Here is a 72,089-nt window from a genome sequence, read left to right as displayed (position 1 = left end):
AACTTTCGATTGCATTCTATGAGAGGAATTGTAAAAAATATTTTTTTGTTTTTTGGGTTAAATATGTAAACTATCAGAAAAAATTGTATTTAATATTTTTAATTTAATATTATAGAAAATTAAATAATTGTGATATGAAAAAAATACAATTATTTAATCGTTTTAATTTATGGAGGGAACATTTTGATCGAAATTTGTGTTTACGTGGTGCATTTTCAGTTTTCAAACAAATCGAAAACACCTTCATATTAAAGTATCAATAAACAAATAATGAACAGTAAATATTTAAACGAATGGAAATATTATCACAATTACATAAAATTCCTCAAAAGTCAGATTATCGTCATTTATTCCTTCCAAGAGGACAACCTTGTGAGACAGGTTGTCTAACCTATTAAAACTAAGGCAATCTCGGAATGGAGACAATATTGCCGATACAAAGCAAGGAGGAGGGCATGTCTTGCATCAATTGCTAATTCTGGACAAGAATTGGCCGAAAAATGTTTCATTTGCTTTTTTAATTAACTTTTTAGACCGAAAGGGACTTGTTTTGAAAACTTGGGTTCAAATCGTTCGAGAAAAACAAAAATTTGACAAAAAATGGACAAAATCAGTCCAGTTGAACAAATTGAGAACACTGAGGTACCACTTCAACACACTAGTCAAACACCACGTGACTAAAACACACAAAAAAGTATAAAATCAATTTGTATCAAAACAAAAATAGTCCCTAATTAACCAAAGCGAGCAAATTAAGAGATTTTTTGTATTTTCAAAGACTTTAATCCGCTGGAAGTACTCATTCGAGAACGCACAGGCCATAAACGGCCCTCAGAACACAGCATTTTACCATTGGGGGAACAAACTGACAGAAAAGGTCTCCAAATGAACTATTTTTATGACCCAGGCTTTTAATTCCTGGAAAAATCACGTCGAGTTAAAAAGAAATAAAAAACTGGCTCGGAAAAATGCCCAGAAAACATATTTGGATTGGCTTAGATGTTCTTGCTCAGTGAAATGGCTTAATTACTCTGAGACGGTGACTAAATATAAACAGGAGTTCATATTGAGGACTAAAAAACAAGTATTTTGACTAAATGTTAACTTTTTGATAGACAGATGACAAAATTGAAAGACTGAGTCGAATGGTGATTAAAAAGTGGAGATCAAAAGTCAAAAAAGTTGATAAAAATACAGAAAATAGTCATTTAGAGTTAGAAATGTAGTCTAAGTAATAAATAGTGTCGAGTTACAACAAAACACCACAACAAACAATTCGAATTTAAAATTTATTAAAAATATCGAAAAGTAAAATAATAAAATAAAACTAGTATTAATCAAACTGAAATTAATTTATCAATTATTCCCAAGTAACTATTGACATTTCTTAATTTAAGAGAACGGCCTACCCCCAGGCAGTACTTTGACGTCTCTACTGACCTCCACTGCTCAATCAACTATAAACAAGTCAAGTCTTTATTGCTGAACATAAAAAGTAAAAATTCAAAATTGAGGTTTGTCTGAGCATGTTTAGTCACGTTAGGAATATAGAGGCAGTCAGAATGGAGTCGGAAATAGAAAAGAGTGGCCTATCTAATAAGGCAAGTGGCAATTTATATTTCTAGTTGGATGAGCAGGCGGCTGTGATAAGACAGGAAATATATGAAATGAGAGAAAAATGCAGAATATTAATTAGACACTTAACGATCGATCAATGATTATTTTTATGTTAATAAACTGGCTTTGCTTTCTTAGGCAATTAGATACCTCTCCAACCAAGGTCAACGAAAAGGTACTTTTTTAAAAATAATATAAATTAAAAAAATATATACATTAATATTACATATATTTAAAGTGTAGAAATAATGATAGGAAATATTTTAATAGAATTAAAAGCAGAAGAGGGTAATGTGTATTAATAACCGCAGGTATAAATAAGAATAAACAGCGCAATTGGATAGAGCATGCAGTCGTTTGGAAGGTCAGACGTGAAGAGAATACAAGGCATATCCCAAGGTATTCCTGGTGGGGCAGAAAACAACAGTAAACGTGGGGAAAATGGACAACATGCACGAATATCTGTGCAGTAAGGTGGACTGGGTCATCAAAATCGGTGATCAGTGGAAATGTGCCTTAAATAGCCTGAGTGAGCACAGCCAGGACTATTTAAAGTCACTTCTGAACATTAAGAACTACTCCCCCTCAGACCTGGTGGCTGATGACTAGTAGTCCCCTAAGTATATTCCAGTCGAAACAGCGAGGTGTCCCCTGAATTCTCCAAAATTGGAGTCCTCATGACCAACTTTGCTGTCGAAAAGTACGAAAGGGAAGCCAAGTTGTTGAAGGAGTGCATTCAGCCAATCGGGGACCATTTGCACGTGCTGGTGGAACACCAATCCATAATCCAGGACATTGTGGGTCACTTTTCACTCAAATTAGGTCACCGATGTGACTGACATGGCCAGGATGGAAATTATTTCCAACATTAAAAAACTCGATGATGTATTGTGGCATGTCTATGTGTAGAACATTCAAAACTGCACTCATTTGATGGCCACTTCTAATCGTTATCGACAAAAATTTACGTTGGATGACCAAAAAAATAAAAAAGTAAATTGGCGGGAATATTTAGATTATAATTAAACTGACGAGCACAAACTGGAAAATTCTAGAACATTACATAAAATGTGCAATCACAACATTCAGTCTAAACAACCTCCTGACGTACTACAAGACCACATGCTTCACCAGTCTATTAAATGTGGGAATATATTATTATTGGTCAGTTAATCAACACTGGACTGCGGGAACAGGTCTCCGGGCTTGTTGACACCATTTTTGAGACCACTCAGAAACATGTGTCTTTTAATGGGCTGACGAGGGCTTCCCTTGATGCCTGTTTCTCGGCTGGTTTCGACAGTGAGGATTTCCCGCCAATACATTTTGAGGCTTATGAAATCCCGCCAATATCCCTGGAAGTGGTCTTGTGGTTTAACGTGGTAGAACATTCAGGAATCCTTCGCCGACTTGACCAAGGAGATGGGCAATAAAGTCAGGTTGCTTAAAAGTCTAAGAATTCAATTTTTAAATAAAGAACAAAATGTAAATATATATTTTTATATACTTATAAAATATACAAATTAATTATTATAGGAAATTGTTACTCTCGAAAGTTCTCTAAAATCCTTTAAAGAGAACACAAACAATGCCAGTGTGCTCCAATTGCTCAGAAACTACGGGCGAGCCTACTTCCACCTCTTCTCCACTCAGTGGTACCTCACTAAACTGGACTATGAAATAAAAATATACTCAATAATCATCGCACGTGACTATGACGTCATCGCCGAACTATCGAGGTGATGAATGGGATTAATGAGTGCAGTTCATTATCCCGTTTTGATTCCCTCTTTGATCTTTGCCGCCGGATGGGGACTGCCAAATTCCTAATGTTTGAAGGACAGATCGAGGATGTACTCCACCCAGTGATTCCTAGAAGTGTAATAACGAGGATATCCACCCAGTCATGCTCATTTGTATCAAACACATCAGGAGACTGGGCATCAGTTCGAAGGGACTCTTCCGCATTCCCGGAGCACAGAAAAAAGTGGCCAGAATGATGGCCTGTCTCGAAGGAGGTACTCCCCCTCACCATTGGAGGCATTGAGTGGGAGGACTCCAATGTCAATACTTATGCCTCTGTCTTCAAGGCATACCTCAGGGGGTTCAGGACACCCCCCATCCCTCTTTCCACCTTCAAGGATATGGCCACAGTCCCAAGGATGACTCGGTCGGGCAGATCAGAGAGATTGTGTGGTCACTTGACCGCACTGCCTGGCTTAGATTGAGATATTTGTTCCATTTTCTTGCAGAGTAAGGAGAGAGGGTCACTTTAGGGTGGCCGACAATTCGTCCGTGGGGGAAATGACCAGTAAAAACCTGGGGACTGTGTTTGGAATGCTCTTCAACTCCTATTTTGAATCTGAGAGGCAATTTTATAATGATATTACCAATATTATTGAATTATTCATTTCACATGCCCACCATATTTTCCCGTCTTCTGTGCCAGGGATGTGCTACCCTGAAGGATTGGACTACGAGTTGAGTTATGTGTGATTGGGTAGTGTGGATCCCCCTTCCTTGCATTCCCAGCCAGTCCACCTGCCAGTGGTAGTGTGGGAGGATAACTCAATGGACAGGCTTATGAGGGATTTCAACAATGCCAGTTTTAGTAATTACTCTCGGCCTGCCTTTACAATCGAGTTATATATATATTAATATTGGTAGGGATATCGACGGGAATACTATTGATGAAAATGATGAACTTTTGATTGAATAATGTGCCTTTTCTTTTACTGTAATAATAACTGGAGGATTATCACACTTTATTAGGACAAATGTGTCAATAACTGACATTAATCAGTTAATGAAGGCACACAGCTGACTTGTGTTATAATATAGGTATTAACAGGTTACTCGATTTGTTATAAAAATAATAAAATATACAGAAAACTATTTGTTATATACACCCCTCGACATTAAAATCCGGACAGTTAATAAATCGTCATTTTTTATTATCAATTTTACGAAATTAAAAACTTAACCATGCTAATATCATCTATATTTTTTAATTTTATAATATTTATCATAAATCTTTTTAAAATATTGAGAATAAAGCAAAAACCGATTTTTTTAAGACACACAATTCCGGACAAATGTCAAAAAATAAAATATCAGTTAGGAATATGCTTTCCTCTCGATTTATATAACTCTAAACTACGAGTTTTCATCTAATTTATTAATTTTCGAATAAAATCAATTGGAATTTTATTCCAAATTTCTAATATTTTATCCTTTTGTTGATGTTTATTTTTTGGTCGATTTTCTGTATCATCCCTCGATAATTCATATTTAATTTTTGACCAAATATGTTCAATGGGATTTATATCGGGGGATTGTGCCGGCCAATCGAGTAAATTTAATTTGTTTGCAGGAAAATGCTGGAATATAAGCTGTTTAATCCCATTTTAATGGCTGATTTTTCCAGATTGTTAGCAAGAATGTTTATATATTGTCCTGAGTTTATTTTTTCATCAATGAAACATAACGAACCCATTCCAAAATATGAAAAGCATCCCTATAATTTTGCTGCCACCACACTTAACAGTTGGATGATAATTTGAATTTTTGAATTCATTTCCCCCTTTTTCGGTATATTATTTTTCTTTTTGGTGCATAATACACTTCAAAAGTACACTCGTCTGAAAAAATGACTGATCTCCATCCTTCATCATACATACCAAGAATATTTTCGATATTTCATATCTTTTGAGTATGTTTTTTTTACTTAGCAATTGTTTTTTCTTTGCTACTCTTCCAATTAAACCATTCTTATTTAAATTGCGGGTCATTGTTTGCGGGGAAATTGATTTTTGAGTGATGGCTTCCATTTCTAGAGCGAGGTCTATAAAACTTTTGTAAATATATAAATATAGAAAAAAATATTATGGTCAAAAGTTTTTTTCTAAATTTGATAATAAAAATGACGATTTATTAATTTTTCGGATTTTAATGTCGAGGGGTTTTACTTTCGAGGGTTTATTTATTTAAAAAATATATATTTATTGTAAATGGTTTTACGTTGGCATATTCTTTTGTTTTTTTCAAGTTTTCATGATGCTGTCTCGTTATCGAAATGTCTCCTATTTCGGCCGACTAATCCGTCCCTCATACCGTGACACTCTACTGGACGAAGGGGACCCTTCCCTTCAAGACCAACTCGAAAGTACCCCCCACTCACCACTCAGAAATATACCCCCACCAAAACACAGTCTACAATAACATCGGCATCACCTATTCATTCCCCACACAATCAAAAATGGCGCCAAAAAATGATGAATTGATTAAAACACGTGATTCAAAAATTGCGCCAAAAAATAGTGAATTGAGTAAAACACGTGATTTTATAAATAAGCGGGAACTTTAGAGGATGACTTGTCTAGGCTGCACACAATGGCACTGCACTACGACGTCTTCAAGGGGCTGTACGGGGACTCGGGATTCATTCCATGTGTGCCTATCTCTGTCAAGTACAGGATTGATGACAATTATGCCTCAAAGTGGAGCGCGGGAATTATATTAAGGCATCTGAGGTGGCTTTGTGAGATTGAGTACTCGTAGTGTCAGTTTGTTGAGCCACTCTTCAGCATAGATTGGGCCAAATATGGACATTTAGGCAATTTCTTCACTCTGGTTATGACCTCACTTGACAGTAATTTATTGGAAGGCACAGACACACAAGTCCTCCACTGGATAAAGTAATATTATTTTATTACTTTTAAATATATTTAACAAATAATATATTAATTTTAATATATTATATTTAGTTCAAATATTGAGAGTAATAACTCTGGGATATCAGTTGTCCTTATTGTCCTCCATTTCCAGCTCGTGGAACAGTACCACAGAATAGTATACGTCCTCTACCGACATAACTCAAAAATCGATTTCCCGCGCTTTGATGTGGTTAACCAAAAAGGGCGGTAAATAAATATTTATATATTTAAGTGAATTACTTAAAAAACGTGTTTTTTGTTCAAAAAAGTTGGTGGAGAAATACCAGGAGATGAGTCCCGTGGGGTGGCATTCCACCAAACGTGCTGGGATTTGTCCGTGAGGGATTTCTTCCACCAAAAACTCGGGTTGCCTGAGCCTGTGTACGAGTATGATTTCCCGCCAATCCACCAACCCCCCAAAAGTCATTTCCCGCCAAAAAGTCATTCTGGAAGTGAGAGGAGTGTGATTGTTGTAGATATTTGGATAGTTATAAGGACAGGATGGAATTGGGAGGAGGTCGTGAAGGAGAGGCTGAGGAGGGGTGCCCAGAAGAGCAGTCCAGTGGAAGGATCCCCCGGAGTGTGCCCACATGGAGGAAGCAGGTGAGTCGAACGACTGTGGAGACTCGGGGAGGGAAATATAATATATATTGATTATTTAATTGATGACGTGTTTGACTGAATAGTAATTAGGCACCACCTGAATAAATATAATTATTTATTTTTTAATTTATTATTTTTAATAAATATAAATTTGAATTTATTATATAATAGTTCTGTTCTGTATGGTTTCAAAAGAGGATTTGTTGGCTGACCTAGAAAAGAATAACCAGGCACATGTCTTGTCCTTCTACAATGATTTGTCAGAGACAGAAAAGCACAATTTATTTACACAAATAAAAAGTTTAAATTTAAGTGAATTAAACCAACAATTTCAAAACGCTGTTAAATTTTCACAAAAAACATATTCTGGCCTGCAAGCTTTGGGCCACGACGAATGGAGCGGAGTTTTTCAGTCCACTCCTCAGCAAATTGAGGAATATAAAAATATGGGTAATTACTTTAAATTACATAAAATTATTAATTAATATTTACATAATAATTATTTTAAAAAATAATACACTTTAAGGACTATCTGCAATATGTAGTGGGGAGGTGGCCATTGCTCTTCTTGCAGGAGGCCAAGGGACCCGTTTAGGGGTGGATTACCCCAAAGGTATGTTCAACGTGGGCCTTCCTTCCAACAAATCCCTTTCCAACTCCACTCAGAAAGGATCCTCCGCCTGGAACGACTGGCGAACCTCTTTGGCGGGAAGGAGGTCTCCATTCCCTGGTTCATCATGACCAGCGAGTTCACCAACGAACTCACCAAATTATATTTCGAGGAAAACAACTATTTCCAACTCAAGCCTTCTCAAGTCTTTATTTTTGAACAACAGCTTTTCCCGCCTTTGATTTTGGCGGGAAATTATTGTTGGACAGGAAAGACAGTCTCGCATTGAGTCCAAGTACTGTAATGGCGGGAATATTAAACAGATGGCAATGCGACTTTTTTCGCGCCCTTGAAGAGAACGGCCTGGTGGAGAAATGACCCAGACAGGTGTGAAGTACTTGCACGTGTTTTGTGTGGACAATATTCTGGCCAAGGTGGGGGATCCCGTCTTCCTGGGGTACTTCATTGAGGAGGGGTGCCGAGTGTGGGGTGAAGGTCATCGAGAGAAGGGAGGCACAGGAGGCTTTGGGGTCAGTCTGCAAGACAGCAGAGGGGACCTACGGAATAGTGGAATATAGCGAGATCTCTGACTTTGACCGAGGAAGGAGATCAGAGGATGGGTCATTGTATTTTAAGGCGGGAAATATTTGTATGCATTTATTTACTGTGGATTTTATCGTGGCGACCCTCACGTGGTTTTTTTGTGATTGGTAGGAATGAGTTGCCCTACCATGTGGCACGGAAGAAGATCCCCTTCGTGGACGAGGACGGTCTCCGAGTAATCCCCGACACCCCCAACGGAATTAAACTAGAAAAGTTTATTTTTGATTGTGTCCCTTCGCGCGGTTTTATTTTTGGCGGAAAATGATAGGCGGTTGGCTGTTTGGGAGGTGTCACGTGAAGAGGAATTTGCCCCGTTGAAGAACAGTTGGAAGGCGGAGACGGCGAACCCGTCCACAGCGAGGGAGGCCTTCCTTGCTTTGAGCAGGAAGTATTTGGTGGGGAAAAAGGGGTGTGTGAGTGTGCCGAGAGTGGTGGAGGTGTCTCCGTTGGTGTCGTACTGGGATGAGGTAGGGGAGTGGTTTACTGTGGGGGTTGGAAGGACTGGGGGAGTGGACTGCCACGTCCGAGGTTGTCTACGTCACTACTGATGTTGGCGGGAATATTACTGTCAAATCTATGGGCGGGAAATAAGACTGTCTAATACTCAGCTTGTTCGATTATTATTTGATTAATTATTAGCACTCTCACGATAGCCATAATATTTATTGTTGTGCAGAGAACTTTGTAAAACAATTGGGAGGGTAGTGTCCTCATTAGAGAAGGGATAGTAATCCTCCATTGGGGATGTTGAGTCTTTCCTCGGACGTGTCCACAAAGTCTCCAACGAGAGCTTATAATAATTAGGTGGTCACTTTTTTAGTAGAAATGGATTTTCAAAAAATCTTTGTGAAGACAAATTTTACAATGCGAATACTCAATTTTTGAGTTAAATGTGTTTATCAATAGAAATAACAGATTGTTAGCTTTTGAAATTTTATTAAAAGATGACCAGAACCATGATAAATTGCATTATTTTTAAGTGGTCAATCTTTTATACTAAAAAAGACTCTTAAAGTATGTTAATTAAACACAAGCATGGGACGAGGGTATTTAAGGAAAAATACACTTCTGAGCAATTTTTGAACTGCCATGCTTTCGGGCACTTCAATTAAAGCTATGGTACATATAACAACATTATCTGACAGAAAGATAGAGAATGATAAGCTAGCAGCAAATTATTCCCTTAAAAAGAAGAGCAAAAATTTCAATTAAATAGTGTAACCTTAATTAAATTTTGTTTTAATAAAGTTTAATTTTTTACTCATTAAGGCAAATCCAGTTTTTGAAATCGATATCTGGAAACCAATTGAGTATTATTCATCTCCTTGGTAAATATGTTGACTTTAGGGTTATTAATTATTGATTGACAGTTACTATAGCGTTTTGACGCTAATACATATGAAGCATCAATTTAATAATAGCTTGTATTAAATATAATAAAGAATGCTAGATATAGTCTCTATTAACATCAGTGGACGAAAATTCAAACTTGACAAATTTTTTGAAATTAAACGAATATTTTGATATGACTAAAAACGAATATTTTTTTGACCGACATTGAGACAGTTTTGAAGGAATTATAAATTATTACTAAAATGACGCAAACAAAAAAAACAGGAAACGTCGATATAAACAAATTTACAAGAGAAGTAGAATTTTTTGAAATTGATCGTCGATCCATCGAAAATATGTATGCTGATCCATATTATGAAATAAATATCCCAGAAATTTTTTTTGAGATTTATGTGGATGACTTTAAAGTTTCCTAATTTTTCTATCACTGGAAAAATTATTCAAATATTTTCAAATCTTAATTTTGCTTTCCATTGAAAATTTGCAAATATCTACAACTTATCCACACAATGATATAAGCATGGAAAGTCTTTCCAAAATTAATTATATTTTTGCAACTAAAGTTCTGTATACAACATATTTTACAATTGAAATGATAATTCGCTTATTTTTGATTTGTAAAATTATTTCCGAATGTTTTTCTGGAAAATTTATAGTTGACTTTTAAACATTTCACCGCTATACATACAAACTCTATTTGAAGTTATATGGATTAATCAAACACAGTATATTGTAGACGATTAACTAGATTTGTTTAATAATCCAAATATTTCGAATATTCAAGCTATTAAGTAATTTAACTTGTCTAAAAATACTGAGACAATCTATTTTTCTTCACTTGATTGTTTTACGCTAGTGGTGGTTTATTTTATTATCACAATTTTTTTTTGACTTTTTTTTAAAGTAAAATAACAAGTAAAATAGAGAAGTTAACTAATTTAGATGAGTCGCCGAGCGGATGGACAGGCAATTTCCACGTAATATCGCGAACGATATCCGCTGAAAAAGCCAGCTCGTTTCACGACTGTCGTGACTCCTCCTCGAGATAATTAAACCAATCTCTGAGAGGAGTTTGAGGGCTTTGGGTCCAATTATCCCACTGGTCTCGAAAGCCAGGGGAATGAAGCAGCAGGTATCGGTCAAAGAGGCATATTTAGCAGTTTTCCTAGATTCGGCAAGGGCAGATGCAGATCCAGGACGAGAAGCGGAGTCAACCAAAGATGATGAAGAAAATGAGTCTACGCAGGTAACATTCCACACGAGTGCCATTCCCTTCCTGAACGGGAATAAGGTCGACCCGTCAGGGCGTTTTTCATCTCCACGGTCTAGTCCTATCGGTTCTAACATCGAGGGAAATCCAGCGGCGTTAAGCGCGCGCTTCACAACTTCATTCAATGATGCGTGCCTGGGGATCCTGCCGGCACTGATGCGACAAGAGAGAGGGTGTAAACCTCTCCTGTCAATGAGTTGTCCACATCTGCAATTCTCTTTTATTTGTCGTTAATTTATTATGCAGAATTAACCAATGTTAATATTAACTCAGTAAACATTCCGGATGCATTTTGATGGGCTATTATTACAATTAAAACTGTTGGATAAGCAGCCATTGGAGTTTATGTGGCAGGTTTCTGCTCTCTTTCTGGAATATTAATTATATCATTCCCAATTCCAGTGATAGTTTCAAAATTTAGATTCTTAATTCCAAGTTTTAATAAAATAAACAAAAACAGTTAAAATCCGAATAAATCGGAATTTTGAATTATTTTTTTACTAAATTTAAATTTGCTTTTATTTAAAAAATCCAGTTGTTTAAAAAATGGTGTTGATTTACTAAGATCATTTTTCTATTAACTTATTAATTTTCTCGTTTGGTCTACAGACAATTTGTCAGAACGTCGATGAACTACGGTAGTCCGGCATAGTCATGAAACATGTCTTTATCAAATGTTCAAAAACTCCGAAGAATCTAAAACTCAGACCTTCGCACAATAACTGGCTGCCTAGCCCACACTCCATCAATTATATTCATTTGAAATCCTGTATCCTTCCGGTCAAAGATCTTTTGGTTATGAGAAAACTACAATTCCTCCACGAAATACAAGACTTATCCATGCCACAAAATCTCTATTTCAGAAAACAAAACATATTATTACTACCCTGGCCGATCAATGCAGATGTCTCTTAAAAATACAATAAAGTTTCTCGAATCTATCAATTATAACCAATAAATTCTCTAATCTGCCATTTTCTCTAAGAAAATTTCTCGAATCCTACAAATTCTCTAATCAATTTTAAAGAAATTTTAAAATACAGAGAGATGCCGCGCGTTACTTTATGAAATCATACTTTGCTGGTAGAAACAATTAAAACAAATTTTTTAGAATTTGTCTGAAGAAGACAAGTAAGCGAGTTAAAATTTAAGCATTTAAAAACTGGAATCACTCACTAGGTTGCAACATTTAAAATATTCATTAAATTATTTAAACCTGCATGCTACTTTTTTTTTTTTATTAAGAAAGAAACTAATTAACTAAGTAATTTTACTAACTAAGTCCAGAGCCTTCGAAGTGAGCAGAAGGCGGCACTCCACGCACCTCCTCCCCTTCTTCCTCCTCTTCTCTGGCACTGTAGACCTTCGAGAAGGTGCAGTCCAGCGCCTCTTGCTGACTAAACGTCAGGAAAGGGCTGGATCGGCGAGCATCAAACGAGACACTCTCCAGAGTCCTCTTAAGAACAGTTGACTGTATATAAGCCTGTAGAGACTTATCTACATCCAACTGTCTTAAGTACCGCTTGTGGTATTTGGTGACCAGTCCATCCCATGTCATCACACACGGGATGACATGGACTTTGCACTGGTGCATCAGTCCTAGCTCGTTTGCAAGGAGGTCATACTTCCTCCTTTTCTCCACTTCCACTATCTGCAAACGGTCTAGGCACGTGATGCCCACCTCCACGATAACAATCTCCCCGGTGACCTTATCGTGGACCACAATGTCGGGTCTGTTGTGCTGGACAACAATCGAGGTGCGTATGGGGTATCCACCTTAATGCACACCCGCGAGTTCTCACACACCGATTGAACTCGATGGGTTCGCAACTTTCTGGACCGCCTCAAGCCGTACTTATTGCAGAGCAAAAGATGGAGGGACCTCACCACCTCGTTATGCCTCCATGTGTAATCATGGTAAAGCATACTCCCGCACTTCGTGGCTAAATGGTCAACGGTCATTGCCTTACTCTTACAGTGGTTACACTGTTTCCGTTGACCATTAAAAAAGTTTCTATCCTGCAAATATGAGAACAACCCTTCTGATCGGGGAGAGTTATTCCCATATTTCAGCCACGTAGATGACGACGATACGTCAATGTGCGGGTTGTCCAGGCTGCTAAAGAAAGTCTTGTGAAGGACTTTTAAGTTGATCTTTTTAATTTTAAACCCGCATGCTACCTATAACCACTTTTATGAATTAAAACACATTTTATTAATTTAATTCTCAACAATAAAAAGTAGTGAGAGCTACTGGCGTACACTTATTTTTATTATGAGGGTCTTTAATAATTTATAAATTTTGTTTAATTACTAAATGTGACACTGATTTGTAGGAGGATTTAGCTTATAGATTTGTCACTTATTTCATAGTTAATAGGAATACCTATTTTACAGCACACTTTGTAATTGATACAAAAAATAACAAGAAAATAAGACTAATTTGGTTGTGATGTTCAACTTGTTTCTGATCATTGCCTTATTCCACATCCGGCCTTTATAGCAATTCGAGAATATTCAGGACTGTAATGTACAGTACATATAATATTGGTTTAGACAATTTAGAAATCACTAATTTTACCATCAGACTAAAAAATCATCAAAAAGTATCTTTTTATCATAAAGTCAAATTACTCTAATTTGTACTATTTCTCTTTACATCTGCAAAATAACTCATTAAATCTACACCTCTTAAAGATTACAAAAATTAAAAAAGTTAATATTTCAGGGAGAAGTCGTACTCGTAAAAATTTTGATCAGTCTTTTTGGATTCCCAGGGATTCATAATCGGACCCCACAGAGATTCCAAATCGTATATTTTAAAAGTTTTGTCCATAAATATATGCAAAGCTAAATAACCCAAATACTAAAAAAATGTCAAAAAACCAGAACAATCCAAAGTTGATTACTCCCGTTTAGTTAGTCGATAATCATCTGACAGTCCCCAACCTTCCGACTCACCTCGATGAGGTGGCGTGTGGATAGTGCTGTGCCAATAACCACGTTTTCTAATTATTTGTGCTCATTTCTCGAATCTGTCAATTATAACCAATAAATTCTCCAATCTGCCATTTGCACTAAGAAAATTTCTCGAATCCTACAAATTCTCGAATCCGCCAGATTTTTGTTAACGAATCCGCCATAGTTCTCAATTTTAAAGAAATTTTATCAACTCTTCGAAGTCGATGACATTGTTTATTCCACCTGAAAGATGCCATTTACGTTGAGTTCCGATTGAAAATGTTTTCGTCCATTAGCATGTCGCTTTCTTTAGATACATTTCGGTAAATGTGTCAAATTTATCTTTTTTGTTGAAGATAAGTTTGTGACAGGTAAGAGGCGGAACCACGCCGGAGCCGGGACCCAAGTTGTTATTTTTAATAAACAATAATTTTTTGATTTAATTTTCATTGGAAAATTAATTATAAATAAATCGCACGTTACAATGGTTTTTATTGGATTTTCAAAAGAAATGCTTTCAAAAATTAAAATTTATAAAGATTCCGCCTGCTTACACGAAGGACTATCAAAGAAAGAACGGTTTCGCATCAGAAGCTTTTCAAAGATTTTGCAATTTGACTGAGAAATGTCTTTATTTTAGAAAAAGGGAATCTTTTGAGGTTCTTTGCTACTGAAGAAGCTGAATTAAAGATGAAAACTATTGAGGTAAACTTATTGATTGGAATTTTAAGGCTGAGCACAATTCTAACCATTTTGGTAGAGATAAGCTTCTTAGTCTATTATCATCTAAAATATATGGAATAAAAAGACTTGAAGTTTGTAAAGTTATCGGACAGTGCGTTTTTTGCCAGGCAAATTAAGTAATTTAATTTGTAGTCTAAATGGTTAATGGCATCCAAACTTCCCATTACACCCATAATTGCTTATGCGCCAGATATATTGTCGATCTTGTGGATCTACGAAGGTACTCGGAAATAAACGATTCGTTCTCATGGGTTTGGCTTGATATATATTTATAGAAAGATTGTAGTACTTATTGACTCCTCCAAATTTGGTGTGGTTGAAACTGCTAAATCAAAATCTGCAATTGAAATTTCTGATATCTTAAAGGGGATTTTCTGTGTAATTGGGCCTCCAATTATATTGCACACTGACAATGGAAGTTTAAAAACTCCTATTTGGATGAAGTGTGCGAACTGTTCAAAATCAAGAATGTTTTTGGTCGACCACAAGCTCCTTAGGTACAAGGTCAAGTCGAAAGGTACTTAGGAACTATCTAATTTCATAGATTCAACCAATCCATAAAGAGATGGATATCATCAACCAGCGAATCAAACAATCACTTCGGGCAATATCATAAAATACTGAAAAAATTGTTTATCGCTATAACATGGCCGTACATGAAACAACTCGACATAAACCTTTTGAGGTGTTCATGCGAGTTGGACATAAGGATTCAAAAAGTGCGGATCTAATTGAAGCGCTTTATCAATTCGAGGGAGATGACGAAAACAAGAAAATAGATTATAAATTCATTGAAAATCTCAAAAAAGCGGGAGAAAAAATAAGTAAATAAAGAAGATGGAAATTTGACAAAGAAGATATTGAAGTGGAAGACTCAGTAATTTTGAGAAACGACATCGATGCAAACAACAGAAAGTTCCCGTTATATGACGGAATATCTGCCAAAAAATATACCGTCACTGAAAAAATGGTTATTTTTGATCTATCAAAGATGAAGAAACCAACGAAGAACTTAAAAATATACACATGTCAAGATTATCGAAATTAAAAACTTACTGATTTTTTGACTAAAAAAATTAAAACTGAGCATTTTTTGGTTACTTTACGGGGGAATCCCGCATAGGGATATTTTTAAAGCCAATCAATTGAGTTTGTTAAAAAATTTTAGTATAAAAATCCGCGCGATAGATATATCGCGGATCTAATAGATCTTAGGCGGTATTCTTCAAAAAATGATGGTTATTCTTGGGTAAGAATCAATAAATTAATGAATGGATTCTTGTGGTCATTGACTCATTCTCCAAATTTGGAATTGTTGATATTGCAAAGACAAAACATGGAGAAGAGATTACTGAATTGTTTCGGAAAATTTTTATGCATATCAACCACCAACAATTCTGCATACCGACAATGGTAGAGAATTTAAAAATTCTAAAATGCATGCGATGTGCATCGAGTTCGGCACTAAACAGATATTTGGTAGACCTCGTGCCCTTGGATACAAGGTCAAGTTGAAAGGTAGATACAAGGTAATTTAACATTAAGATTCAATCAATCAATAAAAAGGTGGATTTCGTCAACAACTGCTTCAGAGAATAAATTTGGCAGTTATTTAACCTGCCTTAAACGAATTGTTTTCATGTACAACAACACCATTCACAAGACAACAAGAAAAATACCATTCGAAATTTTTATCGGAGCCAAATATCCGAATGAAGTTTGCCTTGAAGATTATCAAGGCTTGTTGGCTTTCGACGACGATTCTGTAACCTGGTTATTTCCACAGACAACATGGAATACCATTTCATGCGCAGTTACTTCGGAATAAAAAGGGAAATTATTCGTAAAGTAGTGTCAGATTGTGAAGTGTGCCGTTTTTCCACACCATTAAAAGTTGGCGATGAGCAAAATCATATTGTTGCAAATCTTCCAAATGAAAGATATCAGATAGATTTGATAGATCTAAGGAGGTAGAAAATTTTAAAATTTATTTTTATTTAAGGAGGTAGAAAATTTTGGTTTAGGTTGTGAAGGTAATAATATGACAGATCTCATTGCTATTTCTCGTTTAAATCTCTAAAATTAGGTCTTCTAATCATCAAGAAAACAAATGAACTGTGCAGAAAGGCTTGCTCCTTCAGAAGATTCTTGTTTTGACATTTTAATAAATTATGAAGCACTTAGATTATTCTCATTATTCTAAAATATTAATTATAAATTTTAAAATATTATTTTTATTTATGAATTCGGTTTTAGAGCACATTCTGCTTTGGCATCGATTTTAATTTTTGTAATCGAATATATTTAAAACCAAATACCAGCTTCAGTATTTGGAAGGTTTTCTTTATAGTAGATGCACGATCCGGTTCCCGCATTTGCAAACGGTTTCCAGGCAATACTCAATGACTTGTATCCTTTGATGCTGAAGAATTGGCCTTCCTTCAGTTTCGATTCATTAATAACAAGTATATCCATTTCTATGGAGCCAATCATGTGGAGTAGCTCCGTAGCCCGTCTCCGAAGAGATCGGGCGTTGACGAGCGTTATAACGCTCATATCTTTCCGTCTGGATACTGGCGGCAGACCTCTCCCTTTAAGAGCGCCACCAGGAGAAGTAAACCCTCTCCCTTCTTTTTTGCCAACGATCCGCAATTAATACAGATTTTGGAGATTTGCCCTTGTTTTGAGCACGAAGCTCGATCATGATCTTCTCCACAGAGTAAGCACCTTCTTTTTTCTTTGCAGTTTTGAGACAAGTGCCCAAAATTCTGACAGCAATAGCACTGTGGTGACGGTTTACAGAACCACTCACAAGATACACGGTGAAAAGCAATTGTGATGCCCATTCTGACCAGAGATGCTGCCTCACCTCGGTTCGGGATTACTACCTTCGCCATTGGCAATGGGCGACCATTTTTTGAGAAACACTCTACTTTGAATCCGGGCGACAGTATAGACTGAAGATAGTCTTCGAGTTCTGGAGTGCCTACCCAATACGGTAGGTTCCTTAGGACGACCTCTGATGGGCCGAGGGATGCTTCCTTGATAGAGTGACCTTCTACTCCAAAGGGTTTTGCATCTCGGAAATCTTCAGTAAAACTTTTCGCCTCTTTCTCCGACGGAAAAGTGAGGACAAAGTCCCCGTTGCGGCGACGATAAACTTTCGATAGTTTTACGCTTTCACGTGAACATAAAATATTTGCGATGATGATGGCCCCCAAAGACTGGTTGTTTATAGTTAAAATTAGAGTTTTTGACATGTATGTACAACTGATTTTCTTTGAACAAAAAATACAACTGTACCTTCAAACAAGAAACCACAGGAGAATAGAAGAAAGTGAATGCGAAATGCTGTGTCTCGAGCTCCATACATCTCTGGGATGGATCACTATTGGGGGATGTACTCAAAGGACCTCAAGAGTTACCCAGACCTAGTTGGAGGTTTCTTCAAGGCAAATGGAAAGTCGATTCTAGTCGGAGACCTAAACGCAAATAACTCGCTATATGGATGCGTATCAACAAACAGTGACGGACGGTTACTTCATACCTTATCGGCGAGACACGGTTTTGAGGTCTGGTCCTCTGACGAAACGAATCACTTCTCATGTTACGGAGAAGATCGACTTGGTGTGTTTCTCGCGGCAAGTCCTCTGCTCATTGCAAAGGGCATGAGAAGTGAAAAGGAAAGCAAGGAGGAGGCATTCGATGTCTCGATTTTAAATAAAACCTTTTCTAATAACTCTTCTCTTTCGGTTGCTAAGTTAATAAAATCTGTTCGTTCGTTCGGCATTTGGATGGCGCAGTGTTTGAAGTGGCCACAATGCAGTGCGTCCGGGTTCGAATCTCACTGTTGCCATCTCGGTCAAATGGGAAAGACCTGGCACCCTACGCCTTTATCATCTCTGCTAAGAAAATCATCTTGTCAAATTGTTCACAGGACGGGAACTCGTGGACCATCTCTGCTTTGGACTCGATCTTGTGGAGACATTTGACAACTCAGGATCACCCAATGGCCGGACACGGCTGATTACGGCTTTATTAACTCTAGCTCACGACAGATGAATTGGACACAAGCTCAGAAGAGTTCAGTTGCCTTAGCATCAGTCTCGTCCTATCACCGTCCTCAATTCCTGTCACTTTCTCTGTTAATTACAATAAACTCTCTCTCTTCGGTATTTGTCAATTTATAAATTTTTTATTGACAAAATCACCTGAGAAATTAAAGTTGAATTTTTTGTTCAATTTTTTTCCAAGTCCACAAGTATAACGCGTCCAGCTCGTGACATGTGTCACTTCGAGCAGCTTTAAAAATGTCTCAGAAAAGAAAATGGTCAAACGACGAGGAATTCCTAGCAATCGGCGATCATGTTGTAGTTAGACATGATAATGATGGCAATCCGGCCCACCGTCATTTACCTTTGTATGACGATATCGACACATCTTTATACAAAATCATCTCAATAAATGGCGACTATTATGAGGTCATGAAACTAAATAGTGATAATGGAGAAATTAAAAATTTACATTTTTCTCAAATAAAAAAAAATTTTAGTTATACGATTATCGATTTTTAAATCTAATTGGCCAACAAAATTGAAGTAACCAAAAATGCCCAATTTGAAACGGTTGAGTGTATTAAAAAAATTAGAATAGTAGAAAAGAATCAAAATAATAAAAAATCAAAATAAACAATAAAATACTAGAAAGAAATTTAAAAAGTCTGTATGAATGCATATTAATTAATTGATAAAATGAATACAAATTCACTTGCAAAATATACTTTATGCAAGATATTTTACCAGTAATCAATTTAATTAATAGTCAAACAAATAAAAAAACAAAAAATTATAAAATTAAAACATAAAAGCACGAAAAAATAAAATAAGAATTAACTGCATACATGCACAACAATAGAAAATAATATAACGTGCGTAATAATTTATTGTAGTTAATTCGATAAATTAAAAACATTTAAAAAATAAAATAAATAACATTTAATGTCATTAATTTGTATTATTTCAGCTCGTCAATTTTAAGGGCAAAAAGAAATTGTTCAACAAGGATCCTTTTCTGTAAACCTGCCACTAAAAAGATGATTTTGTTTCCAAAAAACAAGTTTGTTGAGCCATAGGAAAAATGCCAGAATTTCCACATACTAAGATACAAAATTGATGTCGTCAGCCCAAAATGACTATTTAAGTGATGCAATTCTTTTCTAACGTCCTTTAACGCGGCTTTCAAATAGATTGCAAGGAGAACTGCCGAAAGAGAGTCTTAAGGAGTATTAATCCTGGTGGAAAATTTATCCGAATAGTGTCTCCTCATTTCCACTACAAGACTCGTATCAGCTAGCAGGAAACGCACAATTCTCAAAGAGTCTTGTACTTCTGAAATATGGCCGTTAGCCACCCATAACTCCATACTATACTATGTCAGCGGTTGATCATATTTATGGATAATAGTAAATTCTATTTAAAAATCACAATAGCACTTAAATAACAAAAAGGAAAAGGATTGAAAAAATATGATAAAACTTGATGGTTTGCCATAATATTTTAAAATTAATATTGTATTAATATTTAATACTATATTTGCCGATCAAAATTAAAAAATAAATGGGTAGAGCCATACGTGTCGCCCACCCATATGAGCCGACCGTGACATAATATATATGAGCTAATCAAAAATACTAAATACTCGCACGCCAAGCCGATGGCCTCTGTATATACCACGTGAAGAATTAAGGCGATTTGAAGAAATTAGGCCACGACTCTAACGGATTACAGCGCAGATGAACTAAACAATTACACTTCACCCAAAGAACAATCCTGGCATCAATAGACATCAGTAAGGCATTTAAACACATCGGCAAATTACCGATGCCTAGTTAGAATCCAAACACACCTAGACTGTCTTACCAAATTGCTAAGACTTAGTCACATGATGCGAATTAAAATTTCAACAAAGGATGTCTTATTTTTAGTTAATTAAGCAAGAATCGGATAAACAAGTCGAATTTCCAAGCACGACTGGCAAATTATGTTCCTTACGATTCTGATGTATCCATGTTCCCCCCAAGCAGGACCCCAACTATTTTTACATTTAATTTTAATACCTGTTTTTTATGATCCAGTATTCTTTTCCATTATCTATCCCATATCCAACGAGACACATTAAATGTAAGTATTCACATTTAGGATCATCAAAGATTCCTATAATGCTACATACTTATACCTCCTGAATAAAAATCCAAATATTTTGAAATACAAAGTTTAATCCCAATAGGACCAATTTTCAGTAAAGTTCTTAATGCCTTTGATTCGGAATAGTAAGTATTAACATAACTTGTGAGTACTATTGGATTGATTTTATATTTGCATTTTTTTTTCTATTATAAAGTACAGTTTCATAAACCATTCCTAGATAAGGGTACTCGTCAGTTGTGCTGATTCCCCCATTATTAATAATATATTTAAAAACGTAACTTCCTTTTCCGCCTTTACATCCACAATACTCACAGCAATCAAGCACGTTTTGTTCACTAAAACTAACCAGCTTTCCATGCTTAATCGCATATATACTTTCTAAACTGGCAATCTGGAGAGTAATTATTTATTTGCAAACTGTGCCAAATATATAACATGATCCACAATTAAGCTGATTTTTAACGTTTGTGACTACATTTTTGTCTCTCCAGTCAAAAGATATTGGAATGTCATATTTTTCCGAAAAATCTCTTTCGTTTTCTGAGAAAAAAGATGTTTTTGTGTCGAAATAATTTAATTTTTGTAGCTTTGGAAGTTCATCCTCAGTCTGGGAATATTTTTAGCACAAAAAACCATATCTGCAAACGAGTTTATTTCTAGCTGGAAGGACGTTGCATTTCTTTTAAAGTCCAAATTGTGTCTATCAATCAGAACCAAATTATTTTGAAAAATACGGCGTCTTTTTAACACCTCTGTCTGATTGTATTTTTTTGCTAAAATTGTATATTTTAGGTGCTAACCAAATTTTTTAGTGAACTCTTCCCATCGCTGATTACTTTTCGTGTCATATAAACTAGTTAAATTTGTTCTTTTTTTGCCGACTTTGATTTGAATTTTAAAGGTTGCACAAATATATGTTAGAAAAATGACCCAAAAAATAGTTAGCCTCATCAAGAATTCAATTTAATAATTATGTCAAGAATTAATATTTTATTATTTTTTCAAACCATTCTATCATTGAATGTACGTTTAGAAATATACAAAATCATTTTATAAAAACTCTATTATTTTTTTGACAATTTCTTAATCTATCGGCAAAAGCTGGCTTGTGATTTCTATTAATTTAATTGTTTTACTTTTTATAAGTCATCCTGGGGACAGCAAGACTATAGTAGTGAAGAATGAGGACAAGTCGGGAGACCGAAAAAGTATAGGAGTAAACCACATAAATCAAAACAAGCCGGGGGACTGGGTGAGTGGAAAAACAAACGTTGTGCCAAATGAAGACAAGTCATTTTCAGAGAACAACCTGGGCGGCCACAAGAGTATAGGAGTGAAGACTAGTCGAATGAGGAAGGATACAGTCATACCATAGGAGTGAAGAATGAGGCAGGCAAGAGTATAGTAAAGGTAATTTTATATTATTTTGATATCTAGACAGTTGTAAACAATAAATTCTACTAAGTTATGAAAGTTTAGGTTGAAAATATTGTACTCTGTTATAATCAAGGACAACTACGTTAAAGTATTCGCCATGTTCAATCTAATGCTAATAATTGTCTAATTCAAACGGCTTTATTCAACTTAGATCATGATTGGATTTTTATAAACATTGAAAATTTTCAGATTAGATTAGTACATCTTGAGTGGGCTAAATTATTCAAACCCTCGTTAATTACTTATATGCGGTGAGACTTATTATACTCCTTTGTGGCCAATTTGGTCTGATAACAGCACTCATTCACATTCGTGACATTCAAAAGTGCTTTTTTTCGTCTACTTATTTAAACTGTCCTTTTGTGCATCTACGTCTTGATCTTCCACCAACAATTAGTTATAATTCTAATCTTCACTGACAAGCTTCCCAGACTGTGTTCACCCTCATCAAAAAGGCAATCCAAACGGAGACCCTAGATGTGGACGACGTGTAGAGAGGTATTCAAAAATCGGAGAGTAAAGTTAACTGGAATAAAACTTTACCGATACATAAAATCAAATACCTTATTATTTCCCAATTCTTTACACCGAGATTCAACTCAGATCTCCCAAGGACGGTGTTTCTGGAGGCTACAAACAATATGGATTTTCTTCCATATGGGATTTCTTTTTTGATTAAAATACATAATCATCTTTGTGGTATTATGAGACTGAGGGCTTCCGTTAAAATTGATACACATAACGACATGTTGGTTAACTAAGTTATCCATGTAGTAAGAACACGTGATATTGACCTACTGAATTTAAAGTCAATGCTTAATCGGAATACTACTTGCTACTTCTACATCATCTTCTTAGCTTTTACATCTTCTTAGCTGCAGATTTAGTCTCCAGAGCACACGAAGTTAAATAAGAAGCAGAAAAGGTGTCCCAGCAGGTTGCATCCCATACGAGGCCTTTTAAATGAGAAGCAGAACTATTTTTTATGAAAAATAAACTCTCCAAAAAAATAATGTTAAAGTCCGTTAATCTTTAGAAAATGTATTTTTAGCTGGTCAAAGTCAATTTCTACAGAATCAACGCTACCAGGAACATCTGATGACATATTCTGTGGAACACACTGCAATCGCCTGTAAAGAGTATCAAAAGATTTTGTCTGTGGTATCAACAAACCGTAGAGACATTTCAAAGGAGACCCAATTCTACAAGACTTGACCAATTTAAGCCTAAGATCTACACGAATTACAGTCCACATACTCCTTAAATACAAACACAGGCAATTCAAATAATTGGACAAGTTTGTCGACGTCTAAAAAAGCTTGAAATCACTTCCACGATAGCACTAAATAACAGTCAGGAGACAAACATGGACTCCACAATGAATAAGGCGTGTTATTAATTCCTCATAAGAAAGCAGAGACCAATGAGACTGGATTCTGGACTCATATCATGTAAAGAGTCACAAATAGCGAATAGGCACACTAGTAAATGGCTTAACAAATCAACTTTATCATTGCCATCAGACACGACCGCATTTAATAAAAGGTAAAAGTCGTCATCATCACGAGGTTAAGGACTCTGACAGGTCGTGTAATAAACGCGAAATTCTTCTAATATAAAAGTAAATTATGAAGGGTCGATTTGTTTGGCCAATTTGCGATAATTCACTTTTTACCTCTAATCGTGATATTTTTAAGTTTTAGAAACTGTTGAAAAGTAAAGTATTTAGGAACTAAAAAATTTTAATAATGGAAAACGATATATAATTTATATTGATTGCCTATTTATGACTTTGCAGTACTTAACAAGAAGAATTTTCGTTGAAAATTTAGGTGGTTTTCGATAGTCTAAAAATAAAAGAAAGTAAATATAACAAAATTAGATTTTAAAAAAAATAAAAACGTACGATCATACTTAGTCGTAAATACCCGTTCCCATCTGAACACGGCAGTTAAGCGATTACAGGCTGTTCAAGTACTTGGCTGGGTGACCGCCTGGGAACAAACAGTGTCGTACAATTTTATTTGTCTATGTTAATTATTTTCTTATGGTGGCAAATGGTACCTTTTTGTCGAATTAACTACAAAAGATACCCTTTTTTAAACCGGATTAAGAATGTTTTGAAATCTAACAGTGATCAACAACGCCACTTTCACTTTAACTACAAAAGAGCTTTTTTGAACGAATACCGCCTTGCTCTAATTCTTCGAATGATTACCTTATTGCTTTTATTTTCAATTTAAACTAATTTATCTCTCAAAGAACAATTAAAAAGTTTCACCCAAGTTACAGCTACGAAATAAATTCTTTCATTAAAATTTGCCACATGCTAAAACGGATAACGGGGGACTCTGTCAACTCCTATATCGAACTGAGGAGCATAAAACAAATCACCGCTGTCAATAATCTGCACGCAGATTACAAGTGGACTGAATTTATCACCTCGATTGATCACAGATCAAACAGCTTCAAAATCTGGAAGACCTTTGGTACATGAATGGTTAGATGTATGAAAAGCTAAAATCCAACAAATCTGCTACTTTTCATTCAAACACCCCACCCATCCGGCTCAGCACGCAAATAACAAAAAGTCACAAAAAATTTAATAAAAATGATCGAAAGTTTGCCACGTTACGAAATCTCTAACAGAATTCATGGAGGCTGAATTGGAAAAAAGATGAAAGGGGAGAACCAGGTCCGCACAAAAGCGTATCCCAATCCCCCTCGATACGTGGATTTGAAGAAATCAAAAAACGTGATTGGACATTGAGGACATCGAGAAATAAAAAATTCAATTGCCCAATTGCAACCAAGAAAAAGATCAAGAATGAGGCGATGGAGATCAAAAGGTTACAAAAAGATGACAAAAACGGTATTTGGACAAAAATAAAATTATATTTTAGACGATCCTCCAGCTACTTAAAAAATAGCTTTTCTTAGTTTTTTTGGTTTTTTAAACTCTTTTGTTGGTTTCGCTTAAATTGACTTGATTTTCGAAATTGATGTTTTTTATTAAATTATTATATTTTTAAGGTTGAAACTTACTTAAAATGTGATAGCTTTATTTGTATCAATATATATTTTTCTAGAATGTTTTTGAAGAATTTTAGTGACTTTCCATGCAGCCATTCTTTGACAAATAAAACCGCAAATAATAAAAGTAATAAAGCCAAGGTATACTTGTGACATTTATTTAACTTTGATTTCAATTAAATAATTTTTAGGGAAAATAGCTAGTGTGACGATTTTAAATTTAAACACCTGTCCGAAATATCGAGATAATTTATTAGTTATTTACAGCTTTAAATAATATTTTAAATTAATTTTGACGACATTAATTTTTTAAATCTCTTAACTATTGCTGGTGTATGCGAAGCTTATTACGACATTTGCGAAAAAGTGAATGATAAAGTATTAAAACTAGAATACTCAACATTGCCCTCTCAAATCGAACTGTTCATAAACGACAGAGCAGTAAAAGTCCCCCAGGGAAGCACAATCCTGCAGGCGTGCACTGCAGCAGGCGTGGACATCCCCCGCTTCTGTTACCACGAGCGCCTGTCGATAGCGGGGAACTGCCGAATGTGCCTGGTGGAAGTAGAAAAGAGTGCCAAACCAGTGGCGTCGTGTGCCATGCCTGCGAGTGAGGGAATGCGTGTGCTGACGAATTCTTCCAAGACGAAGGAAGCACGGTAGAAAGTGTAAATAAAGGAAGAGAGGGGGTGATTTTAATAATGGAAAACGATATATAATTTATATTGATTGCCTATTTATGACTTTGCAGTACTTAACAAGAAGAATTTTCGTTGAAAATTTAGGTGGTTTTCGATAGTCTAAAAATAAAAGAAAGTAAATATAACAAAATTAGATTTTAAAAAAAATAAAAACGTACGATCATACTTAGTCGTAAATACCCGTTCCCATCTGAACACGGCAGTTAAGCGATTACAGGCTGTTCAAGTACTTGGCTGGGTGACCGCCTGGGAACAAACAGTGTCGTACAATTTTATTTGTCTATGTTAATTATTTTCTTATGGTGGCAAATGGTACCTTTTTGTCGAATTAACTACAAAAGATACCCTTTTTTAAACCGGATTAAGAATGTTTTGAAATCTAACAGTGATCAACAACGCCACTTTCACTTTAACTACAAAAGAGCTTTTTTGAACGAATACCGCCTTGCTCTAATTCTTCGAATGATTACCTTATTGCTTTTATTTTCAATTTAAACTAATTTATCTCTCAAAGAACAATTAAAAAGTTTCACCCAGTTACAGCTACGAAATAAATTCTTTCATTAAATTTGCCACATGCTAAAACGGATAACGGGGGACTCTGTCAACTCCTATATCGAACTGAGGAGCATTAAACAAATCACCGCTGTCAATAATCTGCACGCAGATTACAAGTGGACTGAATTTATCACCTCGATTGATCACAGATCAAACAGCTTCAAAATCTGGAAGACCTTTGGTACATGAATGGTTAGATGTATGAAAAGCTAAAATCCAACAAATCTGCTACTTTTCATTCAAACACCCCACCCATCCGGCTCAGCACGCAAATAACAAAAAAGTCACAAAAAATTTAATAAAAATGATCGAAAGTTTGCCACGTTACGAAATCTCTAACAGAATTCATGGAGGCTGAATTGGAAAAAAGATGAAAGGGGAGAACCAGGTCCGCACAAAAGCGTATCCCAATCCCCCTCGATACGTGGATTTGAAGAAATCAAAAAACGTGATTGGACATTGAGGACATCGAGAAATAAAAAATTCAATTGCCCAATTGCAACCAAGAAAAAGATCAAGAATGAGGCGATGGAGATCAAAAGGTTACAAAAAAGATGACAAAAACGGTATTTGGACAAAAATAAAATTATATTTTAGACGATCCTCCAGCTACTTAAAAAATAGCTTTTCTTAGTTTTTTTGGTTTTTTAAACTCTTTTGTTGGTTTCGCTTAAATTGACTTGATTTTCGAAATTGATGTTTTTTATTAAATTATTATATTTTTAAGGTTGAAACTTACTTAAAATGTGATAGCTTTATTTGTATCAATATATATTTTTCTAGAATGTTTTTGAAGAATTTTAGTGACTTTCCATGCAGCCATTCTTTGACAAATAAAACCGCAAATAATAAAACTAGTAATAAAGCCAAGGTTTACTTGTGACATTTATTTAACTTTGATTTCAATTAAATAATTTTTAGGGAAAATAGCTATTGTGACGATTTTAAATTTAAACACCTGTCCGAAATATCGAGATAATTTATTAGTTATTTGCAGCTTTAAATAATATTTTAAATTAATTTTGACGACTTGTGTTGCTGGTGTTGTGGTGTATGCGAAGCTTATTACGACATTTGCGAAAAAGTGAATGAAAAAGTATTAAAACTAGAATACTCAACATTGCCCTCTCAAATCGAACTGTTCATAAACGAGAGAGCAGTAAAAGTCCCCCAGGGAAGCACAATCCTGCAGGCATGTACAGCGGCAGGCGTGGACATCCCCCGCTTCTGTTACCACGAGCGCCTGTCGATAGCGGGGAACTGCCGAATGTGCCTGGTGGAAGTAGAAAAGAGTGCCAAACCAGTGGCGTCGTGTGCCATGCCTGCGAGTGAGGGAATGCGTGTGTTGACGAATTCTTCCAAGACGAAGGAAGCTCGGTAGAAAGTGTAAATAAAGGAAGAGAGGGGGTGATGGAGTTTATCCTGGCGAACCACCCATTGGACTGTCCAATATGTGACCAGGCGGGGGAATGTGACCTGCAAGACCAGTCGATGGGGTACGGGTGTGACAGAAGTAGAATGAGTGAGAGAAAGAGGTGAGTGTGTGGTGATATGAGAGGGCTGTGGAGGACAAGGAGATAAGTCCTCTGGTCAAGACAGTGATGACTCGGTGTATTCACTGCACGAGATGTGTTCGGTCACAGAATTAGCTAATGAATAGATTTGCAAGTGAAATAGGGGGAATGGAGGACTTGGGGACGACAGGGCGAGGTGGGGACATGGAGATAGGCACGTATGTCCACACCCTCCTGTCCTCCGAGCTATCGGGGAACCTGATCGACATATGTCCAGTGGGGGCACTCACCTCCCTCCCCACTCATTCCGTGCTCGTCCCTGGGAGTTGAGGTATGTCACACCACTACACCAGACGGGTGGAGACCATCGACGTTATGGACGCTGTCGGCTCTCATATTCTCCTCTATACTCGCTCTCATGTCGTCCACAGAATCCTCCCCAGACTCAATGAGGAGATCAACGAGGAGTGGTTGGACGACAAGGCTCGTTTTGCCCACGACGCACTCCACCACCAACGACTGGTCACTCCTATGACAGCCCACTGCCCCTCCCACTGGCCTCACGTCCTCCAACTCATCTCACTCAGGGTGTCCATTCCACACATTTCAGGCCACTCAATCACCCCCTCACCAAATGGCTGTTTTGGCCGGCAGATTTACTGATTTGGAGACACTCGCTGTCCTCAAAGACCTCTTTAATCGACTGGACTGTGACAATTTGTACACGGAAGAGTGTTTGCCCTGCAGTGCTGACTTCCGGGAGAGTTATGTCCTCAATGTGGGCATAGAGGGAGTCGAGAGGGCAGACTTGGTGCTCATTGTGGGCTTCAATCCCCGTCTGGAGGCCCCTCTCCTCAACTGTCGTATCCGCAAGGGGTTGTTTTGACTGTTAATGGCACAAGTTGGAGGACTGGGGATTCGCATGTGGCCGTGGTGGGGTCGAGGGTGGACTTGAACTATGAGTATGAGGTTGGGTGGTCTGTCATTGCAGTATTTGGGGGATTCCATTACTATTCTCCACCACATTGCCTCAGGAAACCACCCCTTTTCTCACAGGTTTCGCAATTCCCGAATGCCTGTCGTCTTGCTTGGTTCTTCTCTTCTCCAACATGAACAGAATACTGCACGTGATTTGTATTCTCTCTCACTTAAACTGGCCTCTTTCTCCTCCAGTCATTCCTGTGCTTTCAACCTTGTCCACCAGGCAGGCATTCCTCTCCTTATTTGCAGAGGGCCAGTCAGGTTGGGGCACTCGACTTGGGCTATCGAGGGTTCAATCACTTTGTTGATCGAGGCAATCTTCGCCTGCTCTTTCTCTCTGGGGCTGATGACGTCATCACCACACGAGATGGGCTGCCTGATGATTGTATGGTTGTGTACCTCGGTTGGATTGATTTATATATTATGAGGTTGCCATGGCGACAGAGGAGCGGAGATTGCTGACGTCATTCTGCCTGGTGTAGCGTATACAGAGAAGAGGGGGACGTATGTGAACATGGAGGGGCGTTACCAGGAGTGTCGGCCGGGGGTGAGTGCTCCAGGAGAGGCGAGGGAGGACTTTTTGGTGGTACGGGCACTGGCAGAGGTGATGGGTGTGGACCTGCCCTATGAGACATTGGGGGGAGTCCGGCAGCGAATAGGCGAGTTATGTCCGGGGATAGGCCAGATGGAGTGTCGTCCAATGACCACGTCTTTCCATTCGATAGTGTCGGAGATGTGTGAGACTGTGAGGTGTGTTGGTGAGTTGTAGAGAAGGGTGGAGGGGAGACTGCCTGAGTGTCGATTGAATAAATTGAGTGACTATTTCATGACCGATTCCATCAGTCGCAATTCACCTGTCATGTCTCGCTGTGTCCGAGCTCATCGCCAGAATGAGAAGGCAGTTTACTAACCACTTAATTTGTGCTAACATCAAAGCAGTATTCCTGATTAGAATTAACGTGTTATTAAATTAGTGGACAAATGTGTATAAATTGACGAATGCGTATAATTCCCCCAGTCATTGCAAATTGACAGGCAATGGCCAACAACCCTCATTATAACCACAACTTGCCTAATAATTTACTAAATGTCTCTACTGTAGGGAATTCCAATTTATATACAAATCAGAGATATCTTTCTTCCTTCACGAATATCCCCAACAGAGGTGATGTGTCAAGATCAGATCAATACTTCCAGATGAATCAGACGGGGGGAAATGTATGTCATTTTATTAGACAACAGATCCCTGAGACAGGACGGGAGTATCACTTTCCGTCGGAATTGTCATCGCGTTATGTTTTAATATCTAATTTTTGTCGAGATTTTAGAATACGACGAACGGAAATGGGATTAACTCAAAAAACAGTTTCAGAAATATTAAATGAGGGCGGAAATACAATATCACAAACTACAATATGCAGATTCGAGTCCTGCAAACTTGGCTATTCGAGTCTGGTCAGTCTGGCAGAAATCCTCGACCGACAAATACTCAATTCGGCCAATCCCGTCCGCAGTGAAGACTTTTCCCGTCTACCTGACAAACACTATCCAAGGCGTTTTAGGAATCGGAAAAGGCGTACAACATTCATGGAGAATGATATAGCATATTTGGAACTAATTTTTCAAACTACAAGAAGGCCTGACAGACATATCATTCAAATGACGGCCACTCATCTTGACAAGACAGAAGACACAATACGCAATTGGTTTTCTAACAGAAGGCAGAGAACTAGCAGGAGGAATGACAGCATTTCCTGACTATATGATTAAGTTATATCATCTTTTACAGTTTAATGGACAGCAAATTATTTTTTAATTATTTTTGGACTTTTATATTAATCGAATTGTAAATGTGCCTCATATTGTCTTTGATAGAAATTGATTTATATTTTGGTCTCCAATTTAAATTCAAATCAATTTTTCATTTAATTTGAATCTATTATAATTATAAAAGCTACGCACATTCAAATTTGTAAATCAAAACTTCAAAGCACTGTCTCGAATATACGTGCCAATTAACAATTCTGCAGGAAGATCCATTTGGACCATTTTTAGCTGTCTCTTTGACGTCCGTATAGTCCAGACTTTTACTGTCAATAATTTAAGTTTTACTCTTATACGGCTTTTTCGGAAACTTATTCCAGTTCTCGGATAACGGAATTTTGCTTTCCTAAAATACATAAGTTTAGGGGGACAATAAATTTTTAGAAATCGTTGTAATTTCAATGTTCAGACCTGTAATGGACTATGTACAACATTATTGATTATAATTACTGAATTTACACTCTATATGCAACATCTAATGAGGACGGACTATTAGTCAAATAGTGTTAATATTCTATCCCGAAGCACAGTATTAGAAGGTGGCACTCTAATATATCGCTCAAGGACATTTTAAACTACATGTGGTAGATTTTTCTTAATAGTTAAACTTCTTAGGTACGCTAGGAAACGGACTGGTGGAATTATTAGTTTTCTTGTCTTGAGTTTGAAGTTGCTAGTTTCGGACGACACGTGTGCAGACATTATTGAAAAATAATTTTTTAATTTTTTCGCTGTGATTCTCTGCAAAGAAAGTGGTGACTGTAAAGGATCGGCGTTCGGGGGGCTTACAATTAATAAGATATCCTTGAAAATGTGCTTTAAAATCAGAGTTGTATAGCATACGCTACAGGTTTAACGTTTATTCGCGCATTTTTAATTCGGCCAAAATTGATGAAAAAGTATAGATCGGAATTCCAAATATAATATTTCTAATTAAAGAAAACTTGACGTGAGAAAGTTCTTTACAATGCACTAGTACAGGGGTCGGCAAATACTTTTGGAGAAGAGCCAATTTTGAACATTTTTGGAAACTTCGAAAAATTGAAGAGCCACCTTTTACCACTTGTCAAAAATTTAAATTCATAAAATTAAATAGACATTAATTTAAAAAATAATTAAGAATTTATTTTAAAAAATTAAATTAATTGGACACATTAATGAGAAATGTGATTCCTCATTTCTTTGGAAAGTTGGTTAATGTCTGGGTCGTAAGTCGTTAATTTTAATCTGAGGTTAGATTCCAAATTCAAATCTGTAATTTTGTTCCTTAATTTCAATTTTATATAATTCATATGAGAAAAATTTTGTAATTCTGAAAGGCAAATAAACTTTGATGCCCATAATTCCTTACATGTCAAGTCCAATAGCTGCATTTCGAACTCAGCTGCCTTAATTTCAAATGGCAATAAATTTAAAGTGCTGACTTTAGCACATAGAGGGTTTATAACGAACGATAGTGTTGCCTTTTCTTTTCTAAAATCCTTAAATCTTTTTATATTTAAACATTCATTTTTAACCTGTCATTGAAAGATTCCTTCATATACAAAAGAGCATTTTTTTAATAAGTTTTATTTATAATTCGATCATTTTCTTCCAAATATTGGCGTAATTTAGGAAAATGTAAAATATTTTGTTCTATATTTTCTTCAAACAGAATTAATTTTTTCAAATAATATCACTTCCTCATACACGAAAAATGCAATATTTCCACTCCTTTGCAATTTTGAATTAAGTTTGTTTAATTCTGATGTTATGTCAACCATAAAATAGAATTTCTGCAGCCATTGGTCATCACTTAATTCGTCATAATGAATTTTTTTCTCATTTAAAAAAAGTTTGATTTCTTGCATACAAGAAGCAAAACGATTGAGAACGTTCCCTCTCGAAAGACAGCGAACTTTGTTGTATTGATGTAGACCAATATACTCGTTGTTGGTTTCGTTTAACAACTCTTTAAATAGCCGATGATTAAGTCCCTTAAATATATAATATATTACTCATGATATAATGAAGTTAGTAATCTTTATGACCAATTCCATCACTTCTAAACTTTCTTTCGGAAACGTTTGCGCAGATAGTGCTTCTAGGTGGATGTAGAGTAATCACTTCATGACCAATTCACCTTTTAATTAAAGTTATAAATCCCTTTCTCGATCCCAGCATGCTTGCAGCAACGTCAGTTGAAATTGAAACGATTTTATTAAGAGGAATATAATTCGTTTCAAAATATTCTACGACTGCGCCAACAAGATCTTCACCACGGGTTTGACCCTTTAGAGGCAATAATGGCAAAAGTTCTTGCCTCAAGAAACCTCGAGACACATAACGAACAAACAGAGACACTTAAGTATGACATGAACAATGATACTTGTGTAATGTCATTTATATCACATGATTAAGGGTTTCCTACGTTTCTGCAAGGAACTGGGAAACCCACTCAAGGAAAAGGTGGCACATGCAGAGGAATTTCGGTCGGTTATAAAGAAATGCACTCCGATTGAGTTCCTCTGCAGAAGGAAGAGAAGGGTTTTCCGGATTACGGTCGGGTCATCAGAAGATCATGTAAGGAAAGTACGGCTGTGGTTGGAGGCAGGGATCACCTAATTAGTTAGTTCTGACCTATCTTTCTCGGTGATCTTGGAGTTAATAAATAAATAAATAATATCACATGATTCATATATTGCTATTGAAATTGAATTAGACAATTTCATGTCAGAAACTTGTTGAACAGATACATTCGAAGACATCTTAAAAGTCCTGTCGGCTACTATTTTCGCAGATAAAGGAAAAATCGTGAAAAAGTTCTTCAGAGGTTTTAATGAAACATGCCTTTATAAATTCGCCATCGGTAAATGGTTTTCCCCTTTTTGCGATCTCGTGGCTTATCAAAAAACTGGCAATATTTGCAGTCCTGGCATTGTGATACCAATATTTAAAAGCGGAATTCTCAATCTGATTATTCTTTACAAATTCTTCTACAGCTTTCTTTCGAGAATCACCAATTGGATATTTTTTTGCGAAATTTGAGTGTTTTGTGTTAAAGTGTCTCTCTAAATTTGACTTTTTATTAGTTAAAAATTGAAAAAATAGTTAAAAATTGAAATCATTTATTAAAAAAATAGTTAAAAATTGAAAGAGCCTAACGTAAGAGTTAAAGAGCCTTCAAAGGCTCGCGAGCCTGCTTTTGCCGACCCCTGCACTAGTAAACAAACCAAAAAGTTCCTGTCTTGAAACAATTCTTCAGTCTCCAACGGAAACAGACGTGATAAAACAGAACAAACGTTATTAGAACATACAAGCTGACATGCAATCCTGGATAATTAAATGAGACAACTCAAATATAACCATTTCTAACAGAAATGTTATGGATGGAAGAGCGTAGTCCGTCCCTGTTTATTATGTCGCGACCCACGCTGGCGACCATCCCACGCTGGCGACCAGAGCGACCTTCATTGTTGACAAGATTGACAGGGCGACCTACATAGTTTGACACTAATTACTGACTAAAGATAATTGCTAAAAAATCAAAAAACTTAACATTTTTTATCTCTATTCATAGTAACTATTTCGTAATTCGAACTAAATGTTTGTTAGGAAAGACAACTAACCATTAATCTGTATTTATACATTATATTTTTACTTTTCCCTTTTTTTCATATGGGGATTCATCACGGATTCGTCCCACAATCTTTTATTATTCATTTCTAAAAATAAATACATCGTAAATTTAACATTAAGTTCATCTTCGACAAACGATGCCTCGTTATTTTCATCTAAATTATAAATAAGATTATAACCTGGGATCGCCGAGTGGTGTGTCGTATTATAGGAAAAAGTTACTTTGTCTAAAAATTGTTTCCAATTTTTACGTATTTGTTTATCTAGAGAAATTGTACAATAAGACCGGTTTCAGTAGCATGTTGTATAATTTGATTTTTAGAGAGGTCGAAATTTGTTCGTAATATGTCCTCCGTATTGTTTCCATTTTTTAGTTCCTTCTTTATCCATCAGTTTTGCCATACCACGTGTCAATATTAAGTTAAAGCGCTCAATTACACCCTAATTTATTTCAAATTTATTCCTCGCATAGTTGAGCCATAAGTTGGTTTTTGAATTCCAACCCGTTGTCCGTTTGCAAGATCTGACAATATCCAATTTGATAAAACAATTTTTGGAATTTATTCACCTCTTCTTCAATTAAATTTCAAGTCTTACCAGAAGCAGTTTTATTTTTTAAAGATTTGCAGACAACAAATTTGCTGTAGATGTCAATAATTGTCAGTATCCAATTAGATCCATCGTTAAAATCTTTATATCTTCTAACAACAATAAGATCCGCCTGGAATCTTTCATTGGGTTTTCCTGCAGTTACATGGTAATTAGAATCCGACACCTAGGTATTTTTTTTAAATACTTTCAATGGTAGGGCAAATTTACAAATTTCGCAGTCTTTTATAATTTGTTCGATGATTGGACGTTTTACAGTGAAATAGAATTCACTGCACTTTTTCTGAAGCTTTCGTATTCCCCATTGGGATTCTTGGTGAATGGCGAATGCTAGTGTCCTCATCTCCATTTCATTGTCCAGACAAATGACCAATTTGTGTTTTTGGTTATTCTCGTCCTTTAGATAAAGACTATGAGTTAGGAGTCGCAAATATACCGATCATTAATAATGATAAATTGAGTCGCTTTTTTCGTGCTAACATCTTTTGAGAGAAACCATATTTTTTTTGTAAAATGACGCTAAACCATTTCTTAAAATGAATTTTTTCCGGTTTAAATCGCCTGTCAAACTGAAGGTCATAACCTGTCAAACTGATGGTCGCCAGCGTGGGATGGTCGCCAGCGTGGGTCGCGACATATTAAACAGTTTTCTCTAGAGTTATTTTGAAGAAGGCAAGTTAGTTATTAGAGAATAGGACAAAAATGACGTTATTAATCTAAATGAATAATTAATGACAAATGTTGCTGTGATGACCCACACTGGCGACCAAGGTCATGACTTATCAGCTTGACAGGTCAATAAAAACATTCCTAACCCAAAAAGGTTTGATTTAAAAATTCAACTAATCTCCTATACGGCCTACGGCCGCGAATTTTAAAGTTACGTGAACTTTTTTATTCTAGAAATATTAATATTCTTATGAACATTTCCATTTTTATCTTTCAAAGAATAGTTGTAATTATTTTCTTCGATAATTCTATATTTTGTTGTATTGACATTATCAAACAAGGAAAACCTTCGAATGTCATGTTTAATAATGACATGATCCCCGGTATTTATATTTTCTTTATCGGACCTTCATTTTCTTCTACTTTTCATTTTCTCTTTTGGTTTTGTGATATTTTTCAAACAAAATTTTCAGGTGAAATATTATCCGACTTTGCTTGATAACAAATTTCCGCGTTTTCATTTTCTGCTTCAAAAATTATTAGTCCTTCAAGTTGTTTTATATTTTGTATAAAATCACTTCCAAAATTCATAAAAATATTAAATAGACTATGCTTTGTGGTTGCATGGACCGTCTTATTGTAGTCATAAGTAATTTGTTTAATAATGTCTATTCAATTCATCAAATAACTCGTTCTATATATGAACTGTTAAACTCTTTTCCACTGTCGGTTTGCAAAATAATTGGAGAACCAATAATATAAAAATATTTTCAAAGAGATTACATATTTCTGTTTTATTATCTACCAAACTCGGATGATTTCGAACCCAGAATCTCTAAAAAGTCGATCCGCCTCGTTAAAATTGCCTTCTATGAATCTAATAACTGCAGCATTGGTCTGAGTGTTACGGGAGTATAAAAAGTAGCGAAACCACAAAGAGTCAACTTTTTTAAAATCCAAAAAGAAATGCTGGTCAATTGAGCCGTATATTTGGACTCCGGCTGACCCCAGAGAGATCACGTATGGAAAGAGAAAAGCCAAAGAAATTATTTCTCCCAGGAATTGTATTGGAGGACGGTCGGACACTCCATCTCTATTCGCAAATATTCCTGAAGAATTAGGATTAGCCGCAACACAATTTTCTATATTTTCCGAATGAATTAAAACAAAAGTTAAATATTTGATATTTACCTAATAAATGTGTAAAAAGGAATATTATTCACGCTCCATTAAACAAAATGGAAATTGTCTATCTCTCTTATTATTATATTTTATCTCCTAAACACCAACACAGAAAGCCTATCTGAAAACATTCCTGCATCCCCGAGGACTCTACTCGCCCTCAACTCCCTCAAAATGCTCAACCCACTTAAAAAGACTACAGCCAGTGTCGACTGAAAATAAACGACACTTGTATAAATGGACTGGGTGACCTCCTTAGTCCCCTCCAACTGTCAATGTCGACTACTTGTTCTCTATATTGAAATATCCCCCAGTTAGTCACACAAAAAACACTTTATAACAATGAATAGCAAGACACTGTCTGTTCTCAGGCGGTCACCCAGCCAAGTAATAGAATAGCTTAACTGCCGTGTTGAGATGTAAACAGGTATTTATACTAAGTATGATCGAACAGTGAATTAAAATGGACGTGTCTCAGATCAGAGGAGGACAGAGGAGAGAGGTCAAACCCGGAATAAAACGGACAGTCATCGACTATTCCAAGGTCGTTCAGTCTGTCCACATGTCCCTTCATTTCTTTCCGAATGTGGCACATCCTTCGGTCTAACGAGGTCTGGTCTGAGAGAAAACCAAATAAACCAACCTCCCCACAGTCGGTCCACAGCCGATTTTGTTTCTGTTTTGATAAAAATGTTGTTGAACCACATCCATGTTTTCTGTGCTTTTAGAGCACTGGAATGATACTTAATGGGATAACCGAATTGCTTCACGATTTCTGTGCCGTTGTTTGTCCACGTCCACTGCCTCAGACTTTAATGAGAGGAGAGAGTCCCCTATTTTCTCACATTCTTTAAAAAAGTCAATATTTTTTTTCTTTAGACTGTTATGGTCTCTTTCATTAGTCCTACCAAAGTATATCCACAAGACACAAAATAAAAAAAAATTATTTTTAATTAACAAAAAAAATATTCAAATATAAAAATTAAAAATAGCAACTCTGCAAATCCCGAGCCAAGCCAACGAATCACAGAACCCTGAGAAAGGCCAGAACAGTTTGTGCAAGGAAGGTGACTCACTGACCAGAACCAGAGGAATAATCACCTTCAAATGAACTTTGGGGACTCACCTCTAACACGACGTTGAAATATACAAAAAAGGATTTGATTTTTTTAAGTTTATTTTTAATAATATTATCTATAATTAATTTTATAGTGGCGAACCTATATTTTCTTTTTCTTTTCTTGTTTTGTGGATTTGTCTGTTTGTTAGGGAATGCTCCACCAAATCACGAGGCAGTTTGAAGGACTCACATTTTTTACGAAGTTTAGTCAACTCCTCAGTGACTTGCCAGTATTTTGCTCGTCTTTGCATCACTTTTTTCGCCACTCTTTCAATGAACGGACTCACGTGTTTTTTGTACATTAACAGTATAGCATATACTAGAGGGGCAGTGAACCACATACTCTTGCAATATCAATTAAATATATATTTCAATTTAAATTACCACTTTTTGTATTTAAACAAAGAAATTAAAAATTAGATTAGTTGAATTTTTAATTTACTGGTCCTCCCTATACAGGGACATTCATTTGCCCTTCTTTAGAGTATTCGTTTTCTGTAACCTCATTTCTTCTCTTCTTTGAATTAACTCCATTTTGATGAGTGTTCAATACTAAATAATTTTTGTTGAGAATCAATGCTTTGGTCATTACGGTTCGAACTATATTCTACGAACATACTTTATAATGTCTTCTTTAATGCAATTGTTTGGATGTACTACACAACATTGTCTTTAATCCTAATCCATATATATAATACTTGAAGGAGATCGCATCCCAGCTAATGACAATCGGAAATATTTTTAATTTGTAAATTATTTAAAATTCACTTGCCACAAAATCATATTTATGTGTTTTTCAACTTCAACTGCTTCTCTATTAGGAATAATAATATCAACTCGTATTTCAGTTTCGTAATGTCGCCTTGTCTTATCAGAATTAAGCATTCTATTGCATTGCCAAATAGTCGGCTGCTGCAGATCAAGCTCGCGGAAAAAAATGTTCCTGTCTTGATAAATATTGAGGATTTATCGAAGGTAAACAGAGGAGGGTTAGACAAAATAAATAATTAGTAATGATTGGGAGTATTTATATTAGCTTGAGATCGATTGTAGCGCATATGGCCTGCCACAAGATGGCCAGATGAAAGGGCGGCCAACAAGGACAGTTCCCCGGCCATGACAGTGGCACACACAACTCTGGCCAATTCACGTGCATTCCCCCCATAACTCGAACTATGCGCTCCCGCCACCCCCAACAACTGGCAATATAAAAGGCGAGAACCTCAAGACAGGCTTTTTGTGGGGGGAGGACAGTGCCACCTCCGACTGTGCCGCACTCGATGGAAGGCATTGAACAACTCACCAGCAAATCCCCACCAGACTGGCCACCATACTCGAGCAAAGTGATACAATTGGAGGACCCCACGTTCTGTGCGGGGTCTTGTCCCGTGGCAATGAAGAGAGCAGTCACCACATTGGCTGCGTGGGCATTAAACCCTCCAATCGACCCGGCCATGGCAGACCCAACCAAATTCTTGGACATGTTGAGGTCGACCAGGCTCTGGACGGTGGTCTTGAGAACGGAGGACACGACGGAGGCAGGAATAGTGGCCTCACACACGACGGACTTGCCCCTGCCTTGTACCCTGTGGGGAGTGATGGCACATAATACCAGTTGATGGCCCCCGGCTTTTTGTCAGAGCAGAAATTGCCAGACAGACTGATGACTTGGATGTGTGGGAAGTGTTGTGTGAGGAAAGTGAGGACAGTCTCTGCACACTTGGAGACCATGTTCATTCCCATGGCATCTCCAGTGGTGGCAGTAAAGCGAAGGTAGAGCAAGCGGCCGGCCTGTGTGGAGTGAATGGTGTGGAGTCTGGCAAAGCGACTGCCCCCGTCGAAGATGTGTTTGATAGTAGGGAAATGTGCGTCAATCCACTCCTTCAATTGGTTAGCTTGGTGGACGGACTGCATCCTGAGGACGGGGGCGCGAGTCATGCCATCGGCGGTGAGGACAGCAGTGACCCCCCCGGCCAAGTAGAGTGCCCGACACCCTCTATTGACACTGGCCACCAGACATCCCTCGGTGGTAGCCAAAGGGACCATATATTCCCTGCCGTCGAGGAGAAGAGGCCCACACACTCCGAGAGGGACAGGAATGAAGCCAATCACATTCTCACAACACGCCCCCTCCACTTTGTCGTAATGACCGTACTTCTCATACGGGATTCCCTCACCCCTCCTCCCCAATAAGTGCCCCCTCCGCACTCGGATTGCCCGCTCGTACTCACACAACACACTCTCCAGTCTGTGCACTGACACTCCCCCACTCCCCAACACACTCACCCACTCCTCATCCGTCAGTGGTCTCCCCTCAGTAGTATAGTCCATTGGTGGAGTGTCCTCACTTACTGATGTGCCTTCGGTTACTACTATGTCCTCAGTAGTAGGGGACTATGTTGTGAGTAGAAGAGGGGGATACCATTAGTGGAGTGTCCTTGGTAGAAGGTGAGTCCTCGGTGTCCTCAGTAGGAGGGCGGATGTCCATTAGTGGTATGTCTCCAGACAGTAGTGAGTCCTCAGTAGTAGGGGACTATGTTGTCAGTAAAGAGGGGGATACCATTAGTGGAGTGTCCTTGGTACAAGAGTAGTCCATTTGTGTATCCTCAGTCAGTGGAGTGCCCTCAGTCAGTAGTGAGTCCTTGGTAGAGGCCATTGGTCTCCCCCCAGTGAGCAGTGACTCCCCTGACCTCCCCTTGGTAGGTGTGGGAATGAGAGCGAGGAGTAGTATGAGGAGGAGGAGAGGGAGAGTAAAGATGGGTGGTGAATGTGGAGTAAAGTGGTCGTACTGACTGGCGAAGAGGACGAGAATGGACTGTGAGTGAATGGAGTGAGTGTACAAGAAAAAGAGGGAGTCGTGAAATGGCGAGACAACTGGGAAAGAAGGTGAGGAAGGCAATGCAGTTAACAATGACGAGGACTGCCCCAAACAGACACATCTCCACACCCACCAACATGCCCGACCCGATCACCCCGCCTCCACCAACGCAGTCTTGACCATGGCTGGCCCCACCCGACTGAGTGCCCCCACCACACTCCCCTCCCGCATTGCATACTCCACCAACTCACACGGCCTGGACATGTCCACCAACACCATGTAGAATGCCATTGAATGCACTTGTGTCCCCATCACTACCACACTCGTGAATGTGAAGGCCGTCAGGAATGTGCAGATTATCACGAACCCTGCCCCTCATCACACTATCACACCCATTAGTAACTTGTGCCCACTCACACGCCACAATTCTATGTACACGTTCAACACTGCCAACATCTTCACCACCACTATTGATATCATTTCACTCTCCAACACCTATTCCTCATTCCACTCACTCACCTCACACACCCTCCCTTCCTGCTTCCACATCAGCACTGACGCTGTCCATATTATGCTCAGCCATATCACTTTCCACGGGTGCCCCTCTATCAGCTTGCCGTATTCTGCCACTACTGACCCACCTAACCTCATCACTCACTTTATTTTATTTGGTTTATTAATTAATTATTACTAATAATAGGAAATTAATTAACCAAAATATTATTTCCACCCATCCTTCTTGTCAGTCCAGTTTTTGTAATTGTCTTGAATCAGTTGAAGGATCAAAGACACCTCCGAATTCAAAAACCCAGTCAAATCATCCAAGGACTCAATGGCCTCATCGAAGGTCATTTTGGCCAGACTGCAGGCCTTGTCCTTCTCCTCCAGTATTTCGTAGTAAAAGACCGAGGCGTTGAGAGCCAGGCCAAGTCGCCCAGTGTCGTTCACAGCAAAGTTTTGGGCGATGGACAGGGCTTGTTCGTATGCCTCCTTGGACTCGTCCACGTAGTATTGGCGGGCATCCGTCGAGAGGACCTCGGCCATGTATCGCCCACAGTCCCCCAATCTAAAAATAAATAATTAATTAACTGCTTTAAATAAAACACAAGTGATTGATCTTGGTCACATTTCTTTATTAAATCTTTGATGATGCCGATCTGTGTGTTGCAAATGGACTCCATTTCGTCCTGAATCTGGCCTGTGGGTGGAGGAGTACCAATTTGGTGTATTTGTGGACGCACTCCATGCCCTCCTTGTCTTCCTCCACTCCGTAGTTTCTGCACAGGCTGTTCATGGCCTTGCACGACTGTCGTAGGGCTGATATTCTGTGTTTGAAGGCCACGGACATGTAGTTCCTCTGCTTAGGAGTGGGGATTATGTTTAGACTCAGCAGTTCGATCACAATGTCGTACATGTCTATCAGTCAGGCTTGCTTATTACAGTCGTATAACTCCGCCTTTGCTAACACTTCTAGTCTCAGGTTCAGTTCGTCAATATTCATTCCCACTAACAATCTATTTTATTACCAATTCAATTATTTGGTTGCCCACAGTAAAAATATTTATTTGTTAGAAAATACAATTAGGTTGCCCACAGTAAAAATATTACATAATTTAATCTATTTTACAAATACAGTGAAACCTCTCGAATCGGCTGCTTGAAATATCAAAAATTTCACGGAGACAGTGGATCAGTAAATCATGATGAAAAATCTATTGCTGATTTTAATGAAACAATCAGTTTAAAAATTGAACAATATGGATTGGACAATGTTTATAATGCATATGAAACTGGTGTTTTTACAAGGCGATTCCTTCTAAAAGTGTGTGCACTAAATTAAAGTCTGGAATAAGGTTGTCGATCGATTTTCTTTACTATTATGCGCAATTTGTTCTGGTTCCGATAAGAGAAGGCCTGTATTGATAGGAAGATTTAAAAGTCCAAGGTGTTTTAAAAATTTCAACATTAGAAAATATGTTACCTACACCCATTCCACTAAGGCATGGATGAACCGTGAAATTCTTAACAAGTGGCTTAATGATTTTGATTGTGAACTTGTGAAGAAAAAAAGAAAAATTCTACTTGCAATAGATCAATGCCCATCTCATCAAATTATTGTCACGTTAAACTCAATCGAAATTCTTGTTTTGCCTCCTAGAACTTCCTGTCTTGCAACCAATGGATCAAGGAATTATAAAATACTTTAAATGATATAATCGAAAAGGTTGGGGCAGGGGAAAATTATCAGAATTCAATTAATGCAATCACCCTTGAAACTGCTGCGACATTAACATTCTTCGCTTGGAATAAAGTTACTCCTACGGCCATTAAAAATTGTTTCCGTCATGCACAATGGATAAAATGTGAAACAATCACAATCAACAGTGAATCTAAGAACTACGAAAATAATTATGAAGAAATAATTAAGAAATATCAAATTGACGATCCAATATCTTATAGTGAATTTGTTGATTACGAATATACTGAAAATGAAGAGCTAATGGAATTTTTAGAAAAATCTGAACAAGCTGATACATTACAGTCAAAAAAAAGTTCAATCAGTTGGAGATTTTATTTAATAATTATACTTAGGAAACAATTTATATAATACCTATTTTACAAATACAACTATTAGGTTAGCCACAGTAGAAATATTAAAATAAAGGAAAAAGTCAGGGACGTGAATTCCAGTGTTTGTGGTTGTCTCGAATGAGTTGTACAATGAGTGCCACGTCTGGGTCAATAATGCCGTTGGTGGAGTCCAACGAGCAAATGGCCTGGTCGAAAGTGACCTTGGCCAACTCACACGCCTTCTCCCTATCCCCCACAATCTCAAAATAGAACACGGACGCGTTCAAGGCCAGTCCCAGCCTAGCCGTGTCGGTGGCAGCAAAGTCCTTGGACACGTGCAAAGCCCGTTCGTAGGCCTGTTGGGACTCCCTCACGTACGTCTCCCGCTCGTCCTCCTCCAACACCTCGGCCATGTACCGACAACAGTCCCCCACTCTGCCATCCACAAACACACCAACTGCTTCAAATAGAACACGAGGGAGTGCTCGTCCGTCGACTTGCTCATCAGATCCTTCATCACACTCAACTCACACGAGCTAATGTCCCTCATTTCCTCCACCAACTACTCCTCCATGTTTATCAATACACTCTGCCGGTATTTCTCCTTCCCCTCCACTTTCAAATACCCCAAAGACTTGCACGACTGCCGAGGACCTGATATTTTGTGTTTGAAGGCCGTCGATATGTAATTTCGCTGTTTTGCTGTGGGGGTTATGTCTCTCCCCAACATTTCTATCACCGTGTCGTACATTTCTGCTATTTATGCATATATACCGTCGTAGAGTTCCGATTTTGACAGTATTTCCAAACGCAAATCAATGTCCTCCATATCACAACAAACGCTTTTAAATTTTATTTATATGAATAATTTACTTTAAGAAATTATCTATTTTGTTAATTTAAGTAAAGTTGGTAGGAAAACAAAAAAATATGACCTTATTATAATGTTTTCACTTGTCCTACTTTTTGCTGACTTAGTGATACAAAGAGACTGTAACTTGGAAGAAGAGTTTTGAAGCAATGCTTATTTTAAATTAGGTTTTTAAGAGACTGTGATTTCAATGGAGATGCTGCAAATCATATAACGTTTATTTCTATTGGAAATTTCCAGATGGCAAAATATTTTCGAATATACCCAATGGCAAAAGTGCTGATTTGGACGGTTTATAAATTAAAACCACAACATGCTTTAGGTTTAATATAATTAAATCATTTTGAGGTCCTGCTAAACAATCAAAATTCAATTTTAAAGTGGATGAAAACGTTCCAATTCAGTTTCAATCAAAAAATGTAGATTATGGTCATTCAGGATATGACAGAGGGCATGCAGTCCCTGCTGCTGATTTTAAATTTAATCAAGTTAATTAAAATGCCTGATTTTTGATTAGCAAGCAATGTGTGATACCTTCTATTATTCAAATATGATGCCCCAGGTGCCAAGATTTAATAGAAAACAATGGAAAGCATTAGAAAAAATTATTAGGGATTATGTACTAGCTACTAAAAAAGAACTGTATGTGATTACTGGTTCTTATTTTGATAAACAAAATTTAATACCGGTGATTGAATATTATTTAATCATATTTTAGAAAATTAATTCTAATGTCTGGATCCCGACTAGTTGTTATAAATTAGTGTTTACAACCGACTTTTCACATTATGCTATATTTATGCTTGAAAATACCAATCCGAATGCATTATTGAAACTTAAAAATTATAAAGTATATTTATTTTTAAAAAATATCGTTAGTACGATTTAGCTAATTTTAAAACATATGATTATTTTTCTACTTTCTCTCGAGATAAACTAAAAAATGAGAAAGACCTGTGCTTGCTCATTGATTGCGAAAATAACTTGCTTTAATTTGATCTTTCGATTCGTTAATCCACTAACCATTCGGCTTCTTCATTTTAAATAATTTTCATAATTTTATTAAAAATCTATGCACTTTTACCGTGGGTCTATTTAATAAACACTAAATCTATTAAATCTAGTAAATCAATTTAATAAACACTATTTTCAGTCAATAGGAAAAATGTAGTCATTAGGTTTTAACTCAAATTTGGTTCCGCCAATGTCTATAGCCAACAAAGGGTAACCTTCAACAGAACAAAAGAACTGCCAAAAGTGACCACATTGTATCCACCCATTTTCGAATCATTATTAATCATTATAGTTTATTGAATTTCGACTAAAAGTCCTTTTCAGGACCGAGCAAAGAAGTAGTGCGGTATTGACAATGCCCTGGGCGTTGTTTAAGTCAGACTTCCGACAGAAATACTATTATGTAACAGTTTGTTGAATAAATAAAATAAATATATAACAGTACTAAACAAGTGCAGGTTGGTTATTGATACCAATAAAGCCTATATTTTTCATTTAAATTGTTTTTTGATTTGCCATATAGTAAACGGGAATATAATAAACAGAACATATCAGTTAGAAATCTGCGGTTAATGAAAATAATCCTTTTCTGCCTAAATGGGACGAAATTGTCTCAAAGTACTACGAAAAACCACCCAGATTTCCTTAAAATACAAAAGGCATATTATCCGGTCAGTTGTGCTTCGAAAAACATAAGAGATGCCTGAAGTCGAACCCAAATACAGTATACTTTCCATCTGGAATTCAAATGGGTGACCAAAGACAATTACCAATTCTAGGTTTTCTTGATCGCTATAAGGACTAGATCGGCAAGCATCAGCCGAGATACTCACTAGAGATCTTTTTGTGCATGAATACAAAAGATCCGCCTCGAGGAAGTCAAACACTGTTATCAAAAATATTTTCCTAAGCTAACCCAATGCTTCCCAACATATTTACAGAAAAAAGATTGCAAATAGAAGCAAGTGAATTTCACGAGGCAACAGTAATATTTGAGCAGCAAATGGTGGGTTAGTTTACTCACAATAGATTGCAACTCCTGTTCTTATTCCTCAATAAATATGATATGCGGAAATGATGGAGTTTAATCAAATATTCAAATTCCACTAATTAACTAACCTAATTATTTATTCGGATATTTCTTTGTTACATTTCTTATCTCTAATCAGTGTTACATCCATTAATCAGAATTAAAGGCAAACTTGCACAAGATGATTCCAAATTGCTATTAACTTTATTTGTGTAATTACTTAGACACATCGGAGAAAGGGTCACCCATCCGAGGACTGTTATCTTGCCAAACGAGTCCGACCGCTTAGATCTGATGGGTGTCACCGTTGAGTGACCGTTAGGTTCTCAACTATCTTCTTAGTTATTTATCTACCTACCATCAAATTTTGTTTTTGGATGTTGATTATACAAGTAATAACAATCAGGAAAACTTTAATATTAGAAAATTAAAGGATTAACATTAAACTCATTATTTTATCAGAAAAGAAAAAGTAAAATAGTAAAGTTAGTATTATTTAATTGATGTTAATCCGACCTTGTCCGCTAGAGGTAAATCTACTCCTTTTAGAGTAGGAAGTAACCAACACCATTTTTTGATCCTCTGTCTCCAAGTTAGTTACGACTCTATTTCCATAATTCTCCATATTAAATAAAAACTAGATGCAATGGATTATCTTAGGAAAACAAAAATTGGAAATCCAAAAAGTTATTGACTAAAGTTCAAACTGCGAAAGAAAAGAACAGCCATCAAAACTTCGTCTGAAAAATTGAGTCCCGCAATAACAATGCAAGATTTTAAACTCCGTCGGTAAAAGCAGAAGTTCTAAAAGTCATCAATCTATAAGACGAACTAATGGCAGATCATTTCGAAACGAGGAAAACCAACCACCAATTTCGAATCGCAATCTCAAAAAAATTAAACGACAAAGAAGTCGTGTATTATTTAATTATTTATGACAAGTTTTAATAAATACATTTAAAACAATTAATAAATATTCACGTGATAGTATCTGAGTTATGGTGGTGCATTTAAGTAACACAAATAGGGAGACATTGAGAATACTCAAACAGAAATGTTGGTCGAGTCCCCCAAGGACACACGTGTAAAGTTGTTTGGTAAATGGGACGTGAATGAAGTAAAAGTGGAGATTCATTTGATGGTTGATTGTGGAGTGTAAACCCAGCCATACATCAAATTATTGGAGACCTTCGTCCCCCACAGTGCAGGCAGATACCAAGTCAAGAAATTCCGGAAGGCGAGTTTCTTCATCGTGGAACGGTGTGTTTGTTCTCTGATGAGACACGGAAGGAATAACGGAAAGAAGCTCAAAGCCATGAAAATCGTGGAACATGCCTTGGAGATAATCAACCTCCTCCTCAACCAAGTCAGAAATGTGTTTAAAGGATAGAACCCGGTGAAAGTGCTGGTTGTGGCAATCGAGAACTGCGGGCCGAGAGAGGACTCGACGAGGATCGGGAGGAAGGGGAGTGTGAGGAGACAGTCGGTGGACGTGTCCCCTCTCCGCCGAGTGAATCAGGCCATTTATAACATTGCTGTGGGTGCCAGGAAGGCAGCCTTCCGAAGTCAGAAGACAATCGTGGAGTGCTACGCCGATGAGGTCATCAATGCCTACAAGGTCACTCTTCTCACCATCCCCTAGAACACTACCAATTCATATGCTGTCAAACGTAGGGATGAAATTGAACGGGCTGGTAAAAATAATCGATAATTCTTTTTCTTGTTTATTTCTGGGTTGTTGTTGAGAAATATTACTGTCAAAGCTCTAAATATAAGCAGGCATTGATGTTATGTGGGAAATTGTGTGTTAGAGTAAGAGCTATTAATCGACGAAAAAGAAATATATTTCTTGCAGTCAAAAAACTGATTGTTGAACGCTCTATTAGTAGAAAATCTAAAAAGAAATAAATGACTATTAAATATGCCTCAATCTCCATAAGCCGAATACTTTGTCAATTGAGAAAATGATTATTCTTCCAAATTGAATGATTTATACAAGCAATAAATTCTTAGTTTAGTCTATTACTGACAAATCAAAGTTAAAAAACATGATGTTTTCTGAATATCAGATAGTACTATTAACAGGTGTCTAAGACTTTCACCACACAGTAAAACAAATTGTGAAAATACTGACGAGGCAAAATATTGACACTACTATTGAACTAAGCAAAAAATATTTCCAGTTTGTGCGCGTGTGAAAAATGGAAGAGCCAATTTTGAAAACTCGCCTTATTAGACAGTGCCTCCAGTAAATAGCAGAAACATTTGTTTTTGCAGAGATGAATAAATATGGAATCATTTTCCATAAAATTTCGTCGGAAATAATAATGTTTGAAGGGTTAACACTACTGTTTATGCTTTCTACTTTAAAGCTGGGAAAACGCTATACAGTAAAGTCTCTCATATTTGCCAAAAATGAGTCTTACTTATTCATTTAATCAAATAACACCATTAACGTCAAAATTTCTAGAGTTGATTAAATAACCTTTGATTATTTGTGGCGGATATTAGAATTAAAAAATGACGGATATCAGAATTTTTCCATTTCAAATATATTTTTGAGGCGGATTACTGTATTATTATTTGCCCAAGTATCCCACACAAGAGACTGCTGTCTTGATCATATTATTCCAGGATGCGCAGGTGCGTGATATACTCCTAAGAGTATCAAAATCGTCTCCATTTTTCAGCTGTCTTTTAATGCGTTGAAAATCTATTGAGATAAAATAGATATTGTTGTTTGTGGACGTTTTCAGAACATCAATCGTCGTCTTTGTAACATGATTCCATTTCCCAGTTAGCACAAGCATCTGATTCGTGTTTTAGTATGTGCAGAATAGGCGCTAACAAGCTTCGGTGATCCATAGTGATGGGTCTACGGTTTCAGATATGGCATAGAGCAGGTGTTTTTAACCCGGGGCGATAATAATTATTATAGGCACTTTCGCGATGCTATGGATCATGACAAAGCTTGTGCAGTACAGGAAACAATACGAGTAATTAGTTTATTCCATTTCCCGCGATCTTGGGCGACGTCCCGTAGTGCATCGAGATCGTCCCCGTTCTTCAATTCTCTACCAGCCCTCTTTAGGTCTCTATCCAGCGTACTCGAGAGAGTATTTCTTGGTCGTTTACGGAAACGATGCCCCCCAGCTTCGAAATAGTCCTCCATAGCGGTGTTTGCCGGTGCATCCAAATCCATCCTTAGAATGTGTCCAAACAGCCTCCATCTGGATTCAGTAATTTCGAGCGAGATTTGTTTGCTTGATGAAACTGTTCTGCTACTCAGCCTTGAATGCCACTTGGAGGCTAGAGTACGTCGGAGGTGATCTCTATGGAAAGAGTCTAGGTTGTCATTGTCTGTAGCGGAAGGTTCCCAAGTTCCGGCGTTATATAGGAGTATATGCTTCACTAGTGAATTGTATAGTCGTATCCGTGTTTTATGCTGAGTCTTTTGCGTTTTAGCCAATTTTCCTTTAAGCTGTGTAGTGCACTGTTTGCATGTGTTTTTCGCATAATCACGTCTTGTTCGTCTGTTTGGCATCATTTCCAGTAGACTTTCCAGAGCGTCCCTGTCGGAAGGAATAAAATCCACGTCATCCGCGTATGCCACCACATTGATCTTTCCTTTATAGTATGGTTTTAATTCTCTCAATGCAGCTTCCAGATATATGACAAACAGTATAACGGATCCCCTTGAGGTGTTTCAGATGTTGTTTCAAATGGTTTAGAGCACTTGTCTCGTACCCTGACCGACAGATAGGTTTCTGATAAGAGTGCTCTGATCATCCGGATAGAAGATTCATCAAGGAATCCTGCGAGGACTTCCATTAATTTCTGACAATTAATCGAGTCAAAAGCTCTTGACATATCAAAGCCAAGAATGTATGTCGCATTTTTGAACATTTGAATGGTGGAACAACAGTTTATCGAAGTGGCCGGCGATTAGTTCTGCTAATTCTGCGGAATCTGCAATTCGTCTGTCATTTATGATTAGTGGTTGTCTGTGTTTACGTCCTCGTAATAATCTGATCGCCTCATAATACATTTCAAGACTTCCATGGCCTTGATCTGTATCTCAGCCTCCTTCCTTGACATATAGGACACCACTTCTTGATCTTCTTCTTAATATTCGATCTTTCCCGACCACTTTTTTCTTTGATATGCTTGTCCTCCGTATTTGAATATTGTAGTCAAATAGATATTTTGTTTCTTCACAAGGAGAATATCTCAGTTGTTCCATTTGGTGATGTGGTAAGCATTTCTGTGTCCATGAGCTGTTTCTCCGCTGCTCCTTGTATTGATTCCTGGATTTGTCCCCAGAGTTTGGGAAATGGTTGGTTTGTTTCCACACTTTCCAAATACGTATCAAGGCATTTCCTATAGTTATCGGCAAGTAATGTTCCTGCCACGTTCCTTATTCCCCTCCCGTGTTTTTCCATGAAGGTTTCTTTGTAATCCCACTTTGGCGTTAAGGTCGCCAGCAATGATAGTTATTGACGAGTGAACAAGTTCAGAATAAGCTTCAGACAGGCAAGAGTGGAACAATTCTATCTCAGTGAGGTCTTTTTCAATCCATCCACTGTGGAGTGCGTATACGATTATAATGGATAGTAAGCTTTTAGATAGGAAAAGCTTATTCATGCTGATCTGAGGTACACAAATCCGATCATTTATGCTCCAAAAGAGATGAACCATTGGTTTCAATTCCTTCTTTATTACAAATCCTCGGCCAAAGTGTCTGCATTCACTTCGGAATTAGATGAAGTGATAGCCCGACAGTTCCTCTTCTAATCCTCCATGCAGTTTTGTCTCCTGTAAACATCCAACAGAGACTTTGTTTCTTTTCAGATCTTTGCACAATGCTGTTCTTTTCCAAGATTTAGCGATTCCTCAGACATTAAACGAGAGTAGCGAAAAAGATGTTAGTTTTCTGTGCCTTTTAGACTCCATCTTAAAAGAACCATCCACTGGTATCGAAGATTTTATGTTATGATGTACATCAATCTTTAAACATTGTAATCAAAACAATTAACAAAATAGAAACACAAAGAAAATGTGATCGTCTTTTTAGAAAGTTTTGTAAGGATATTGATGAAGATTTTATTCGACTTTTATTACACACGAAAGTAAGATGGATTTCAAAAGGAAATGTTAATCTGTGTTAAAATTTGTTAATTTTTAAAATGCAATAGTCGCATTTTTGCAGACTAAAGAAGACCTGGTTTTGGTTGAAGAGATCATTTTACGAAAATTGATATATTCTATTTGAATTGAATTTTTACAAAAATATTATGACATAAGAACCTTGACCGACAAATACTCAATTCGGCCAATCCCGTCCGCAGTGAAGACTTTTCCCGTCTACCTGACAAACACTATCCAAGGCGTTTTAGGAATCGGAAAAGGCGTACAACATTCATGGAGAATGATATAGCATATTTGGAACTAATTTTTCAAACTACAAGAAGGCCTGACAGACATATCATTCAAATGACGGCCACTCATCTTGACAAGACAGAAGACACAATACGCAATTGGTTTTCTAACAGAAGGCAGAGAACTAGCAGAAGGAATGACAGCATTTCCTGACTATATGATTAAGTTGTATTATCTTTTACAGTTTAATGGACAGCAAATTATTTTTTAATTATTTTTGGACTTTTATATTAATCGAATTGTAAATGTGCCTCATATTGTCTTTGATAGAAATTGATTTCTATTTTGGTCTCCAATTTAAATTCAAATCAATTTTTCATTTAATTTGAATCTATTATAATTATAAAAGCTATGCACAATCAAATTTGTAAATCAAGACTTCAAAGCACCGTCTCGAATATACGTGCCAATTAATAATTCTGCAGGAAGATCTATTTGGACCATTTTTAGCTGTCTCTTTGACGTCCGTATAGTCCAGACTTTTATTGTCAATAATTTAAGTTTTGCTCTCATACGGCTTTTTCGGAAACTTATTCCATTTCTCGGATAATGGAATTTTGCTTTCTTAAAATACATAAGTTTAGGGGAACAATAAATCTTTAGAAATCGTTGTAATTTCAATTTTCAGAAATGTAGTTAAACTTCTTAGGTACGCTAGGAAACGCAGTGGTGGAATTATTAGTTTTCCCGTCTTGAGTTTGAAGTTGCTAGTTTCGGACGACACGTGTGCAGACATTATCGAAAAAAAATTTTTTAATTTTTTCGCTGTAATTCTCTGCAAAGAAAGTGGTGACTGTAAAGTATCGGCGTTCGTGGGGCTTACGATTAATGAGATATCCTCGAAAATGTGCTTTAAAATCAGAGTTGAATAGAATACGCTACAGGTTTGAAGTTTATTCGAGAATTTTTAATTCGGTCAAAATTGATGAAAAAGTATAGATAGGAATTCCAAATATAATAATTCTAACCAATGAAAACTTGACGTGAAAAAGAAAGTTCTTCTTTACAATGCACTAGTAAACCATTTAATTTGAGGAATTGTATCATATATTTTAATTCGCCTACATTTAATATCTTAGACAACTCTGAGACAACTGAGGATACGGAAAATAACCAGGAAAGTGTAAAGACACAATCAAGTTGTTTAGTTGTGTCGTAAATTAAATTAAAAATTGTCAAAAAACTCATTGAGAACAATCTTAGTCAAGACCAGAATGTTCATAAAAACAAAAAACAAACCACAAAATTTGCTTATCTTTAATAAGAATAGAAATCAAATTTACGATTCAAATTTTGTAACACTTGTTATTCACTTTATTCTGAGTTAATCTAAACTTTCAAATATTGGCCAAACAAAGGTGAACATTTTCTTATTTCTGAGATAGATCTCCACAAAAGGAGCGCTCTTTTCCCTCTTAGTGTATAGATCAAAGCTTTTTAAAAATAATTATCGCGGCACACTAATCTTAAAAAAATAATCCACGGCACACATTAAAAATAAAAAAAAATAAATTTTTAAGATATGTAAAACTAAGTACAAAATTGGTAATTTAATGCCCAAATTTTTATTAATACTGAAAATCAAATCTTAATTATTATTGTTGTTACATATATCATCAATATCACTTTTTTCCAAATTGTTTTTTCAAATGGATAAAATAATCCACAGATTTTGCGAAATAGTGCGGATGCTTGGAAGTAAAATGTCTTTTTAGTTTGCTAGGAACCATAGCATCATTTGCCAAGACTTCCATGCAAATTGCTATTAATCCCATATTGTCAAATTCCTAAAAGGCAAAAATATAGACTCAGAAAATCGTATGAATCCTTCAAGTTTGAGGATGATAAACAATTTTACTTGAAAAATAAATTCAGAATGAGATTTTTTACTTGTGTATTTCCCATTTAGTTTTTTGCTAATTCCACTTAGTTTGATGTTAATCCCATTTAGTTTTTTTGCTAATCCCACTTAGTTTGATATTAATCCCATTTAGTATGGGAAATGGTATAGAAATCGTCTCGCGGCACACCGTTTGACAACCTCTGGTATAGATTATCTCATAAACGATATATTATTAGGCTTGATATAAATAAACAAATCTGTTCAAAAAATTAAATTTCCGTATAATTAACAATAAATCTCATGTCCCGTCTGAGGCGCATTTAACGACGATAATACGTCTTTATGAGAGTCCTTGCTACAAGAAAGGCAAGTCCACCCTCGGATATCAATACTCATAACCCAACCAAAATAGTCTGCCTGAATGCATCCCACTAAACAACAGTCGACCCAATATTGTGGGAAATACGAGAGCAGGGGGGAACGAATCCAACATTAAATACAAAGCAGATTTCTCCACTTTCTCCACAATACTGATCATTGTGACAAAGTCGATTTGCCGGTATGATAGGAGCGCAGAGGAATGCAAGGGAAACCAACAAGGAGGTCCCTCCCACTATAGCGTCAAACCGACACAAGGCATCTCTGGGACCCGTTATTTGGTTTACTGTAAATGCCTCGTAAATAGTCGCACTCCAGTACACGGACACTCCCAACATGACCACACTGGTAATCGACGCTGCCCCCGAAAGTCTATTTTCTGAGTTATGTTGCACCTCAAGTCGCAGAAGCCGAATTCAGTCACATTCACTACGTCCGACACACAGTCGTTGTAGTACATCACATATTCCACTCACCAGATTGGACTACCAGTGATTTAAATTAGTCATTAGAACTGCTTTTTATAAAGACTTGACGCATCTGTTCTTTTTATTCAATCTGAAACAAGATACCATTGCCAGTTTGTGAGTTTTTGTGGGTTCGTAACTAATTTCTCAATTAATTTTAACAGTTATATTATTTGTGCGATTTTGGTTGTTTTAAGACTAAAGAAATTGTAGCTAAAATTTAGAGAATGAAACAGATTAAAAATGAGTCTTTCGGAGAACCTTTTCAAATTCATCGAGTTCAAAAGCAGGGTTGTTAAAAATCATGATTTTTTTCAAAAAAATCAAAAAAATCTGATTTTTTTGATTTAATCACGATTTTTTTGATTTAAATCAGATTTTTTTGAATTAAATGATCTTTATTTCAAAACGACCCTTTCCACCTGGCTTATCAGAGAACCTCTCTCTTTGTACATAAACACTGAAAATTGAGCACAATAACTCAATGCAATGTCAATCTCAACATTTGAAAGAGATTTCCCACTACATGTCGGGTCGATCAAATTCGCAAGTAAGTGGAAAGGTGTTAATGCTTGTTTTGCTCGAATTCTCACTTTTCCTAAAATATTCGTACATCCATTGTCAATATATGTCTGTTCAAGTTCTTTCCAAATTTCTACAGCATGACTAATCGTGGTAGAATCATTCTGAATTTTATCTAAAGCGACAGCAATTGGTTTAATAAGCATCAGATATTCTTCAACGCGTCGTTTTAGGGAAATATTTTGGACCTTGGAAAAAATCTCTGTATCAATATCCGTTCTGTGTTCCTCACAAGTTCTCAAAATAATAGACCAATTATCCAGATAAGATTGAAAACAGTCTGATAAAGTGTTCCACCGTACATCAATCGGAAGAACGAGTTTTTTTCCTCCATTAGATTTGTACCATGCAGCTGGAAGATGGACGTTTCGGAAATATTTATTGATTGTTACAATAGTTCCTTTAACGTCCGCTACCTCGACATCCTTCACAAGAAGGTTGAGATAATGTGCCGAGCAACCATAAGTAATTATTTCATTGCCATCTTCCATCATTATCCGTCTCATTTTAGTCATGTTGGCAGCATTATCCGTTACAAGACTGCCGATTTTACATCCAAACCGTTGTTCAGCCAATTGTGCGGAGGCTAAAGCAACAGATTGAAGATATTCCGCAGTGTGGCTATATCCAGAAGTGTCCACAGTGTCAATGAGATAATTTTCCCCATCTGATGTCACAACCGAGACACAAATAACGGGTTCATTATGAATGTTGCTCCACCCGTCCAACATCATAGACACTGTTTTGTCCTGGAGTCTTTGTCGACAGTCTTCATGTATTTGGTCGTACACATGATCAAGTAATGTACCACCAATTTGATGACGAGAGGGTAAACGATACCCAGGAAGAAGCATTTGGACGAATTTGACAAATTCGGGATGTTCTACAGCAGCAAACGGAGTGTTTGTAGAAAATATGTATCTAGCGAGTTGCAGATCCATCAAATCTTTCTTAGATGAAGTCGTCGTAGTTACGAAATTGATTAATGAATGGTCCTTCATCCTTGGAGGAAATTCGCTTTCAGGTCTCGGCATATTTTCAGGGATATCAATATTACTTCGACATAATAAATGATGCTGCCCTCATCCGAGATACAAGACCTTGTATGTCCTTCCCACAATTACGACATCTGGCACGACTTCCGGTCTTTCCAGGAATAATACGTTTATCAAAATAAGCCCACAAAGAATCACGCTTTCTTCCAGACATTTAAAAAAATTTAAATGATTTTTTTGATTTTTTTGATTTTTTTTAATGATTTAAATCATTGATTTTTATTGTTGATTAAAATCAAATGATTTAAATCTAACAACCCTGTTCAAAAGTGATTCTTTCATCAATTCTGCAGTCTCCAACGGAAACAGACGTGATAAAACAGAACAAACGTTATTAGAACATACAAACTGACATGCAATCTTGGATAATTAAATGAGACAACTCAAATATAATCATTTCTAACAGAAATGTTATGGATCGTGTCAGTTATTAGAGAATAGGACAAAAATGACGTTATTAATCTAAATGAATAATTAATGACAAATGTTGCAGTGATGACCCACACTAGCGACCAAGGTGATGACTTATCAGCTTGACAGGTCAATAAAAAACATTCCTAACCCAAAAAGGTTTGATTTAAAAATTCAACTAATCCCCTATACGGCCTACGGCCGCGAATTTTAAAGTTACGTGAACTTTTTTATTTTAGAAATGTTAATATTCTTATGAACATTTCCATTTTTATCTTTCAAAGAATAGTTGTAATTATTTTTTTCGATAATTCTATATTTTGTTGTATCGACATTATCAGATAAGGAAAACCTTTGATTGTTCATATTAGCATCGATGTCATGTTTAATAATGACATGATCCCCGATATTTATATTTTCTTTATCGTACCTCCATTTTCTTTTACTTTTCATTTTCTCTCCTGGTTTTTTGATATTTTTCAAACAAAATTTTCAGGTGAAATATTATCCGACTTTGTTTGATAACAAATTTCCGCGTTTTTATCTTCTGCTTCAAAAATTATTAGCCTTTCAAGTTGTTTTATATTTTGTATAAAATATTTCAAAAATTCATAAAAATGTGAAATGGACTATGCTTTGTGGTTGCATGGACCGTCTTATTGTAGTCATAAGTAATTTGTTTAATATTGTCTATTCAATTCATCAAATAACTCGTTCTATATATGAACTGTTAAACTCTTTTCCACTGTCGGTTTGCAAAATAATTGGAGAACCAATAATATAAAAAATATTTTCAAAGAGATTACATATTTCTGTTTTATTATCTACCAAACTCGGATGATTTCAAACCCAGAATCTCTAAAAAGTCGATCCGCCTCGTTAAAATTGCCTTCTATGAATCTAATAACTGTAGCATTGGTCTGAGTGTTACGGGAGTATAAAAAGTAGCGAAACCACAAAGAGTCAACTTTTTTAAAATCCAAAAAAGAAATGCTGGTCAATTGAGCCGTATATTTGGACTCCGGCTGACCCCAGAGAGATCACGTATGGAAAGAGAAAAGCCAAAGAAATTATTTCTCCCAGGAATTGTATTGGAGGACGGTCGGACACTCCATCTCTATTCGCAAATATTCCTGAAGAATTAGGATTAGCCGCAACACAATTTTCTATATTTTCCGAATGAATTAAAACAAAAGTTAAATATTTGATATTTACCTAATGAATGTGTAAAAAGGAATATTATTCATAAAAGCCTATCTGAAAACATTCCTGCATCCCCGAGGACTCTACTCGCCCTCAACTCCCTCGAAATGCTCAACCACTTAAAAAGACTACAGCCAGTATCGACTGAAATAAACGACACTTGTATAAATGGACTGGGTGACCTCCTTAGTCCCCTCCAACTGTCAATGTCGACTACTTGTTCTCTATATTGAAATATCCCCCAGTTAGTCACACAAAAAACACTTTATAACAATGAATAGCAAGACACTGTCTGTTCTCAGGCGGTCACCCAGCCAAGTAATAGAATAGCTTAACTGCCGTGTTGAAATGTAAACAGAAATTTACTACTAAGTATAATCGAACAGTGAATTAAAATGGACGTGTCTCAGATCAGAGGAGGACAGAGAAAAGAGGTCAAACCCGGAATAAAACGGACAGTCATCGACTATTCCGAGGTCGTTCAGTCTGTCCACATGTCCTTTCATTTCTTTCCGAATATGGCATATCCTTCGTTCTAACGAAGTCTGGTCTGAGAGGAGACCAAATAAACCAACCTCCCCACAGTCGGTCCACAGCCGATTTTGTTTCTGTTTTGATAAAAATGTTGTTGAACCACATCCATGTTTTCTGTGCTTTTAGAGCACTGGAATGATACTTAATGGGATAACCGAATTGCTTCACGATTTCTGTGCCGTTGTTTGTCCACGTCCACTGCCTCAGACTTTAATGAGAGGAGAGAGTCCCCTATTTTCTCACATTCTTTAAAAAAGTCAATATTTTTTTTCTTTAGACTGTTCTGGTCTCCTTTCATTAGTCTAGCAAAGTATATCCACAAGACACCAAATTAAAAAAAATTTATTTTTAATTAAAAAAAAAATATTCAAATATAAAAATTAAAAATAGCAACTCTGCAAATCCCGAGCCAAGCCAACGAATCACAGAACCCTGAGAAAGGCCAGAACAGGTTGTGCAAGGAAGGTGACTCACTGACCAGCACTAGAGGAATAATCACCTTCAAATAAACTTTGGGAACTCACCTCTAACACGATGTTAAAATACACAAAAAAGGATTTGATTTTTTTAAGTTTATTTTTAATAATATTATCTATAATTAATTTTATAGTGGCAAACCTATATTTTCTTTTTCTTTTCTTGTTTTGTGGATTTGTCTGTTTGTTAGGGAATGCTCCACCAAATCACGAGGCAGTTTGAAGGACTCACATTTTTTACGAAGTTTAGTCAACTCCTCAGTGACTTGCCAGTATTTTGCTCGTCTTTGCATCACTTTTTTCGCCACTCTTTCAATGAACGGACTCACGTGTTTTTTGTACATTAACAGTATAGCATATACTAGAGGGGCAGTGAACCACATACTCTTGCAATATCAATTAAATATATATTTATTAGATTTTTACAATTTAAATTACTACTTTTTGTATTTAAACAAAGAAATTAAAAATTAGATTAGTTGAATTTTTAATTTACTGGTCCTCCCTATACCGGGACATCCATATGCTCTTCTTTAGAGTATTCGTTTTCTGTCACCTCATGTTTTCTCATCCTTTAATTATTTCCATTTGGATGAGTGTTCCACACTGTCTAATTTTTGTTGAGAATCAATGCTTTAGTAATTACGGTTCAAACTATATTCTACGAACATACTTTATAATGTCTTCTTTAATGCAATTGTTTGGATGTACTACACAACATTGTCTTTAATGCCAATCCATATATATTTTATAATACTTGAAGGCGATCGCATCCCAGGTAATGACAATCGGAAATATTTTGAATTTGTAAATTATTTAAAATTCATTTGCCACAAAATTATATTTATGTGTTTTTCAACTTTAACTGCTTCTCTATTAGCCATATCTGGTTTGATTTTTTGTCGTATAAATCCGCCTTGTTATATTGGATTTTTTATTCGGTAGGAATAATAATATCAACTCGTATTTCAGTTCTGTAATGTCACCATTCCTTTGCATCGCCAAATGGGCGGACGCTGCAAATCAAGCTCGCGGAAAAAAAAGTTCCTGTCTTGAAAAATATTGAGGATTTATGTATATCGAAGGTAAACAGAGGAGGGTTAGACAAAATAAATAATTAGTAATGATTGGCAGTATTTATATTAGCTTGAGATCGATTGTAGCGCATATGCCCTGCCACAAGATGGCCAGATGAAAGGGCGGCCAACAAGGACAGTTCCCCGGCCATGACAGTGGCACACACAACTCTGGCCAATTCACGTGCATTCCCCCCATAACTCGAACTATGCGCTCCCGCCACCCCCAACAACTGGCAATATAAAAGGCGAGAACCTCAAGACAGGCTTTTTGTGGGGGGAGGACAGTGCCACCTCCGACTGTGCCGCACTCGATGGAAGGCATTGAACAACTCACCAGCAAATCCCCACCAGACTGGCCACCAAACTCGAGCAAAGTGATACAATTGGAGGACCCCACGTTCTGTGCGGGGTCTTGTCCCGTGGCAATGAAGAGAGCAGTCACCACATTGGCTGCGTGGGCATTAAACCCTCCAATCGACCCGGCCATGGCAGACCCAACCAAATTCTTGGACATGTTGACGTCGACCAGGCTCTGGACGGTGGTCTTGAGAACAGAGGACACGACGGAGGCAGGAATAGTGGCCTCACATACCACGGACTTGCCCCTGCCTTGTACCCTGTGGGGAGTGATGGCACATAATACCAGTTGATGGCCCCCGGCTTTTTGTCAGAGCAGAAATTGCCAGACAGACTGATGACTTGGATGTGTGGGAAGTGTTGTGTGAGGAAAGTGAGGACAGTCTCTGCACACTTGGAGACCATGTTCATTCCCATGGCATCTCCAGTGGTGGCAGTAAAGCGAAGGTAGAGCAAGCGGCCGGCCTGTGTGGAGTGAATGGTGTGGAGTCTGGCAAAGCGACTGCCCCCGTCGAAGATGTGTTTGATAGTAGGGAAATGTGCGTCAATCCACTCCTTCAATTGGTGGGCTTGGTGGACGGACTGCATCCTGAGGACGGGGGCGCGAGTCATGCCATCGGCGGTGAGGACAGCAGTGACCCCCCCGGCCAAGTAGAGTGCCCGACACCCTCTATTGACACTGGCCACCAGACATCCCTCGGTGGTAGCCAAAGGGACCATATATTCCCTGCCGTCGAGGAGAAGAGGCCCACACACTCCGAGAGGGACAGGAATGAAGCCAATCACATTCTCACAACACGCCCCCTCCACTTTGTCGTAATGACCGTACTTCTCATACGGGATTCCCTCACCCCTCCTCCCCAATAAGTGCCCCCTCCGCACTCGGATTGCCCGCTCGTACTCACACAACACACTCTCCAGTCTGTGCACTGACAATCCCCCACTCCCCAACACACTCAGCCACTCCTCATCCGTCAGTGGAGTGTCCTTGGTAGGGTAGTCCATTCGTGGTGTGTCCTCACTGACTGGTGTGCCTTCGGTTACTAGTATGTCCTCAGTAGAAGGGGACTATGTTGTAAGTAGAAGAGGGGGATACCATTAGTGGAGTGTCCTTGGTAGAAGATGAGTCCTCGGTGTCCTCAGTAGGAGGGCGGATGTCCATTAGTGGTATGTCCCCTGTCAGTAGTGTTCCCTCAGTAGTAGGGGACTATGTTGTGAGTAGAAGAGGGGGATACCATTAATGGTGAGTCCTCAATAAGTGTTCCCTCAGTAGAAGGGGAGTCCTTGGTGTCCTCAGTAGGAGAGCGGATGTCCATTAGTGGAATGTCTCCAGACAGTAGTGAGTCCTCAGTAGAAGGGTAGTCCATTGGTGTATCCTTAGTAGGAGAGGACTATGTTGTAAGTAGGAGAGAGGGATACCATTAGTGGAGTGTCCTCGGTATAGTCCACTGGTGTATCCTCAGTCAGTGGAGTGCCCTCAGTCAGTGGTGACTCCTTAGTAGAGAATAAGTCCATTGGTGTGTCCTTAGTAGGAGAAGAGGCCATTAATGGAGTGTCCCCAGTCAGTAGTGAATCCTCACTAGTAGGAGACTATGTTGTGAGTAAAGAGGGGTATACCATTAGTGGTGAGTCCTTAGTACAAGGGGAGTCCATTGGTGTATCCTCAGTCAGTAGTGAGTCCTTAGTAGAGGCCAAGTCCATTGGTGTGTCCTCAGTAGGAGGGCGGATGTCCATTAGTAGTCTCCCCCCAGTGAGCAGTGACTCCCCTGACCTCCCCTTGGTAGGTGTGGGAATGAGAGCGAGGAGTAGTATGAGGAGGAGGAGAGGGAGAGTAAAGATGGGTGGTGAATGTGGAGTAAAGTGGTCGTACTGACTGGCGAAGAGGACGAGAATGGACTGTGTGTGAATGGAGTGAGTGTACAAGAAAAAGAGAAAGTCGTGAAATGGCGAGACAACTGGGAAAGAAGGTGAGGAAGGCAATGCAGTTAACAATGACGAGGACTGCCCCAAACAGACACATCTCCACACCCACCAACATGCCCGACCCGATCACCCCCGCCTCCACCAACGCAGTCTTGACCATGGCTGGCCCCACCCGACTGAGTGCCCCCACCACACTCCCCTCCCGCATTGCATACTCCACCAACTCACACGGCCTGGACATGTCCACCAACACCATGTAGAATGCCATTGAATGCACTTGTGTCCCCATCACTACCACACTCGTGAATGTGAAGGCCGTCAGGAATGTGCAGATTATCACGAACCCTGCCCCTCATCACACTATCACACCCATTAGTAACTTGTGCCCACTCACACGCCCCAATTCTATGTATACGTTCAACACTGCCAACATCTTCACCACCACTATTGATATCATTTCACTCTCCAACACCTATTCCTCATTACACTCACTCACCTCACACACCCTCCCTTCCTGCTTCCACATCAGCACTGACGCTGTCCATATTATGCTCAGCCATATCACTTTCCACGGGTGCCCCTCTATCAGCTTGCCGTATTCTGCCACTACTGACCCACCAGACCTCATCACTCACTTTATTTTATTTGGTTTATTAATTAATTATTACTAATAATAGGAAATTAATTAACCAAAATATTATTTCCACCCATCCTTCTTGTCAGTCCAGTTTTTGTAATTGTCTTGAATCAGTTGAAGGATCAAAGACACCTCCGAATTCAAAAACCCAGTCAAATCGTCCAAGGACTCAATGGCCTCATCGAAGGTCATTTTGGCCAGACTGCAGGCCTTGTCCTTCTCCTCCAGTATTTCGTAGTAAAAGACCGAGGCGTTGAGAGCCAGGCCAAGTCGCCCAGTGTCGTTCACAGCAAAGTTTTGGGCGATGGACAGGGCTTGTTCGTATGCCTCCTTGGACTCGTCCACGTAGTATTGGCGGGCATCCGTCGAGAGGACCTCGGCCATGTATCGTCCACAGTCCCCCAATCTAAAAATAAATAATTAATTAATTAACTGCTTTAAATAAAACACAAGTGATTGATCTTGGTCACATTTCTTTATTAAGTCTTTGATGATGCCGATCTGTGTGTTGCAAATGGACTCCATTTCGTCCTGAATCTGGCCTGCGGGTGGAGGAGTACCAATTTGGTGTATTTGTGGACGCACTCCATGCCCTCCTTGTCTTCCTCCACTCCGTAGTTTCTGCACAGGCTGTTCATGGCCTTGCACGACTGTCGTAGGGCTGATATTCTGTGTTTGAAGGCCACGGACATGTAGTTCCTCTGCTTAGGAGTGGGGATTATGTTTAGACTCAGCAGTTCGATCACAATGTCGTACATGTCTAACAGTCAGGCTTGCTTATTACAGTCGTATAACTCCGCCTTTGCTAACACTTCTAGTCTCAGGTTCAGTTCGTCAATATTCATTCACACTAACAATCTATTTTATTACCAATTCAATTATTTGGTTGCCCACAGTAAAAATATTTATTTGTTACAAATACAATTAGGTTACCCACAGTGAAAATATTACCCGCTCCTCAAGTATTATGAAAAATAATTTTTTATTTAATTGTAAGTTAAATTAATTAACATTACGAAATGGTATCAAGTTAAGAAAATTTCACGGAGACAGTGGATCAGTAAATCATGATGAAAAATCTATTGCTGATTTTAATGAAACAATCAGTTTAAAAATTGAACAATATGGATTGGACAATGTTTATAATGCATATGAAACTGGTGTTTTTACAAGGCGATTCCTTCTAAAAGTGTGTGCACTAAATTAAAGTCTGGAATAAGGTTGTCGATCGATTTTCTTTACTATTATGCGCAATTTGTTCTGGTTCCGATAAGAGAAGGCCTGTATTGATAGGAAGATTTAAAAGTCCGAGGTGTTTTAAAAATTTCAACATTAGAAAATATGTTACCTACACCCATTCCACTAAGGCATGGATGAACCGTGAAATTCTTAACAAGTGGCTTAATGATTTTGATTGTGAACTTGTGAAGAAAAAAAGAAAAATTCTACTTGCAATAGATCAATGCCCATCTCATCAAGTTATTGTCACGTTAAACTCAATCGAAATTCTTGTTTTGCCTCTTAGAACTTCCTGTCTTGCAACCAATGGATCAAGGAATTATAAAATACTTTAAATGATATAATCGAAAAGGTTGGGGCAGGGGAAAATTATCAGAATTCAATAAATGCAATCACCCTTGAAACTGCTGCGACATTAACATTCTTCGCTTGGAATAAAGTTACTCCTACGGCCATTAAAAATTGTTTCCGTCATGCACAATGGATAAAATGTGAAACAATCACAATCAACAGTGAATCTAAGAACTACGAAAATAATTATGAAGAAATAATTAAGAAATTTCAAATTGACGATCCAATATCTTATAGTGAATTTGTTGATTACGAATATACTGAAAATGAAGAGCTAATGGAATTTTTAGAAAAATCTGAACAAGCTGATACATTACAGTCAAAAAAAAGTTCAATCAGTTGGAGATTTTATTTAATAATTATACTTAGGAAACAATTTATATAATACCTATTTTACAAATACAACTATTAGGTTAACCACAGTAGAAATATTAAAATAAAGGAAAAAGTCAGGGACGTGAATTCCAGTGTTTGTGGTTGTCTCGAATGAGTTGTACAATGAGTGCCACGTCTGGGTCAATAATGCCGTTGGTGGAGTCCAACGAGCAAATGGCCTGGTCGAAAGTGACCTTGGCCAACTCACACGCCTTCTCCCTATCCCCCACAATCTCAAAATAGAACACGGACGCATTCAAGGCCAGTCCCAGCCTAGCCGTGTCAGTGGCAGCAAAGTCCTTGGACACGTGCAAAGCCCGTTCGTAGGCCTGTTGGGACTCCCTCACGTACGTCTCCCGCTCGTCCTCCTCCAACACCTCGGCCATGTACCGACAACAGTCCCCCACTCTGCCATCCACAAACACACCAACTGCTTCAAATAGAACACGAGGGAGTGCTCGTCCGTCGACTTGCTCATCAGATCCTTCATCACACTCAACTCACACGAGCTAATGTCCCTCATTTCCTCCACCAACTACTCCTCCATGTTTATCAATACACTCTGCCGGTATTTCTCCTTCCCCTCCACTTTCAAATACCCCAAAGACTTGCACGACTGCCGAGGACCTGATATTTTGTGTTTGAAGGCCGTCGATATGTAATTTCGCTGTTTTGCTGTGGGGGTTATGTCTCTCCCCAACATTTCTATCACCGTGTCGTACATTTCTGCTATTTATGCATATATACCGTCGTAGAGTTCCGATTTTGACAGTATTTCCAAACGCAAATCAATGTCCTCCATATCACAACAAACGCTTTTATATTTTATTTATATGAATAATTGACTTTAAGAAATTATCTATTTTGTTAATTTAAGTAAAGTTGGTAGGAAAACAAAATATTTGCATAAATTTATACTTCTCAGTAAGCAATTTGATTGAATTCTGTTCTGACCGATGGGTATCCGACATGGCTCTGGGAAGGACAGTTGATATATATATACCGTTTTTTATTGGTCTACTCTCACTTTAATAGTATTAGAAAGGGCTGTAGATTTGTGTCCAAGACATTAAATTTTCGGAACTCAGTCGTGAGCTAAAAATTTAGTATTTTAAATTATTTACTGTGTAGTATTGATGTAACGCAGAAAATGTGCATATTCACAGAAAAGTCTGAACCCATAATATATAGTTAAATATTCTCATATAAGGATTTCGAAAACGTCAACTGTGGTGTTTACGCTTCCCAACATATTTACAGAAAAGAGATTGCAAATAGAAGCAAGTGAATTTCACGAGGCAACAGTAATATTTGAGCAAGCAAATGGTGGGTTAGTTTACTCACAATAGATTGCAACTCCTGTTCTTATTCCTCAATAAATATGATATGCGGAAATGATGGAGTTTAATCAAATATTCAAATTCCACTATTTAACTAACCTAATTATTTATTCGGATATTTCCTTGTTACATTTCTTATCTCTAATCAGTGTTACATCCATCAATCAGAATTAAAGGCAAACTTGCACAAGGGGATTCCAAATTGCCATTAACTTTATTTGTGTGAATTACTTAGACACATCGGAGAAAGGGTCACCCATCCGAGGACTGTTATCTTGCCAAACGAGTCCGACCGCTTAGATCTGATGGGTGTGACCGTTGAGTGACCGTTAGGTTCTCAACTATCTTCTTAGTTATTTATCTACCTACCATCAAATTTTGTTTTTGGAATTTGATTATACAAGTAATAACAATCAGGAAAACTTTAAAAATTAAAGGATTAACATTAAACTCATCATTTTATCAGAAAAGAAAAAGTAAAATAGTAAAGTTAGTATTATTTAATTGATGTTAATCCGACCTTGTCCGCTAGAGGTTAATCTACTCCTTTTAGAGTAGGAAGTAACCAACACCATTTTTTGATCCTCTGTCTCCAAGTTAGTTACGACTCTATTTCCATCATTCTCCATATTAAATAAAAACTAGATGCAATGGATTATCTTAGGAAAACAAAAATTGGAAATCCAAAAAGTTATTAACTAAAGTTCAAACTGCGAATAGAAAGAACAGCCATCAAAACTTCCCCTGAAAAATTGAGTCCCGCAATAAAAATGCAAGATTTTAAACCCCGTCGGTAAAAGCAGAAGTTCTAAAAGTCTTCAATCTATAAGACGAACTAATAGCAGATCATTTCGAAACGATGAAAACCAACCACCAATTTCGAATCGCAATCTCAAAAAAATTAAACGACAAAGAAGTCGTGTATTATTTAATTATTTATGACAAGTTTTAATAAATACATTTAAAACAATTAATAAATATTCACGTGATAGTATCTGAGTTATGGTGGTGCATTTAAGTAACACAAATAGGCAGACATTGAGAATACTCAAACAGAAATGTTGGTCGAGTCCCCCAAGGACACACGTGTAAAGTTGTTTGGTAAATGGGACGTGAATGAAGTAAAAGTGGAGATTCATTTGATGGTTGATTGTGGTGTGTAAACCCAGCCATACATCAAATTATTGGAGACCTTCGTCCCCCACAGTGCAGGCAGATACCAAGTCAAGAAATTCCGGAAGGCGAGTTGCTTCATCGTGGAGCGGTGTGTTTGTTCTCTGATGAGACACGGAAGGAATAACGGAAAGAAGCTCAAAGCCATGAAAATCGTGGAACATGCCTTGGAGATAATCAACCTCCTCCTCAACGAAGTCCAAAATGTGTTTAAAGGATAGAACCCGGTGAAAGTGCTGGTTGTGGCAATCGAGAACTGCGGGCCGAGAGAGGACTCGACGAGGATCGGGAGGAAGGGGAGTGTGAGGAGACAGTCGGTGGACGTGTCCCCTCTCCGCCGAGTGAATCAGGCCATTTATAACATTGCTGTGGGTGCCAGGAAGGCAGCCTTCCGAAGTCAGAAGACAATCGTGGAGTGCTACGCCGATGAGGTCATCAATGCCTACAAGGTCACTCTTCTCACCATCCCCTAGAACACTACCAATTCATATGCTGTCAAACGTAGGGATGAAATTGAACGGGCTGGTAAAAATAATCGATAATTCTTTTTCTTGTTTATTTCTGGGTTGTTGTTGAGAAATATTACTGTCAAAGCTCTAAATATAAGCAGGCATTGATGTTATGTGGGAAATTGTGTGTTAGAGTAAGAGCTATTAATCGACGAAAAAGAAATACTATATTTCTTGCAGTCAAAAAACTGATTGTTGAACGCTCTATTAGTAGAAAATCTAAAAAGAAATAAATGACTATTAAATATGCCTCAATCTCCATAAGCCGAATACTTTGTCAATTGAGAAAATGATTATTTTTTCAAATTGAATGATTTATACAAGCAATAAATTCTTAGTTTAGTCTATTACTGACAAATCAAAGTTAAAAAACATGATGTTTTCTGAATATCGGATAGTACTATTAACAGGTGTCTAAGACTTTCACCACACAGTAAAACAAATTGTGAAAATACTGACGAGGCAAAATATTGACACTACTATTGAACTAAGCAAAAAATATTTCCAGTTTGTGCGCGTGTGAAAAATGGAAGAGCCAATTTTGAAAACTCGCCTTATTAGACAGTGCCTCCAGTAAATAGCAGAAACATTTGTTTTTGCAGAGATGAATAAATATGGAATCATTTTCCATAAAATTTCGTCGGAAATAATAATGTTTGAAGGGTTAACACTACTGTTTATGCTTTCTACTTTAAAGCTGGGAAAACGCTATACAGTAAAGTCTCTCACATTTGCTAAAAATGAGTCTTACTTATTCATTTAATCAAATAACACCATTAACGTCAAAATTTCTAGAGTTGATTAAATAACCTTTGATTATTTGTGGCGGATATTAGAATTAAAAAATGACGGATATCAGAATTTTTCCATTTCAAATATATTTTTGAGGCGGATTATGTGCAGAATAGGCGCTAACAAGCTTCGGTGATCCATAGTGATGGGTCTACGGTTTCAGATATGGTATAGAGTAGGTGTTTTCAACCCGGGGGCGATAATAATTATTATAGGCACTTTTGCGATGCTATGGATCATGACAAAGCTTGTGCAGCACAGGAAACAATACGAGTAATTAGTTTATTCCATTTCCCGCGATCTTGGCGACGTCCCGTAGTGCATCGAGATCGTCCTCGTTCTTCAATTCTCTACCAGCCCTCTTTAGGTCTCTATCCAGCGTACTCGAGAGAGTATTTTTTGGTCGTCCACGGAAACGATGGCCCCCAGCTTCGAAATAGTCCTCCATAGCGGCGTTTTCCGGTGTCCAAATCCATCCTTAGAATGTGTCCAAACAGCCTCCATCTGGATTCGGTAATTTCGATCGAGATTTGTTTGCTTGATGAAACTGTTCTGCTACTCAGCCTTGAATGCCACTTGGAGGCTAGAGTACGTCGGAGGTGATCTCTATGGAAAGAGTCTAGGTTGTCATTGTCTGTAGCGGAAGGTTCCCAAGTTCCGGCGTTATATAGGAGTATAGGCTTCACTAGTGAATTGTATAGTCGTATCCGTGTTTTTATGCTGAGTCTTTTGCGTTTTAGCCAATTTTCCTTTAAGCTGTGTAGTGCACTGTTTGCATGTGTTTTTCGCATAATCACGTCTTGTTCGTCTGTTTGGCATCATTTCCAGTAGACTTTCCAGAGCGTCCCTGTCGGAAGGAATAAAATCCACGTCATCCGCGTATGCCACCACATTGATCTTTCCTTTATAGTATGGTTTTAATTCTCTCAATGCAGCTTCCAGATATATGACAAACAGTATAACGGATCCCCTTGAGGTGTTTCAGATGTTGTTTCAAATGGTTTAGAGCACTTGTCTCGTACCCTGACCGACAGATAGGTTTCTGATAAGAGTGCTCTGATCATCCGGATAGAAGATTCATCAAGGAATCCTGCGAGGACTTCCATTAATTTCTGACAATTAATCGAGTAGCCAAGAATGTATGTCGCATTTTTGAACATTTAAATGGTGGAACAACAGTTTATCGAAGTGGCCGGAGATTAGTTCTGCTAATTCTGCGGAATCTGCAATTCGTCTGTCATTTATGATTAGTGGTTGTCTGTGTTTACGTCCTCGTAATAATCTGATCGCCTCATAATACATTTCAAGACTTCCATGGCCTTGATCTGTATCTCAGCCTCCTTCCTTGACATATAGGACACCACTTCTTGATCTTCTTCTTAATATTCGATCTTTTCCGACCACTTTTTTCTTTGATATGCTTGTCCTCCGTATTTAAATATTGTAGCCAAATAGATATTTTGTTTATTCACAAGAAGAATATCTCAGTTGTTCCATTTGGTGATGTGGTAACCATTTCTGTGTCCATGAGCTGTTTCTCCGCTGCTCCTTTTATTGATTCCTGGATTTGTCCCCCAAGTTTGAAGAATGGTTGGTTTGTTTCCACACTTCCCAAATACGTATCAAGGCATTTCCTATAGTTATCGGCAAGTAATGTTCCTGCCACGTTCCTTATTCCCCTCCCGTGTTTTTCCATGAAGGTTTCTTCGTAATCCCACTTTGGCGTTAAGGTCGCCAGCAATGATAGTTGTTGACGAGTGAACAAGTTCAGAATAAGCTTCAGACAGGCAAGAGTGGAACAAGTCTATCTTAGTAGGGTCATTTTCAATCCATCCACTGTGGAGTGCGTATACGATTATAATGGATAGTAAGCTTTTAGATAGGAAAAGCTTATTCATGCTGATCTGAGGTACACAAATCCGATCATTTATGCTCCAAAAGAGATGAACCATTGGTTTCAATTCCTTCTTTATTACAAATCCTCGGCCAAAGTGTCTGCATTCACTTCGGAATTAGATGAAGTGATAGCCCGACAGTTCCTCTTCTAATCCCCCATGCAGTTTTGTCTCCTGTAAACATCCAACAGAGACTTTGTATCTTTTCTATAACCACTAAGGCGATTTGAGATTATCTTCAATAAATAAAGAAAGAAAAGAGATATACTGTTAAAATTATTAACACATAATTTAAATTTTTAAAATATCAATTCGAATTTTCTGAATTTTTCAAAAAAGCTAAAATTATGAAACAAAAAGAATTGCTCAAATAAATCATAAAATTAGCTATTAACTCATAAAATAAATTTAGTCAATTTCTTTAGAACATTAAAATCATCAAAAACAAGCAAAAACAGTCTCTTATGATTTTCAGGAATGCAATTCAAATTAAATGACCCAAATAAAAAAATATCAATTCGAATTTTCTGAATTCTTCAAAAAAGCTAAAATTATGAAATTAAAAGAATTGCTCAAATAATTCATAAAATTAGCTATTTACTCATAAAATAATTTTAGTACATTACTTTAGAGCAATAAAATCATCAAGAACAAGCAAAAACAGTCTCTTTATGATTTTCAGGAATGCAATTCAAATTAAATGACCTAAATAAGAGTATATAATCCCAATTTTCCGACCTTTCATAATGATTTTCAATTTTTTAATCTGTCAGGCTCTTTCCGCATATCCGTTAATCTTTCAACCTCGCTCCACATGTTCAATATTTTTGTTATATATTATTAGATAGAGATATGAACATGGAGTGCACCGTATTGATATTTCTTTAATAGTGTAGATACAAAACGTCGATTTGTTGGAATATTTTGTTCTCAAGTTGAATTTAACTTTAATTGATAACAATATTAAAATTGTTTGTGGGGTACTTACTTTAGTTATAACTAATTTCAGAAAAAAATAGTCAATTTGATTAATACAACAGGCCCTGATTTTGGTAAATTTATTACTCTTTATATTTAGTGCCAAGTGGAAACAGCCCTTTTCCTCTAGTATATTATATATTGAGATCTTTAGGAAAACGCTTTGCAATATTGCGTATCTTACTTATATCGCAATCTTACGCGGAAAGGATCATTGACAGAAAATGAAAATACATTGATTAGAATCAAAGTAATCAGTCATATTTATTTCAGAACACTTATGATTCCTTATTTAATGAATGTCGGGGTCATTTAACAGTTAATACATTCACGACTCAAATGTTCAATTTTTATAGGCAACAAATAGAAAATATCACAGTAATATCTTAATACTACTGTAGAACGTTGTTCAAAACCATACACTATACAATGCTAGAACGGACAGAGCTTATCAAGAAATATTGGTTTTGTAGTGTTTTTTAATGTTTTAGAATTTAGTATATAATAAAATGAATGAACTTGCTAGAGCTGTAAAATCTTTTATGCAAAGTAACTAGTTTTGTGACTTTATAGCTCAAAATGAATATATTTTACATTTATTGTTATCAAACAACCAAGAACCGGTTTCTGGGGTCTCTCGAAATCGTAATAGCCATTTTCAGAGGTTATAAATTGATCATATCTATACTCATTTAACACGGGGTTAACTATAATCATTTAAAACAATGTTTTTTGGTGAAAAATATTCTTTTTGAACTATAAATAGCTTGTAAGGATATTCAGAGAGGCTTATAATTCTTGTTATAAACGATTTTTGATTG

At 37.2% G+C, this 72,089-nt stretch overlaps 4 protein-coding genes, 1 long non-coding RNA gene and 6 pseudogenes across 5 annotated transcripts; 6 read left to right on the top strand and 5 right to left on the bottom strand.

Moving 5' to 3' along the window:
- Positions 1-303: 303 nt before the first annotated feature.
- LOC115231811 lies at positions 304-1,078 on the top strand. Its single transcript, XR_004997761.1, has 4 exons — positions 304-502; positions 534-694; positions 728-877; positions 908-1,078. It is a non-coding gene; the product is annotated as an uncharacterized LOC115231811 (long non-coding RNA).
- A 17,708-nt stretch (positions 1,079-18,786) lies between these two features.
- LOC115231810 lies at positions 18,787-29,076 on the top strand (annotated as a pseudogene).
- Positions 24,020-24,138, top strand: LOC115231829 (annotated as a pseudogene).
- On the top strand, positions 26,006-26,124 carry LOC115231828 (annotated as a pseudogene).
- A 9,851-nt stretch (positions 29,077-38,927) lies between the features above and the next one.
- Positions 38,928-41,125, bottom strand: LOC115231809 (annotated as a pseudogene).
- A 341-nt stretch (positions 41,126-41,466) lies between these two features.
- Positions 41,467-41,790, bottom strand: LOC115231808 (14-3-3 protein homolog 2-like). Its single transcript, XM_029801744.1, has one exon. The coding sequence runs from the start codon at positions 41,788-41,790 to the stop codon at positions 41,467-41,469; it is 324 nt and encodes a 107-aa protein (XP_029657604.1).
- Positions 41,791-47,286: 5,496 nt separating this feature from the next.
- Positions 47,287-47,943, top strand: LOC115231825 (annotated as a pseudogene).
- A 6,814-nt stretch (positions 47,944-54,757) lies between these two features.
- On the bottom strand, positions 54,758-55,975 carry LOC115231807. The gene has a single exon (XM_029801743.1). It carries the CDS (start codon positions 55,973-55,975, stop codon positions 54,758-54,760), a length of 1,218 nt encoding a protein of 405 aa, XP_029657603.1.
- A 3,729-nt stretch (positions 55,976-59,704) lies between these two features.
- LOC115231806 (3-hydroxy-3-methylglutaryl-coenzyme A reductase-like) lies at positions 59,705-61,339 on the bottom strand. The gene is given in 4 exon segments (XM_036500167.1): positions 59,705-59,953; positions 59,956-60,309; positions 60,342-61,124; positions 61,292-61,339. Coding segments are annotated over 4 exon segments (1,356 nt in total). The 5' UTR covers positions 61,295-61,339; the 3' UTR covers positions 59,705-59,737.
- Positions 61,340-62,676: 1,337 nt separating this feature from the next.
- Positions 62,677-63,000, bottom strand: LOC115231805 (14-3-3 protein homolog 2-like). The gene has a single exon (XM_029801741.1). It carries the CDS (start codon positions 62,998-63,000, stop codon positions 62,677-62,679), a length of 324 nt encoding a protein of 107 aa, XP_029657601.1.
- A 3,979-nt stretch (positions 63,001-66,979) lies between these two features.
- On the top strand, positions 66,980-67,636 carry LOC115231826 (annotated as a pseudogene).
- The last annotated feature ends 4,453 nt before the right edge of the window (positions 67,637-72,089 follow it).

Source organism: Octopus sinensis, unplaced genomic scaffold, assembly GCF_006345805.1.
Source record: "Octopus sinensis unplaced genomic scaffold, ASM634580v1 Contig18900, whole genome shotgun sequence".
Lineage (NCBI taxonomy): Eukaryota > Metazoa > Mollusca > Cephalopoda > Octopoda > Octopodidae > Octopus > Octopus sinensis.
The sequence above is the reverse complement of the archived record's forward strand: the minus strand, read 5'-3'. Positions and strand labels throughout refer to the sequence as shown.

Coding starts and splice junctions, on each gene's coding strand:
- LOC115231807 (XM_029801743.1), bottom strand. CDS start 55,975: ATGCCGAGACCTGAAAGCGAATTTCCTCCAAGGATGAAGGACCATTCA.
- LOC115231808 (XM_029801744.1), bottom strand. CDS start 41,790: ATGGCCGAGGTCCTCTCGACGGATGCCCGCCAATACTACGTGGACGAG.
- LOC115231805 (XM_029801741.1), bottom strand. CDS start 63,000: ATGGCCGAGGTCCTCTCGACGGATGCCCGCCAATACTACGTGGACGAG.